Source organism: Dryobates pubescens, chromosome 2 (genome assembly GCF_014839835.1).
Source record: "Dryobates pubescens isolate bDryPub1 chromosome 2, bDryPub1.pri, whole genome shotgun sequence".
NCBI classification, from domain to species: domain Eukaryota; kingdom Metazoa; phylum Chordata; class Aves; order Piciformes; family Picidae; genus Dryobates; species Dryobates pubescens.
The window spans coordinates 26,959,858-27,031,127 of record NC_071613.1 but is presented as its reverse complement, the minus strand read 5'-3'; the positions used below and the strand labels follow the sequence as shown (position 1 = coordinate 27,031,127).

General features: G+C 42.1%; 2 protein-coding genes and 4 non-coding genes across 6 annotated transcripts; 1 reads left to right on the top strand and 5 right to left on the bottom strand.

The window, feature by feature from the left end:
* Positions 1 to 13,350: 13,350 nt before the first annotated feature.
* NOP58 (NOP58 ribonucleoprotein) lies at positions 13,351 to 42,042 on the bottom strand. The gene is made up of 15 exons (XM_054172859.1): positions 41,910 to 42,042; positions 38,439 to 38,515; positions 36,533 to 36,585; positions 34,463 to 34,587; positions 33,320 to 33,456; positions 29,277 to 29,341; positions 27,924 to 28,058; positions 26,786 to 26,931; positions 25,729 to 25,855; positions 24,792 to 24,955; positions 22,575 to 22,709; positions 21,595 to 21,656; positions 19,020 to 19,153; positions 14,359 to 14,480; positions 13,351 to 13,679 (listed from the first exon to the last, which is right to left on the bottom strand). Exons 1-15 carry the CDS (start codon positions 41,952 to 41,954, stop codon positions 13,629 to 13,631), a joined length of 1,578 nt encoding a protein of 525 aa, XP_054028834.1. The 5' UTR covers positions 41,955 to 42,042; the 3' UTR covers positions 13,351 to 13,628.
* On the bottom strand, positions 25,476 to 25,561 carry LOC128899377 (small nucleolar RNA SNORD11). Its single transcript, XR_008463080.1, has one exon. It is a non-coding gene; the product is annotated as a small nucleolar RNA SNORD11 (small nucleolar RNA).
* On the bottom strand, positions 26,599 to 26,684 carry LOC128899380 (small nucleolar RNA SNORD11B). The gene has a single exon (XR_008463082.1). It is a non-coding gene; the product is annotated as a small nucleolar RNA SNORD11B (small nucleolar RNA).
* On the bottom strand, positions 28,608 to 28,695 carry LOC128899373 (small nucleolar RNA SNORD70). The gene has a single exon (XR_008463075.1). It is a non-coding gene; the product is annotated as a small nucleolar RNA SNORD70 (small nucleolar RNA).
* LOC128899372 (small nucleolar RNA SNORD70) lies at positions 36,184 to 36,272 on the bottom strand. The gene has a single exon (XR_008463074.1). It is a non-coding gene; the product is annotated as a small nucleolar RNA SNORD70 (small nucleolar RNA).
* A 4,040-nt stretch (positions 42,043 to 46,082) lies between the features above and the next one.
* On the top strand, positions 46,083 to 56,348 carry SUMO1 (small ubiquitin like modifier 1). The gene is made up of 5 exons (XM_054172849.1): positions 46,083 to 46,216; positions 51,063 to 51,137; positions 52,419 to 52,496; positions 54,374 to 54,445; positions 55,357 to 56,348. The coding sequence occupies exons 1-5, from the start codon at positions 46,205 to 46,207 to the stop codon at positions 55,423 to 55,425; spliced, it is 306 nt and encodes a 101-aa protein (XP_054028824.1). The 5' UTR covers positions 46,083 to 46,204; the 3' UTR covers positions 55,426 to 56,348.
* The last annotated feature ends 14,922 nt before the right edge of the window (positions 56,349 to 71,270 follow it).

Sequence of the window (71,270 nt, the reverse complement as noted above, 5' to 3'; positions counted from 1 at the left end):
CTGCAACTTCCTTCCACTGAGACATACCAAAGCTACCCCTGAAAAACTGAATGTACAGTAGCTTGGGTATCACCATAAGGACACGTAATAATCATTACTGCTCACTCCAGTGCTCCAGGAGTAGCATTGCTACCTAAAACGCTTTTATTTTGCCTTTTTTCTACTTTTTGGGGGGAGCAGAGTTGAAATGTTATTTTAGTATGCTTGATCTGAACAGCATAAAAATTGTTATTTGAAAGTAACTGCTCTGAATTAAATACAACCAGTGTCTCACAGGCAGGCACACACAAAAAAAAACAAATGAAAGGATCCTCTCTCTGGCACTGGAAGCTTCATCTCATTCCTTAGATCTTACTCTAGGCTTCACACCTGGAGGCCTCTCTGCAGTTTCAGAGTATCCACAAATCCCAGGTCCCCAGCAAACCACAGAAAGATGCAGCCACACCAAGATGCCACTCACTTCCTGGCACGTCTGCCCGTTCTGATTTGAGGTCTATCATGCATAAGTCCTTGCTCGTGCTTTGGACTCAGCTTGCCATAAGTAACACACTTCCAACCTGCAATTTCTAAAGAGGTATCAAAAATACCATGAGAAAATGATGAATACTTTGAACAGAAGACATACCCTTTCTATGAAAGATATGTACTGCAACAGCCCTTCCAAAAGCAAAGGAACATATTCAAATACCTGTCATAAAATCTGAAGCCAGAACACTGCCCAGCCAAAAATGCTGAAAATAACTCTTTCAAGTCATGCAAACACTGTGGAGTTTCTGAAAGAAGAAATAGCTGGAAATAGCTTCAGATAAAAGAACCTTTCATGCCAACTGGCAAAAGGCAGACAGATGGATCAGATAGATGGATAGACGGGGCTTAAAGCCACTTTTGTCTCAACAGTGGGCTGGGCTTGTATATGCAATGTCTGAAGGCAGCATATCACATCATCTGACCCTTAAATGTTAGCTTTATGAAATCATATCAGATGAAACCAGCATCCAAAAGCATCTCTCAGCCTGGAAGCACTTCTGCCCTCCTCCCCATCTGCCCGGCAGCACCTTCAACAGTCCCGAGGCTGTCTGGCTGCTCACACACCTGCCCCCCTCCTCAGGTCAGCAGTCCAGTCTGTGTGAAAACTCAGGATGGTTTGTTATAACACAGGGAGTTTCACAAATATTTAGGCAAAGCACTTTTTTCCCCTCCATAGCACAACAGCAACAGGGTGACTGTAGACAGTAAGAAATAACAGCTGCTGTTGAAGGCTGAAAGGAAATCCCCCTAACACCATCTACGACATGCTTTAACAGAAACTTAAGGACAGCGGGATGTGACACAAACAAAACAGACCAGAGTAAGTGCTCTGTGTTTTTGTTAGCCTGCACAGCATGAAAAAGGTGATGTTTTGTTTCAGTTGCAACTTTGGTGGTCAAATCAAGATGCCAAATGAAGCCACCACAGGACAAGAATTACACCTTGGTCGAGGGGAATGGGTCTTGTTTGCATGTACCCTTGCAGTCTGCTCACAGCCAGACACCCACCCTTCACCACTTGGCTGTGTTTCATATAACTATAGTGGGGGGCTGAGTTGTTTCCAGCTCTGACAGCTCATTTCACATGTTGTATGCCATGACTTGCAAGGGCCATGGTCCCCACAGGCTGCCTCCAGCAGCTTGTCTCCTAAGACTTCAGTGGATTGCTGGCAGCATGAGATCTCAGTGCTGCTGGATCACCAGCCAAAGCAAACCCATGGTTTCTGCAGCATCCAAACTAATGCAAAGAGATTATGGAAATCTGGAAAGATTAAAATATGTACATGGTACATTGAACAGGACCAGGAGTAGTTTATCTTTTTATCTTCTTCTATTATGACTGTTTCCCCAGAGAGTTCATGTCAAAGTAGAATTGCATAATGATTATTAAATATTTATGAAGAATTTCACAGTTGAAAGTGGTCTGCAATGAAAATCACCTCTGCACCACTTCTTTTCTTGTTTCTTTATGACACATTAATTCATCCTAAAGGACTTTCATACTCACCTTTACAGATGTTCCTGCTTTTCACATTAGACATTAAACTCTTTCCCATCTTGTCTGAGAAGACTCAGAGTTACCAAAGACAGGGCAGGATTACACCATCGAAATTACAACATCCAAGCCTTGATGTGACTAATCCCCACATAAATGGGAAAGACCAAGATGTTCAAGTCTGTGCAGTGGTTAGGTGCAAAGACAGATGGTCTCCTCCAGCCTCTGGATGAATGGGAAGCATATCCCCTCCATCCTTCTCTGGAGACTTTCAAAACCCACCTGGATGTGTTCCTGTGCAACTTGATCTAGACATACCTGCAATAGCAGGAAGGTTGGACTAGATGATCTTGAGAGGTCTATTCCAACCCTACCATTATGTAATTCTGTGATACAGAAACAGCCTGGGACAGCCAAGGGTCTCTGGCACCCTCTTTGTCAGGTCCCTTTATAAGGACAGTGGCAGAAGTGACCCCGCAGACACACTGATGCTCATCTTGTGGTACCCTTCTCACACCAGGGCAGTGTGGCCTAAGGGAGTTACTCCCAGGGGAAATACCAGGTTCTTTATTTGCTTTCATAAGAATGTTCATAGAAAAAAGAAAAAAAAATCTCCTTTGCATAAGGCATAGAATCACTTTTAACCTGTGGCTTCACAAGAGAAGCAAAATTGTTTTCTCTCTGTAAATCGCACAGCCAGACTTTTTTATCTGTCTTTGAGAAACAGTCACCAAGTACACTTCTCTTTCCTGTAGGCATCATCTGGCAATGATTCACACAGCTCAGCTGAAGGGCATTTCTAAAGCATATCTATGTGATGCAATGACAGAGTGGTGTCAAATCCAACACCTGAGTGCTAGCTTTCAGAGTGAGGATGCTCACTTGTGCATTGTGGAACTATTCTAGCCAAAACCATGTATAAAGTTGGCTCTAACACTTCCTGAGCACAGAGCACAGGTGGCTAATGCAGGTTCCCATGGGACATAGTATGGGTCCCTGCCTGCTCTGCAGAAAGCTCTGGGACCACTGGTGGGTGGTTGGAAAGGGGAAGAGACATATGCAGGTCCATGCTTGCTCCCTCCTTTTCTCCCCCTTCTCCTAAGCCACCCTTTCAGCATGCCAAAACTTCAGCCTTAAATGCCATTCACAGTGGGGAAACCACACTGTTTTTGGTGGCTCATTTGGTGGCGTTTAAAAGCAGGCTGACAGGAGCTGATCCACTCTCTGCAAAGAATCAGAGGCACCACTTTTCACCCAGCTTCGTTCAATTCTGTTCTGAGGGACACTGAGTAGGCAAAAGAGCTTGTTGCAGCAATTTCTAAAGGTCAGGGTTTCATGAGGTGTCAGCAGCTGCCAGGCAAAGGAAACCCAGATGTTCGTGTTGCATATTGGACAAAATTGATTGAGAAATCTGAGAATCATAACAAGCACAGATTGTGGTGTTCTACATTCAGATTTCTTTAAAGTTAAAAATGCATTCAGCGCTATTGTTTTGTAGTTTTGGCCTCAGCAAATGGTAGTTGTTCAACTGTCAGTATCAGAATTGCAAGCTCCCATAATCTATTGCAAACTTCATGCTAGGTAATATCTCTAACAACCTGTAGATTCATTTGATTAAACCAGTGTTTCAGCTTTTATCTAAGCTTTATGCTAAAATAAAGGAATAATTAACCCTAGAAATGTGTATGCCAGGAGCCAACCAAATCCCAAGAAGCTGCTACCTGTAGTTGATCATACAGCGTGGGACATAATGCTCATTTTTTTCTTCCTTAACACCTGGAGTTACTTTTAGATTGCAAGTCCAGGTTGCACTGAACTGTGCTATTGTTACATGTTTTGGTGCTGTGGTGCCTGCACATGTGACTCACTGCAATACCACCAGGTGTTGGAGGATCCACTGCTACCATCATCTACTGAAGCCCTGCGTAAACCTCTTGCCTGGAAAAGCTGCACATCTCACTCACTGCCAGTGTTGGAAACTGGATGGAGACTCCAGGAAATGCAAGTTAGAAAGGACTGGAGTCAGCAACAAAGCAAAATAAATCCAAACCTAGCACAGGAGAAGATATTTATTATAAAGGAGTATTTATGGTCCTGCTCTGTGCTTTAGGCACAGCGTTTGACGAACTGGTCTTTCTAGCCCCTTTCATCAGTAAAACAACGTGTATCGGTTGGAATTCAGAAACAAAAACCTGATAAAACAGATGACTGATTACTGAACAAGGCTCTACCTCTCACTAAAGAGCAAGTCATCTTAAGCATTTGCTTATCAACAGTCATGGTCAGGCCATATATGAATGCCTTTAAAAGCAGAGAAGTCACCAGTGATTGTAATGAGAGTTGGATCCATCTGAAATGCTGCTCCCAGTAACTCAGCTTCCTACAGACTTTTCAAGAGCCACAATGCTTCTACAAACTCTTTGAGTTTTAAGACTTCCACTTGCAGCCCCACTGAATTCACAATCTTGCTCCAGCAACACAAACAAAGCGAATGTGATGAGACTTCCAGACTGCCCTGGTCAGGGCAGTTACATTTACCTGCCTTCCCTGCTAAGACATTGCTTTGCCCCTGCCCCTGCCAAAGGGCAAACCCACTGGCAGGCAAGGGTGCCTGTGGAGCGGCTGCACTGCCCGAGAGGAGCCTTGCTCCAGCCAAGTGTTTGAGCGGACGAGATACTGTAGTGAAAGGAACAAGACTGGTTGTGCTGCAAGATAAGATTGTCTGCCAGGGCTTTGTTGGAGGCAGCCTTGCAGATGCAGGAAGGAAAACAAGCCGTAAAGATAGTAAAATGAGAAGGAAAATAATGCCCCAAGGGAAACAGCACTGGTACAGGAGACCAAGAGCTCCTCATCAGTGAAGGGCACAGAAACAAACGTGAACAGCACAAGCCCAAAAGCATCACATCCTGGTTTAGGAAGCCCCCTCTTCCCACTCACTTGCACCATTCTCCACCAACCCAGCCAGCCAGTGCTGGGATGGGGTGCCAGAGACCTTGGCACAAGGTGGGAGACCAAACCCATGCTAAAGCTGCTCTAGCCCACATTGTCTGCAGACTGTTCTAAACAAGCAGCTGGGACACTGGTTGTGAGGCTGCCTGCACTGGGGACTCCCTTTTAACTTGTGGTGACAAAACCTACCTAGAAAGGGTCTTGTTGGGGCTGGTGCTTCCCAGGCAGGTACAAGCTACTGACCTGGTGGGTGTTTCATGGTGGTAGCAGCAGGAAAAGCACCCATTGGCAGTCTGGAGGAGGGTGCTCCTGCAAGAGAGACAGCAGGTGAAGGATGGCATGGCCAGCCCGACAGCCATGTAGGGCCTGCTGCCCACAAACTGAGTGGAGCATGGACACAGCTGCACTCACATCCCAATAGCTTGCTTTGGTTGCTTGGTTGTTTTTCCAAATTTAGCCTCCTATTACATCTGGTCAGGCCTTGCATTCTCTGTCTGCCATGAATGCAGAGAGAGAACAAGGACCTTCACAGAGGGTCCATAGAGGTCCACTGCTTCCTTCTTGACTGACGTTTTGCTGCTGGGACACTTTGCTTCAAACAAGGCAAGAATTCAAGGGGAAACCTGGATATAGTTTATCTTAAGCTAGTCCCACACAGCCCAGCATTCTGCATTCCCCTGTCCTGAGGGTATTCTATAGAGGGTAGTTCCCTGGTTTGACTACTTCCACCTGCTTGTGGTCCTTTCCCCACTGGCCCAAGCCACCATGAAAAGTGGATTGAGTTCCCAGTTGGACACAGAGGACAGTGGGAGGCAGGGACCGCAAGCGCAGTTGGATTTTCCATGTGGAGGTGGGAAAGAGCAATGCACAAAGTGTCATTCTAGTTCTCTGCAGTCTGGAGGCTAAAACCAGCATCTGCAGCCCCATGGGGGGCCCCACTGAGAACACAGGGAGGAGCTCTAGGGTTGGGATTGGCACAGTCCTGTTTGTATTTAATCATCTGGTAATAATGTCAAATGAGCCAGACAATACCTGAGAGACACTTTCCTGATGCACTTTCTTTGCTGGATGTATCTCCCAAGTAAAATCAGTGCCTTGTCCTCAGACGGGTAGGCCATCATCCCTGGCATACAACCAACCTTGTGTGGGAGCAGCAGGGCCTAGCCAGAGGGTCTCCTGTGCCACAGCTATGCACCAGTGCACAGCTCCAGAGACACAAGGAAGACAGGGTACTTACAGAAAAAGCTGTGGCTGCTCCTTTGCTCCCTAAAGCTTGAGATCTTTCCTTTTTCCAGGACAAGGAAGATAAACTTATGCTAAATACCTCTGTTTGTTTAATCCACCATAGAGAAACAAAATCCAGAGAGGTACAAAGCTCCAGTGTTTACTCTATCAGGCTTATTCCTAGGCTTAATAAACCACCAAAATCTAAGCATGCTAGTTGAGGCAATTTGGCAAAGACAAAGTATGAATCCATAGTTACTCTAAGATGAGTCATCTGAAGAAATCAGAGCAGTAGCCAACAAAAAACTCCTGAGTAACTTGGTGAGAATGAATATAGCTAGAAGTGTACATATCAGCAGTAAGACAGTATCAGCCCTGGTGAAAGCAGAAAGCAGCATTACCTCAGCCCTGCTGAGGATGTCTCAGATCCCCATGGTCACCTCTGACTAAGGGACCTATGCTCATCTCACCAGAAGCCCATCCCTGGATACCAGGGCAGTCCAACAGCCATATTCTCTCCATGACTCATAAGGTTGGAACTAGCCAGACTTTTACAGACAACAAAAAAGATAAAAATCTTACTGCCTGGGGGAGTGCCAGGCTATTATTTCACCCAATTACAATTAGAGTCTTGAGCTGCTGAAAGTTAAAAGGATTTCCTCTGGAAAGAGAACATTCCCCAGCCAGAAAGTCTCCAGAAAGGTACAGGAGCAATAACTCCTGGCATTGGCATTAGGAAACAGGCGTCTAGACAAAGCCTTTCTTTTCTTTTCTTGCCTTTTTTTTTTTTTTTTCCTTTTTTTTTTTTTTCCCCTTTTTTTTTTTTTTTTTTAAGTTTGGTTTGTTGTTGAAGACATTTTTAAAAGATGCTAGAGTACAGATTCTGGAACTTGGATTTCTAGTTTTACACTTTGTGTGTTGGATTCACATGTTCAGGGCATGTTCAGGATGGTTTATACATCTTCAGTTTTTTTAACTACTAATGCATCCTAAAGGTACTATACCCCCTAGGATTAAAATGGCTGGATGGACATGTGTATTTGTCATGCAGCAACAGGAAGAGAACTGCCTGCACCAGTCCCCACCGCTGAAACTACCTCCTGATCTGGTCTAGGCCCCATGCCATTCCTGCTTCAGAATTCCCAGCTGGATTTGAGGAACACAAGAGGCTCCTGTATGGGGGTTGCACAATAAAGTGCCTGCCACTCTGGTGCAAAGCTTCAAAGCAGCCTCCTTGTGCTGAACCTGGCACAACTGGGTCCAGGCACAGGAGCCCTGTTGATGTTCCTCACCCTGCTTGGCAGCACCTTTTCTACACCTGCCTGCTGTTGACTGAGCAAATACATGGAGAATAGTCCTAAAGGGCAAGTATGGTTTTTACTCTGTCCTGCTCTTCCCAGGTAGGTGTGGGTGGGCTGGCCACAGGGAGGAAGTATGCTCCCTTGCCACAGCTCTGCCCATTATTGCTTCAGTGTGTCGCAATAAACCGATTGAGTAATCAGCAATTACATTGCATTTATCTTTATGTTCAGTGTTACGGTGCTATGCTTACAACTGTGCCAATAACAGCCCCTCTCCCATCCATGGTAGCTTCCATCCTGCATGGCCTTGATGTTCCTGAAGCAGAGAAGAGCAGTGAAGTGTGAGCTCAGATTGTTGTTGCTGTCCCCAAACTGCTCAGGGCCACACCAGTTTGAAAAAGATAATTTTAAAATGTGCTTTTACATAACTACAAAAACAATTTATTGATTTATTTTTTAGCCACCATGCAAAAGGAAGCATTTTGTGGTTTTGTGCAGCTGGCTTTAATTCCTTCCTTGAGAAAAATTTAGCATGGCTGCCCTGAGACTGGCTGCAGCTTTATCAAGAACGATTTCATCGTGGACTTAAACAACCTCACTTGCAGTCATTGTACTGTCAAACAGGTTTCCTTCCTCTTCTTCACAACACTTCTACATCACATCCTATTTAGAGCTCTTACAGTACTTCACAAATAATGTGATAATGAGAGTCCTCCCTGGGATTTAAGAGGCATAATCTCTGTTTTAAGAGGTGGAAAACAAAGATCAGATATTAAAAGTGGCAAACCCAAGGGGCTGTGATCCAAGTAACAGGAGTTTTTCTATCTTGTTTTTCTTGGATCTGAAGCCCTTCTCAGCTTCCCCACTGTTGGCCCAGCTCTCCCACTTCATCCCTTTTACTCCAGGGTAGCTTCCAAATTCTGCACCAGCACATCACTATTGTTTCTTCATTTTATGTGTCTTCAGGTCTGTAGAGACAGAACTGCTGTTTCCATTAGCCAGTAACTAGGATGAGAAATTGAGTATCTGATAATTTTTTGTCATAGATAATACTACTGAAAACAGAGTCAGTGAACATAGAGATGCTCACTGCTGTAAGAGGAATAATCTTTTGCTTATGAAATAAGGTAGAGTGCAAAAGATGTGAAAAGCTCACTGCAGAAGCTCCTGGATTTCTAACTTGCCAAGCATAAGCAAGAGCATTTGGCAGTACTCTGCTAGCCCAAGGAGACAGCTTCCAGCTCAGGCCATTATCAGCTTCGTGGGGGCAAGACTAACTAGTGCCAAGGGCTGCATATCACACCCTTTGGCTTGAGGGGCACAGGGTCTGAGCCTGGCAATTAAGAAAGCAAGATTTCTATTCAAAATGTTAAGCTACTCCAAAAGACAGCATGCTGCTGTGTTTCTTGGGAAAGCAGGAAGCTACTACTGAGCTGCCTATCACTTATAAGAAAATTATTATTTCCAGAGAAAGTGAAGCCCTGCTGCAGGGGCACACAGGCACCAGGATGTGGTACAGACAGCAGGAAGCCAACTTGGAAGTATTTTCCACATGCAGAAACAGCTTAAGAGGAATGGGTGAGCTGGAGGTTTTACCCAAAAAGCAGCAACGGTTCCAGCCCTCCCTAGCAAACAGGCTTTGTAACCCCTAACAGTTACCTTCCATGTCTCCACCTCAGTCTCAGCAGAGTTCCTTGTCTCTGGAGCAGAAGGGCTAGTGGCCAGAATGGTGGAAGGTACCTGCCCATCCCATTCCCTTTGGTGGGGAAAAACAGAATCCCTCCACTTGGCTTCTGATGCCCAAAAAGAGCTGCTGCACATAGGCACAGATACAGTAAAGATAAGCACAGGGTGTGTGACTGAGTGGGAAGAACAATTTGTGGATGGCTGGAGTAAGCAGGATGCCTGTGGGCAGTGAGAGGCACGTGGAAGGAAGCACAGACATTGCCAGAAGGCACTGGGGTGAGGAACTGCTGTGGGCCAGGGCAGGGCTGTGTCCACCTCCCTGCCACAGTTCCATGCAAACAGATCCTCATGCACAGAGGACCCTACCAGACAATCCCCAAGCAGCAAAGAAAAAAACCCCAAACATCCATTTTTCAAAAGTCTTATCCTGAAGAAAACACTAATTTTTCAAGAGAACAGCTTTTACAATGTAAAGTAGCTACTATAAGAGCTAGAAGACATCTCTCAGGTGAGAAGGTACCCCAGCAGAAGTAGCAGTGAGCAGTTCCTGTGCTTGCAGAACCCCTCCCTGGAAAACAGGGAAGGCAGAATGATGCACAAGAGAAACAGGTAGGAGACCCCCAGACCTGGGCCCAGAACCCACACACATAGAATACACAGAATAAACCAGGTTGGAAGAGACCTTCAAGATCATCGCATCCAACCCCTCAACCAATCCAACACCACCTAAACAACTAACCCATGGCACCAAGCACCCCATCAAGTCTCCTCCTGAACACCTTCAAGGACGGTGACTCCACCACCTCCCCGGGCAGCCCATTCCAATGGGCAATCACTCTCTCTGGATAGAACTTCTTCCTAACATCCAACCTAAACCTCCCTGGCGCAGCCTGAGACCGTGTCCTCTTGTTCTGGTGCCAGCTGCCTGGGAGAAGACACCAACATCCTTCTGTCTACAACCTCCCTTCAGGTAGTTGTAGAGAGCAATAAGGTCACCCCTGAGTCTCCTCCAGGCTAAGCAACCCCAGCTCCCTCAGCCTCTCCTCGTAGGGCTTGTGTTCCAAACCCCTCACCAACTTTGTTGCCCTTCTCTGGACTCGTTCCAGCAAGTCAACATCCTTCCTAAACTGAGGGGCCCAGAACTGGACACAGTACTCGAGGTGCAGCCTAACCAGAGCAGTGTACAGGGGCAGAATGATCACAAAACTGATCCCACCAGAGAGAACGCAAAGGATTGTCAGCCTGGACAGAAGAATCACACCTTCTCCAGAGGAGCATCTGGCAGCTCCCAGAAGTCTGGACTGCTGGTTGTGTCCCCTGCACTAGGAAGCTCTGTTTAATCCCTCCCCCAGGAGGGACAGCACTCACCTGGTAGAGTCTGTAACTGCAGTCAAGGAGAATGTTGGCTACTGATTAAGAATTTAACTTGGGATCTACTTGAGAGTAGATTTTCAAAAGCAAAGTGAGCACAGCCCACATTGTATCCCAGGAAGGCAGGACCTGGGAATAGGGTGCCAAGCACCCAAGGAACCTATGTGAGATGTTTTCAGACTGTCAGCCATCTTTTTGAAAACCTTTCATTTACTGTGTTCTAGGTTTAGCACTAGTTCTTCAGATATTTTTCACTGTTAGCTGTAAGAGCATCCCATACTGGTAAAATGCTCTAAGGATATTGAAAAACTGTAGACTTTCCTCTTGCACAAATCTCAGTTTTGCTTGAAGTGCCATGGTCAGCCTGGGTAGCTCTTCCTTTTTCATTCAAGCAAAGACAGACTCATTATCTAGCATTTCGAGCATTTTGCTTTTTTATCATCTCTTTATCAATAGACAAAAGATTCAGTTTTGGATGGATCAATTCCCTCACAAAGATTAGTGACCAATTGTACAGTTCTACATGAATACTTTGTTACATTCATCAATTATTTCTTACAAGAGGCTGTACAAACCTCAGGATTAAAACTTCTAATGTAAAAAGATCCAAAGGCTCAAGGCCCAACTAAAGGACTGTCCTAGTTCTTGGGTAAAAACCACCTCTCTGTGCAGAGGTTATAACATTTCCCAACTACACCTGTAGATTTTATTACTATGTTAAGGGGCAAGATGGTACATAAATGCCCACACCTTTATGGAAAACCATGCATGAACAAACCAGTCTTTGAACTGAGAAGCAGCTTGAAATGTGGTGACTCTAGCTTACAATGATTCATTCAAGTTGAACACACTTAGCTGCTGCAGAAGCAGCCCTTTAGGCTATGGTGCTTACTGTTTTCAAGATGAGGAGTTTAACAGTTCAAACCAGAACTCAGAGTATTTATGTCCGGATCTGCTTAAAAAAGGTGGTGGCAGAGAAGTGCCTAGTATATCCAGGACTGAAAACCTTAAAAACTGTTTTTCTCCACCATTTCTGGGTCACACACATTGGGTTCCCAGTGTTTTCTTTTTCTTTTTGTTCTTCAAAGGAGTTTCATTCAGCAAAAGCAAAAAAACTACAGCATTTCAGAAATGCTAAAAGAGAATAAAATAGAAGCTCTAGTTATTTTTGACACTGAAGTCAACAGTCCCAACAAAGACATGCTGCTTCATGACTAAGCTCCAAGAGGCTACTCTGAGATGAAAGATAGCCGGCACTGGACATCAGCTTGTACTCATAAACCACCAAAATGTGCTATGTAAGAGATGTGAATCTCATTCCCTTGTTATCAAAGGAATAAGCGCAAGGGAGGAAAAAGTGGCTGAGCAAAAATAACTTCTCTCCATTTTGATCCCATTGATGAGACTTACTAAGCAACTGCTGTTCAGATAAATTTTCTGATTAGGGTAAATTATATAGGACACTTTCTGAGCAGCACATACATAATTCATCTGATACTTTTGAGGAAGTGACTACATTAACAGTTCAGAGGAAGCTGAACTCTCATGTCTGTAAGTATTTCTGTTTGAAAGTGCACTTACAATAAAAAAACAAAGGCACAGCCAAGTCTTCCATCTCGAGTAATTTTTAATACCTTTGCTGCCTGCTCAAACATTTTCGCTTAAATTCATCTTACTTGTCAAAAAAGTAGATGAACCAGAAAGGTTTCAGTATTCCCAGGCAATCCAGAATTCTGCATAGTAGAACATCAGTGACTGCAGAGATGGTGCAAAAGAAGGATCTATTCATAACACCTAGGGTAAGAGATGGTTCAGTACAATAGCAGAGTCCCAGTAGCTGTTTTGGGATACTCCTTGACCAGCCTCTCACTTAGAGCAGTTAAACTCACTGCAACATTCCGAGGGCGGGGGGGAGGGGGGAAATCAGTTCATGTTCTTAATACTGGTAAAAGTGCACTAATACATGTTACCCATTTTTTTAGGCATCCACTTACAATAACAGGGAAGTAAGCCATGGCAGCTAAACATCAAGAGTTCACCAATACACTGGATTCCACAGAAAAGTGGCAGAAACACTGGCTGCAACATTGTCCAGCTAAAGACACTGCTGTTTTGTTTACATAACAGTCTATAACTACACCTAGAAAAAAAATACTCTCTCGTACTGATTGATGAACTGAGTGACAAACAGTCAAATAAAAGTTGCTTCCTTTTCTACTATAAAGCTTCAAGGGCTTTAGTGTCTTGATCACATGATGCTACTCCAGTGCAGCGAGAATGGCTGATTTCCGGTACTAAAAAAACCTGTTGTCTTTTCAGCTTCACTAATCAAAGAGCTGAAAAAGCAATCTTGCCCTGAGGCTTTTTTTTTTTTTTTAATTAAGAACATTGGTACAATTGCCACAGAAGGAATCTGGAAATAGACTGATCTGAGTTCAAAACATGGGTCTGAATCTTGTCAGTCAGTGCAGCAAAACAAAAAATGTTTGAAAGATTATTTTTAAAATAAAAATAAATACCTTTCTCAGGAAAACTACAGTGCAGACTCAGTGAGACACCTTGGGTGTTCAATGCACCTTTGGTATTATGCAGAAATGTTCATGTCAATTTTATGGACTTTATGAACCTAAGAATATTAAGACCATTGAATTCTTCAGAGAATAAAATGTAACAGAATATTTACACACTAATCAGAAATATTTCTATCTGTTCATTTAAAACAATACCTCTCAGAAACAGTCCTGCTGATGGTTAAAGAATGAACAAACAAGTTAGAAGGCAGAGGCATAAAATCTCCATTAAAGTGTTTTTATTCCTTATCAGTGGAAACTGCATATGAGAAGAGGATCTAATGGGAGCTTTTCAACATAAGAAACTGAAAATAATCCAGTAACTCTCCTTAGTAGCAGAGGCACTGGGTATCCTGTTCCAGAGCAGAAGGTAACTAACAAATCCACCTCCTTGCCCTCCTGCAACACAGGGAAGTTAGTTTTCAGCAAGACGCTAAAGAAATTCTGTCAAGAAATGCTACTCTGAAGCAGCTGTCCGAGGGCAAATGCTTCCCCCTGCTATTCATCAGTCTTCATCTTTTATTTTCTTCTTTTTCTTCTTCTTTTTCTCTGTATTCTGCAAACAAACAAATTCTGCTATGAACAAAGCATCATGGAGAAGCAAAGAACACATATAGTTAGGCAACAGACCTCACACTTACAGCAGCTGCCATACTCAGCAAAGCACAACCCAAGAGATGTCCTCTTCCTCTACTGTTAAATGCACTTGATGTTTACAGAAGTTGTGCTGTCTGCCACACTGCTGACTGCTCACTACTGTGGCCAAGCTATGTAGCTGCCTAAACAACAGGCAGAAAATGAAACTCCATGTAAACAGGATTTAGAAGCTAAGCAACTAGATTGGTTTGGTCCCATTCACTCTACTGTTGCTAGAAGACATCAAATAATGCTTTAGCAATTCATCAGGTAAAGTCTCTGCTCCCTCCAAGTCCTGAACACTAGACAGATGCCTGTGGACTAGCACCAAGGCATACTCTCTCCACCAGAAAAGATGAATAAAGAGAAGACTAATGCTGTGAGTAGGCAGAGGAAAGGAGGAGAAACGTTCCTGGTCCCTGGAGGCATTACAATCATGCATTTCCCAGATCCTATTTTCTAATGCAAGTCACCTTGGACAATATGGTGAAGGATACAATGAAATGAAGTTATTAGAGTAGAACTCTTTGCACACCATGAGTAAGAATAACTTGCCCTCCACACACTATGTTTTGAAGTGCCGTGCAATTCTGCCTCACCTCAACTGTAGGGCTGGTGGGAGGTTCCTCACTCAGTACCTCCTCTTCTTCAGCTTGCTTTTCCTTATCCTTTTTCTTCTTCTTCTTTTTGACAGGTTCGTCATCTTCCACAGTTGTCTCTTCTGTACAACAGAAGGAAGAAAAATTAAAGGCAGGCTGTCGGCTACTAAGAGTGTAACAGATAAAACGAAAAGCCTTCTATGACGTGTGAGAAGATGCAGTGATAGTACAAATGCAAAACACTGGACACCACACTGCCTCTTCTTCACATCTCTCTATACCTGTTTTCCCTACACTTTGCCCTTATCTGCATGATTACTCCCTGCTATAATCAAAACATACAACTACCCAAGACACAAGTGACAATGCTCAGACAGTGCTATTCACATGTCCTGGCATAAACACCACTCCTATATGCTGCTCCCAAAGTTGAAAGCAAGCATGAATGTTTTCACTTGTATGCCAAACTATTTTCCAGTACTCTTTCTGCAAGCAGACTGTTCACAACATAAAAGCAGTGGAAGGACTTTAAAAGCCACACTATAAATGTGTTCAGCCAGCAACAGCTTATTCACAACTCATTTCCTTATCTTGGTGTTAGAAATTTGCTAAGAAGCAGACTGGTTTTCTTTACAGTTTGAACTGCCAAACACAAAGATCTCTTAATGCTGAGGTAATATACAGCATTTAATGTAAAAGCAGAAACTCTTTCCTGTCCTGGAAGCCAAGAACTGAATTATTTATGTAAGCTGAGAGCAATGTTAGCCCAAGGGAAAACTTAGTAATGCTACCCCTTACATTTGTTTTTCAGAACTATTTGTCAACAGCTGGCCTTTCTAATACCACTCATTTTCTAGAATACATACCACAGGTCTTGGGAAACTCTATGTAAAGAAACAAGCAGAAATCATCATCAGCCAGTCTGTTACTGCAGCAGACCGAAGTTACATTTGTATGTCTGATCAGTGCTAGACACCAAGTTTCTCAGTACATAGTACTCATGAGTAAGTCATGATACAGCAACCACCGTCCCTCAGTAGCTACAAAATCAAGATGCTGAAACTGGTGGCGTTTGTGGTGTGTACAGTTGCTACTCTAGGTGTGACTCAGAAAGTAATTTTCCCCCTGTACTCCCTTCAGAAAAAATGAATCCATGTCATTTTGAAGCACACTCACTACTTACTGAAAAAAACAAAAAGAAAGCCAATGCAATCACAAACTCCAAACACACAACTTCCTAACGTCTTGACCATACTTTGTCACAAGTTTAGCTCCTCAAGGCAGCAGAAGGATTATATGAGTCAAACCCACACTTCACTCTGCCTCTAACATAAGTTTCAGACAAAAGGAAAAAAAAATACTTTGGGGTAAAAACCATTTCTAGACATGTCAACAAGGAAATAGAGCCAGCTAACACATGCAGTTTTCTGACATTAAAAAAATGCCAGAAGCAAAGCATCAAAGGATTGCAGACCAGCAAAAGATTGCAGACAAAGGAACTGGTAAATATAACTGTAAGTGGATTCTGCTGAATACATCACTTGCAGTGAAAGTGTGCAAGTATAAAACATTCAAAACGCATTAAAAGTAAGCACCCACACCTCCCTATGCATAACACAGGGGAATCAAAAATAGCTGAAAAGTAAGCAAATACTACATTAAAGCCATAGAGCACAGAAGGAGCATACACATCTTATTTTGCTATGTTCACTCAGCTGCATTGGTAAGCCATTAATTTTCATGCAAGATTTTTGGTGGTAACCCTGGAAAAATAACTTCTTGGTATTGTCCCACATGTCATCAAGTCTGACACACAAGGCAGTGTAACCTGTCACAAGTTACAACTGCAGATGATGCGCTGCACACTGATAGGCACTGTCGCTGTTCACAGCTAGCAGCAGATACCCTTCCTGAAGGTTTCAGTTGCTGCTTTTTAGCAAAGCTCATTACAAGACTTCATGTATTTGTACCTAGGTAGCATGAGGATAAGACTCCAAGAGAGCTGGTCGTTTACCCTCTGGGTACAACACTTCTAAGCCACTCAAGCCCAGTGGGGTTTCTTTGTGATACACAGCAGATGACAAGAAAGTCAACAGCTCTTCCTATCAGGCACTGAGGCACAGAAAGCAGCACTGGAAGAACAGTTTGATTGACAGTCCTGGAGATACCACCAGCAGTTCCACTCACCCATTTTCCACCATTTTTTTTCTAAGCTTTTATACACTAGCCTGACACACCTCCCTTCCTCCACATGATGCTCTGCATGTACAGAATCAATGACTGATTTGTACATGCCTCACCTCCAAACTACCCATCAGTTCCTATCCAAAGTACTGCTATACCTGCACCCCAAAAAGGCACAGAGAAAACACCAAACATCTGCATCTTGCAGTAAAATTTACATTTCAGGCTAGCACAATTCAAAATGTTGTCCTCATTTACAGCAAATATTAAAGCAACAGTTTGACACCCCTTACTTTCTTTTTATAATGGAAACAGGATTAAAAGTAATCTGGCAAAGGAATTCCTTTTTAACCTGAACTGCTTTTTTGCCATCCTCATTTATCATGCAGCTGCACAAACAGCATGAAGGAGGATGGAGCAGAAACTTCTTTCACAACACTAACTCTGGACGTGTAATCTCTGACCAAGGACAAGCTTAATAGAGCACTGAACCAAAAACAGAAATCAAGACAAGCAGAAACTTAAGGCTCATGCAAATTCAAGTGGACATGCAACATAAATCTTAATGCTGAGACCTCCTCTGCCCTACTCTGTGTATTACAGAGCTTACTGAACTACTCAAACTTCTTGGACCACCACCAGTGCTCCTCTAGCACACGGTGCAGCTATAACAATTACACTGGAAAAGAGCAAGGTCATGGTCTGTCTAGCTTCTGTCATGGAAATCCATGCACTTTGCTAGGTGGTCAAATCGAAGAATTTACAAGCATAGGGGCAGAACTATTTTAAAGGGTGTAAGAGGAGAGGCTGAAGGGATTAGTTCTGCATACAGGTGATATCTTTAAATAAGCTCTCTGAAAACACTTCTTTCATACTCTGAAGCAATTGGCACACTTAATTCTAATGTCCAAGTATTCAAATAAAGTGACCCAGCCAGTATGTAAATCTGGGGAGAAGCAGGAATCACATCTGAAGGATGTCCTATCTTTTCAGGAAGCAATGCAACATCTTTTTTGTTTCCAAACCCCCCTAAAGAACAAACAAAAACCCACACAAGCAAACAGTACATATTTCATCAGTTCATAAGTATTCTGAACACAGCTTAAATAGTTCTTGGTAGCTCAAAGACACCTGTTAAGCTCCACATAATCCCTAAATTGTGAAGGATCAATGCTCAATAAAACAAGTAAGAAAACACAATCAGGTTTGTGCAGAAAAGCATGAATCCTTGAATAAAACCTCTATGAACAGAAATAGCCTTACACTCTTTCAGAGATTAGGCTGGAAATTAATGCAATTTTCCACCTGTGAGATGTCAATAATCACATTTATAATGCAAGAGAGACCCAAGGGAACAATTCTGAGACTATAGTAAGTGAAGTTCATACAAAAATGATTATCAAAAGCAGTAGCTGTGAGAACACCCACATTCTCCAAAACCCAAATAGGCAAAGTTCAAGCCTCCAAAGCATTCACGTGTCCCTGCCTTCTCATGATAAGAGAACAAGCTGGGGCACAGAGAATTCTCCCTCAAGTGTAACTGTAGTTCTAAGTTTACATTCCTACAAGTTGCTCCATCCATGACTTACAACTAACATCTGTAAAGATCAAACCTCAACATGAGCCAAGCATGAAGGGGTTACAGAACCAGCATAACTAAACTCTCATACTCCAGAACACAGAAATACAGTAAAGGGTAGAAAACTAAGTCCTCACCTGCTGGAATCATCCGTAGTTGACAAAACTTGGAAGTTTTGTTCTATCACTCCTGTATCTGGCTGAGGGTCTCAGGAATGACAAAGTAATTTTCCTTTTCCTTTCCACCCCCCCAAATGACACACTATGTTCTCCACTATAACAACAAGTATTACACAAGATATTTTAGAGGTGCTGACTTGCATAATGGAGAGGAATAGAGAGAAAACGTTTCTCAAAATGAACCATAATATAGAACCAGATTATTTTGAAGTTGCAGCCCAAATTCTTCCTTCAAACAGAGAAGCAAAGAAGAACTGTGGTCACAGCTCAATTTTAGCTTCAAGAGCATAATACTTGTTGATGTATTATGTAAATTCAAGGACAGTCATTTCACCACAAATTCTGACATTCAGTGTTCATATGCTCAAATATGCCAGGAAACATTTTATACAGAAAGCAGTGTTCTTTAAAGACAACTCAACAACTGTGGGTTTACACAGAGCTTTTTTTCTTCAAAATACAGGGGCCCACTAAATGTGAACTTGCTGAACAAGAAAATTCTGTAAGAACACAAATTTTTGTTTTCAAGGTTCATGTATGCTTACAACCAATATTTCAAGTAAACTGATTGCAGTCTGCTGCCAGTCTGTAAAGAATTATTACTTTTCATTAAATACACTGTCATATCTGAGAACCACCATATACTGCAGCTGGCTGTGCTAAGCATCACTGCACAATGCACACAGCAACATGCTAGCAGTACAGATGCAGCAACTAACCTTTTATTTCTGCTTTGAACTTCTTTGCTTTCACAGCAACCTCTGTGTTTTGTTCATCCACCTCCTGAATTTTGCGTTTCTTTGAAAGAGTAGGAAGAGTCGAGTCACCAGATGGGTCAAATATTTTTATTTCACTGTAATGAAGAAAACAAGTCATTTTAAGTAACAAGAAAGTAAAGCTAGCCCCTCAGGTAAGATCCTGCAGTTGAACACAAACTTTCCAACACAACCTCCCGAAAATACCTGCAAATGAATCTCGCTCAGCTCACAAAGCATCTACATGTGATGAGGTAATGAGGGTACTGATGGCTCATCAGTAATCATGACTACAGGAGATATGCCATGAAGTATAACTGTCTGACCTGATAGAAGATAACAGTTAGAAACCAAAACCAAACTCTTACCTAACTGTTGACAGCTCTACAGACCACTTAAATTATCCATTAAATTGGTCTGTGTGCTCCTGAAAGCTTTTCTAGCAGTTTTCTTGTCACAAGCACATACTGCCCCGTAATTTGGTAATTTCATATAAGCACACCCTAAGGGGGTATACAAGATTAGAAGTAGCTTTTTCTTCTGCTTTTTCTGCACTGCTTATTCACCTCACAAGGCAGGGTAATGCTGTGGTTCTTCTCTGCATCACTTGTATCTTTGACTTTACCAAACATTCAAATACCTAATCTGCATCTGAAACTGCCTCTTCTCAAATATTTGCATCCTCCTTTGTTCAGTCCCAAATTCCTCTACAGGCTGCAGAGAAACAGCCACCCTGAAACCCAGTGCTCCTCAGTTGGACTTTTTCAGGGGCAACTGAATTGTCTAATAAGCAATGAAGCAATTTTTTTCTTACCCATGCAGAACAAAATTCCTACTGAAGGAGAATGGAGCTTTAAAACAGTCACTCTAAACTATTCCACTCCAGCCATGTACTGTGCATCTAAAGGAGGAATTTGAAGTAGCTACCTTGGCACAGGTTAAAGACAGCACCATCACTTCACTCTCTAAGCAACAGACATTTTTCTTCTGCGTATTAATGTTGTATATTGCTTTACAGAAATTGATTATGCAGCCTTTTGCAAACAATGGACTCTGAAAAAAACTCAGAAAACAGCTCACTGGCTTCCTTGTCATTGTCAAATACTGTCAATACTGCTGCTAATTAAAAATAAATAAATACATTAGCAAATAAATATGCAGAGACAGGTAATGCATTCTCATCTCTTTTCAGTTGAAGCTCATCTCTAAAAACTGTATTGCAATTAACTTCTGAAACATTACTTTGATATACCTAATTCACACAGGATCCATAGTTTCATACAAGACTAAGATCCTTGCCAATCTCCTTAAAACATTAGCTTAGCCCTTCAAACCATCTCCATAAAGCAGCAGTGCTGCTGGTTTTGTACGAGGAGAACAATCCCACAGGGACTGAGTTGGTTTCCCTCAAACAGCCAGGAACCATCATCAGTCTCTCCCCAATGCTTAGACATGTTTGCAAAGCATGTCTAGCAGTAGAAACATGTCCCGGCAGGAATTCATGACTCCTCATTTCAAGAGGTCAAACCCCAGCATGTATGTTTTCCCCTCAATACCCTCCTCCTTAAGCTACTGCCTCCTTACACACCCTAATACTTCATTTACTGACCGTGTCTGTTCAAAAGCTGCCCCAAAAATCACAACCATCACTTACACTTGGAAATGCCTAGTATATGAAAATGAAAGTAACAGCTAGGATTGAGAAAGATGTTTGGGGACTGCAGATGGGTGCAACAGCGCTACTTTATTCTCACAGAACTAGCAGCAAGCCTTGGTTTTCCTAAAAACTTGACACCTCTACATCAAAGGTTCAGCCAAACAAACAGCCAAGCTAAGCTAGAAGCCTGCAACTAAATTAAGTGAAAAACCTAGGTGTCACAGTTTAGACTAATGACAACAACCTGCTCAAATCCTTAGATGTTCAGCTGTCCCAGCTGCAATTTACAGTGTGTCACTTTGGGCAACAGGAACTGCTCTTAATAGTGTTCGAAGGACAGACCCTATCTATTGCTTGAGATACATATTACTTGATACATATCATAACACCTAAACAAGGAGAGGAAGCTTTGCTAAAAACAAAGAAAAACCACACAAAAAACCAACACCACACCCACCACTTGTTTTGAAGAGTAAGATGACTGAGTAGGCCTCTAGGACAGCTTCCATATCAATTTAATTCTACCACTGATTTTTTTCAAATTTATTTTATTCAGAATTCCATTTCAAAAAGCTGCTACCTACTAACTCCCCAAACTACTCCACTTTTTGGGATGTTGCTGATAGCATCTAAATATGCTTGTTATCTGCTGATGTTGACAATTTGCTAATAGGAAAATCAGGACTGTTTCTCCACAACTGTAAAATGTGGGAAAATGGAAATTCTCACTAGTGATGAGAACTATCATCCCAGTTTAAGAGCATTAAAAAATGGTTTCTGGATCTTCAATCAGTTCAGCTGGCAATGAAATAATAATAAAAAAACCCCAAACACATGGAGGTCTATTTATACTCAGCTAAGCTGAAAGGAAAATCTACTCACCTCTTGTTCTGATACTTGTCTGTCCTGGCCAAGGCTTTACCAGTGCCACTTATTCTTCGTATCTGTATGTAAAATTTTGAAGTGAAAAAAAAAATGGTAAGGAAACCAATTCACAACAAGTTCTACAGCTCTTGAAAGGAATTTAAAATGGAAAAGCAGACACAGATTACTGATCTTGTGTACCTCTGAGTCTTACACCTGCAAGCAGAATAGTGAGTAGGAGGTAGCTAGGGTGAGAAATGTATGTTCTTTCCTAATCCTGCTTTTAAAGACCCAAATTCAATTAAAGGGTACATAGTACTGGATCAAATATACCATTTCTACCTTGGAAGGTTGAACCTAGTCATCATTTACAAGAACACATGCAGCAGGCGTGCCACCTAAAAGAGGAAAGTGAACCCCACATTCTCCTAGCGTGCCATGCCGATGGCAAGAGATGGATCAGCAGGTATAGAGAGGTAGAATATGCATTAGGTGATGAGAGAACACCACAGCAATTTACAGACCATCTTTCTTTAGCTACAGAGAAAGTTCCTTAAGACCAAGCAACACCAGACCTGTATTTGGATTTTGGGGAACCACAGTAGAAAACAGGGTGAAAGGGGAGAGGGAGAATCTCCAAATGCATTTTCCTCTGAGGTGAAGAAGCTATGAAGCAATGAGTGTGTCTTCGCAATTAATACAGAGGTGGTAGAACGTAAAGATGTGATTTCTTTCATGTTGTTCAGAATCAAGATTTTTCAGTATAATGTAAATGAAGACAGGTATGTAAACAAGAAAAACTGACATACAGACAGAAGGATGGAGTCAGCTTCCAAACCCCAGTGCTCCCGGCACGGTTGGGAGACACTACACAATAGAAGTGACACTAGATCACACAACTGAGTGAAGGGAAAAGACTCAGAAAGCAGTGCATCAGAAATTGTACCATAAAGGTGGTGGTGGGAAGTCAGCTTCATTCAGCACTCTGCCAGACTCACCCCTCTCTCTTCCAAAAGCCTCATCCTCGTCTCTACTTTTAGTCTGTTCTCAGCACCCATTTCAGCACTGGTATCCTCTCCAAGGGCATCATAGCGAATAGTCAAGGCAGTCTTTGCTGCCAGCATTCGAGAAATCTGGAAACGTCCGAAAGAATATTAAATGCTAAGACTTAACACAAGGCAATGATTCATTCTGATCTGGAAACCACAAACAAAAGAACAAAGTAACCAGCAGTGTTTAGTTCAATACACAATTAGTACATGGTTCTATCAACACTGAAATACTCTTAATATAACAACTTATTTTCTTGATAGAGGGAAACATCTGAGACAGCAAATTAGTTATACATAGAATACATAGAATAAACCAGGTTGGAAGAGACCTTCAAGATCATCGCGTCCAACCCATCAACCAATCCAACACCACCTAAACAACTAACCCATGGCACCAAGCACCCCATCAAGTCTCCTCCTGAACACCTCCAATGATGGTGACTCCACCACCTCCCCAAGCAGCCCATTCCAATGGGCAATCACTCTCTCTGGATAGAACTTCTTTCTAACATCCAACCTAAACCTCCCCTGGTGCAGCCTGAGACTGTGTCCTCTTGTTCTGGTACCGGCTGCCTGGAAGAAGAGACCAAGATCCGCCTGTCTACAACCTCCCTTCAGGTAGTTGTAGAGAGCAATAAGGTCACCCCTTAGTCTCCTCTTCTCCAGGCTAAGCAATCTCAGCTCCCTCAGCCTCTCCTCATAGGGCTTGTGTTCCAAACCCCTCACCAACTTCATTGCCCTTCTCTGGACTCGTTCCAGCAAGTCAACATCCTTCCTAAACTGAGGGGCCCAGAACTGGACACAGTACTCGAGGTGCGGCCTAACCAGTGCAGTGTACAGGGGCACAATGACCTCTCTGCTCCTGCTGGCCACACTGTTCCTGATGCAGGCCAGGATGCCATTGGCCCTCTTGGCTGCCTGAGCACACTGCAGGCTCATGTTCAGCCTACCATTGACCAGTACCCCCAGGCCCCTCTCCACCTGGCTGCTCTCCAGCCACTCTGACCCCAGCCTGTAGCTCTGCATCGGGTTGCTGTGGCCAATGTGCAGAACCCGGCACTTGGATGTGTTAAATCTCATGCCGTTGGACTCTGCCCATCTGTCCAGCCTGTCGAGGTCCCTCTGCAGAGCCTCTCTACCCTCCAGCAGATCAACTCCTGCCCCCAGCTTGGTGTCATCAGCAAATTTACTGATGATGGACTCAATGCCCTCATCCAGATCATCAATAAAGATATTAAAGAGCATGGGGCCCAGCACTGATCCTTGGGGCACACCACTAGTGACTACCAGCATTATAAAAGCCTAAGCTCTTTAAAAGCATGCCACGGAAGTTACCAGCTCTAGCACAAGAAGAGTCCAGTTTCCATGTAAGACTGAAGCCTGTAACAGCTTCGTTTAGGATCACAAAGAAAGCAGTAACATACACCTTGAGAAAGCCAGCATTGCATCATAACTCAGCAGGAATGCATCTCTTCTTACTCAGATGTATTGAATGGAAATTCCTTTTGCTTTTTCAAACAGGAAACAATGACATTCAAAGATCTGTGGGAGAGTGGCAAGTTCCACGTAACCATGAAGCAGTACAGTGCAGCAGGCCATGGAAAGAGCCTCACTGCAAAGCTCAAACCATCTCATGCTCTGGAAAGAAGTCAAGTGTCGTAGTTTGGGTGCCCTCTGCTACAGGGATGTTTCCTGTGTCCAGAAGTCCAGCCCAGTGGGTGGGTGCAGGAAATTAGGTATTTCTACCATAATCCCTTGCACCATTATAAATTTTGCGGCGGGGTCTGGCACTTGCTCTTTCCTTCCCTCTCCGAGACTTGGTAACTGGGGGAGAGATCTCCCGGCCATGGACCTGATTAGGCCCAAGGCCACAGGGGGATGGGCAGTCTCAGATCTGGCCAGCTAAGACCAGCCTAGCAGTAGGGGGGGAAGGAGCACTGGGGGTTTTGGGTGCACCCTCAGGTGGGGTTTTGGGGTCTTTCTGGGTCTATTTTAGTCTCTTTCTTGTCACTATGTTTCTTTTTTGTACACGCTCATTGTTCTCTATTTAAACTTTCCATCACTTTTGCAATCTGTTTGTTTGAGTCATTATTCCTGTGTGTGGTGGGGAGGGGGTCTGCCCCAACCCATTACACCAAGATAGTAAACAATTCTGCAACTCACCTTTCCTTTGTTTTTGGTATTGGTTTGTCCCACTAGAGAAGCATGATAGATAAGGCCAAATTTAGGTGTGTCCCTTTTAGTCTTCAGTGCTCTGAAGAGTGCCTTCTCAGCACCCAGTAACTGAACTGTTGAAGCTGGATGTTTTGCCAGATTCAAGAGGGAACCTGGAAGGAGGTGACACAGCAATATTAATTTTTCAGAGAAGCAGCTAGAGAAGGAGGATGGATTCCTACACTACTCCACTATTCTGGAGTAGGAAACTCAGGACCACATATTTCTATGAGAGCTCCTTCAAAACCACTTCCTGAAGGACAGGTGTGGTAGTGAGAAATGTTCAATTCCCACCCCCCGCCCAAACCAGTGTTCTGTAGCTGTCTTTTCCTTTAAGGCACAGCCTAAAACTGTCACAACAGGTAAGCCATTTCGGTCTTTCACGCTACAACTAACTGCCTTGGTTTGATTTTGGCAACAGGAAAGGAGACAGACTGACTAAAGCACATTCTACTGGAGTAATGCCTACTCCTGACAAAAGTAAGGAACAGCAAGATGATGCATCACAGAACTGCAGCATAGGTAACTGGAATAAGGCTGCTACCTTGAGCCAGTCAGACTACAAAAGCCTAATGCCAGTTTGTCAGCATTTTATCTCAGCAGTTACTGGACTACCAGCAGGAAGCTCAGCAAGTGTCTCAGAAGAGGTAGTGACTTAAGTTGCCCTCATATTCCAAAAAGAATTCAGGCCAACTAAGAACTCTGTCATCATAGACTACTACCAAGCTCATGCTGGTATTCTAAGGTTCCTCAAGAGCTACCTTCTCTTTCTTTACCATCAGATGTTCACGAGGCCCTTGCATAGTGCTTTTAGCTGACCAGCTTCTCAAAGAAAATCTCTGATGAGGTCATCAAAACTTCATTTACACTTCACAGTGCAACCCACCTGCATGAGCAATCAGCCTCGCTCCAACCAGTTCGCCCACCATGACAGTAAGATTAGGAGCAATGGCCATCATTCTGTTCTTCAGGTAGTCATACAACTGTGTTCGATACTCGGAGATTTCAATCACCTGGCACAGAGTTTGGTTACAGGAATCAGTATTAGCTGACTAACAAATATTAAAAGGGTTAAATATACTGAAATAAGCAAGTATCAAGTATTCCAACAAAGAAGACTAGCAAAATGAAGACAGTAAAAAGCCAGTGTTCTAGAAAGCTTTATATAGGGCATATGTCCAGAGCAGAGCTCCACCTACCAAGTATATTAGATCTGTATTGCTTATTCCCTTACGCAACTTATTTTCTCAGCAAAGATCCTGATAAAGGAGTTGACAGCATGCCAAAGACAGTGAAGCAGAACAAAAATACTTAGTAAGGACATTTTCTTTAGGACAAACACCTGGAACATTCAGTTTTCACATAAATCTTTGCCACCATTCTCTTAAAATAGGGTAAATGCTCTTTGCTTGTTCCATACAAATACACACAATTAGAACGCATATGCAAAATCAACCTGGTCTAGACCATGAACAGAAACTCCTAACCCTGCCGCTCCCTGGTAAAGTCACCACTAAAGTCAGAGAGTTCACATACAATCCTGATTGAAGCAGGACAGGGCTCCTAATTCTTTTGGGGCTACAGTGCTCCACTTTTAACCTAGGGTTTATTACCTAGATTCAACAACACCAGATTAAAAAGAGGCTACACAGTACCATTATCTCAAGGACTTCAGAGCACAATGATGACAAAATTACCCCCCCCACAAAAAGTAAGGCTGCAACTTTTGGAAGACTGTGCAGACTTCAACAGTCTGAGATGGCTCAGATGAGGTAGTGACTGTGCAACCCTCATGTGTGTACATCAGGAAAGCAACCAGTGTCAGAATCATCACTGCCATTACAAGTGTGTTAGCAACACCCTGGGAAAATCCTTCCTTGCCACAAGAGGTTCTGAAATGGCTATAATGGAATTGCCACTACTATTCATCCATGTGTATATACCTGATCACAGAGATGAATTATGTTGTTTATATCTTCTTCTGATACTTCTGTCCCCATGGAAATCTCAGCAGCAGCTTTCACATCCGCTTCAATCTCCTCTGGTAGGATGTCAGAAACATCAGAGGAGGCAAAATTGCTCCTGTCTCCTGTGGGGGAGATATGAAAGCATGCTTGTTCTGGGGGCAAGATGAACTAGTTAAAAAGCACAAAACCAGACAAAAATAAAAGTCCAAAATAAGTGAGTCAAGTCTGACATTATCCTATTCCAAACTCCCCAAACATAAAACAATGTTCTGACTTTACATTTACACTGGAGCAGAGAATGGCTGAAAATACTGTATGTGAAACTAGAAAAAAAGTCCTTACTCTGCAACACTGTACAATGCTTCACCTTTCCACTAGCTCCTTGCTACAAAATTTTTGGTCACAAGGTTACAAGGAAGAATTGTAAATGACCCAGAAGTGTTCACTTACTACTAAGCAAATCCATGTAATTCCCTCTATAATTGGTTAAAAATCAAGAAGGTTCTTAAGGAAGTTTCTTAAGGACTGCAAATTGCACACACCCCCACCCCCATTTTTCAAAAAACGAATAAAATCATAAATACAAAGCACATGCCTAAGAGGTGAGGCAAGTGTCTGAAACATTAGAGAGCAGTCCCTCTTTCTACTCTTATGAAAAAGTGTAGCAGTTGTTGACCCCAAGAACACTCACTAAGCTAACAGGCAGCAATTCTTTCTAAATCACTTTTTGGTAGTTAATTTCCAAAGTAGTTTGCTGACCACCTGTGATCTAAGAAGGTATGCTGACCGTGAAGAACTGACTGCTGACACACTTGGAGTTTCCTGTAAGCTCTGAAATGGTAAATGCTTACGGCAAAGGGGGCTGGACTTAGCTGACCTTTAGAGGTTCCTTCCAACCCAAACCACTCTATGATTCTACAAAATTTCACCAACATACAAACACAAGCATACACTACTTTTCTGCCGGCCTTATTTAAACCACTGCTGAAGGCAGGACTGTTCACAGGACTGTAACTAGGGGGGTGAGCAAGTTGTAGGTCTACAAACCATTGCCATTAATGCATCGCATACTAACATACGAGATTCCCCTGGCTCACACCTCCTTATTACTCACCAACTTTCCGCACACATTTACAATATGTTAGGTTGTCTGTGATGATTTTGCCCAGCTCAGGGAAGTGCCAACCATACCATTCCCTACAGCGCATGACGTAGTTATTCAGTTCTTTGTCCAAGTCATCAAGAAGTGCTACAAGAAAGAAAAATGGACCTTTTTTTCTAAAAATGGAAAACGCCAATCAATAAATTTAAACAGTGTACAGGGATATAAAGTGCAGTATCTTATCCCATGACAACTGGAATGAAATACAAGATGCCATACATTAGAAGTCTTTACTTTTCAGAGAACTGCATCATCCCAGGCTCAGTTTTTATAAAAGTATCAGAATTCTCCAGTGTGGCCTGGAAGTTTCATTGTGAGCAGCAGCCAGTTATTCTTCGTCTGAAGTCAGCTGAAGTGCTACACTTAAGATTAATATTAAACTTACCCACCTGTAAACTTTTAAGGAAAAAGGTTCTAATCTTGAGAAATCTTGCATTCACTTACTTGATTTACAAGATTGCATTAAGTCCTTTAGTTACTTTTATAACATAAACATACCCAATAAAAATCCAACAAGCTCACAATTTGCCAGATATATTCTAATGTAAATCTGGTTATTGGCCATAACACCCACAGCATATACTGCTACAGAGCCCTGAGGCTAAAATACTTCCCAGTAATACAATACCAACATTCCCATCTGTTGTCTCAGTGGTAGTGACGAAGGAACTGAATTACATCATTAACTTCATCTCAACTATGTTTCATCATTGACAACAGTCTGGGAATTAATATTCCAAACAGAATTCCTCACTGCTGCTTCACAGCAAGCATGCCAGTTATGATGTAGATTTCTTCAAGGAAAAATAAGGAATGGATTTTGCTGGCTGCATTTACAATTTGTCTGTATTCCATTAAGAAAGCAAGGAGATGGAATACACCATTATGTACTGCCGTGGGTTTTGCACACCTAATGGAAGAGTCTATTCCATGTTGCCCTCTACGCAAGATACCACCAAAATGAAGGGTCAGAAAATCACATTCTGTGGAGCCCATTCTCCCAACTACTCAGAAAGTAGCATGTTAGGAAATCAAGCCCTCAGGAAACGGAACTGACTGCCTATATTTCAGCTGATCTCTATACAAGGAGAAAGTGGACATTGCTTTATTGTATTACCCTAAAAACGCTTCTGCTTGTGGAAAACACTATTAAAAACCACACCTTATGCCCAGCTGAACACCAATGCCCCATTTACTGAAACATGCTAGGAGGAAGTTGAGAGCAATACATTTCCATAACCCATGTAAGTTAGTCAGCTACCCTAAGACAAATTCATTAATAATTTAAGCTCTAAATATACTTACAAATTGCCTGGATAATCATGGTATCTACTTTGTCTGGGCTGAATTTCAACTTGTATCGAGAAAGGCTGAAGAGACAAAAATGCAGTACATCAACATCCTGACATTCTGATGCAGGAAATGCCCCAATATAGCTGTCCATTACTCATTCACACCAGCTCAGTATTATGGCACTGACCAGTCAGCTGTGGCCAGGAGCCTCACTGACAAGTTTCACAAGAGCTCCAACACACATACATGCACATAATCTGTGACCAGAGTGAAAGGGAAAGTTAAGGCTATCTGTACCATGTGTAGCAGACTGAACAGGAGTTCAATTAGCTGCTGATTTCTTTTTATGTATAGTTCCCAAAAAAAGTGTTTGTCAACAACACCTCCAGTTCTGCATTATCTGGACTTAACACACAAAACTGTACCTACCCAGCAGCAAGTATCAGCAACACTAATGTAAAATAACAAAAGAAACTTCCTGGAACAGATTCTCACTGAAAAAGCCCATTACTATCTAACTTTAATGTATGTTTAAAGTCCCTGACAATAGTAAAAGATAATGGATGTCCATAAGGACTGGCATCTTCAAAGTCCTTTTTCAATATTAATGCCCATTTTCTGAGCAAGCACACATCTGTTTTTAAGGAACTAGCTACAGCAAAGCAACTCTCTAACTTGAAAATAGCTTACAGAAAGGACAAGCTCACATCAGAATATGGATTAGAAGTTACTCCTGAATGAATGCTTGACCCAATGCTGATCCAACAACTTTGTATTTAGCTACTGCTCCACTCAGTCTAAGAGACAGTGATTGCAAGGTGGAAAGACAGCTCTGCCTTTAACATTCACACTGATGTATTATATGGATATTCATTCTGGCATAAATCAGTAAATTATGGTCCTTATCTTGTCTTAGCATCAAAACATAGAATACCCCAGGTTGGAAGAGACCTTCAAGATCATCGCGTCCAACCCATCAACCAATCCAACACCACCTAAACAACTAACCCATGGCACCAAGCACCCCATCAAGTCTCCTCCTGAACACCTTCAACACCACCTCCCCAAGCAGCCCATTCCAATGGGCAATCACTCTCTCTGGATAGAACTTCTTTCTAACATCCAACCTAAACCTCCCCTGGTGCAGCCTGAGACTGTGTCCTCTTGTTCTGGTACCGGCTGCCTGGGAGAAGACACCAACATCCGCCTGTCTACAACCTCCCTTCAGGTAGTTGTAGAGAGCAATAAGGTCACCCCTGAGTCTCCTCCAGGCTAAGCAACCCCAGCACCCTCAATCTCTCCTCATAGGGCTTGTGTTCCAAACCCCTCACCAACTTTGTTGCCCTTCTCTGGACTCGTTCCAGCAAGTCAACATCCTTCCTAAACTGAGGGGCCCAGAACTGGACACAGGACTCGAGGTGCGGCCTAACCAGTGCAGTGTACAGGGGCACAATGACCTCTCTGCTCCTGCTGGCCACACTGTTCCTGATGCAGGCCAGGATGCCATTGGCCCTCTTGGCTGCCTGAGCACACTGCAGGCTCATGTTCAGCCTACCATCGACCAGTACCCCCAGGTCCCTCTCTACCTGGCTGCTCTCCAGCCACTCTGACCCCAGCCTGGAGCTCTGCATGGGGTTGTTGTGGCCAATGTGCAGAACCCGGCACTTGGATGTGTTCAATCTCATGCCGTTGGACTCTGCCCATCTGTCCAGCCTGTCGAGGTCCCTCTGCAGAGCCTCTCTACCCCCCAGCAGATCAACTCCTGCCCCCAGCTTGGTGTCATCAGCAAATTTACTGATGATGGACTCAATGCCCTCATCCAGATCATCAATAAAGATGCTAAAGAGCATGGGGCCCAGCACTGATCCCTGGGGCACAGCACTAGTGACTGGCCGCCAGCTGGATGTGGCACCATTCACCACCACTCTCTGGGCTCGGCCCTCCAGCCAGTCCTAACCCATCGCAGTGTGCTCCCATCCAAGCCATGGGCTGACAGCTTGGCCAGGAGTTTGCTATGGGGAACAGTGTCAAAGGCCTTGCTGAGGTCCAGGTAGATCACATCCACAGGCCTCCCCACATCCGCCAGTCGGGTCACCTGATCATAGAAGGAGATCAGGTTGGTCAGGCAGGACCTGCCCTTCCTAAATCCATGCTGGCTGGGCCTGAGCCCTTGGCCATCCTGTAAGTGCTGTGTGATTGCACTCAAGATGACCTGTTCCATAATCTTGCCTGGCACTGAGGTCAGGCTGACAGGCCTGGAATTCCCTGGCTCATCCAACCGGCCCTTCTTGTGGATGGGCACCACGCTGGCCAGCTTCCAGTCCTCTGGGACATCTCCAGTGAGCCAGGACTGATGAAAAATGATGGAGAGCGGCTTGGCCAGCTCATCTGCCAGCTCTCTCAGCACCCTAGGATGGATCCCATCTGGTCCCATGGACTTGTGGGGATCCAGGCGGCTCTGCCTTTTCCTCATCCTTTGATACAACATTTCCCTCCATGTCAACCAAGGAGTGGAGGTTGTCCCTACCCTTCCTCTTGCTATTAATATATTTATAGAAGGACTTTTTGTTGTCCTTCACAGCAGAGGCCAGTTTAAGCTCCAAATGTGCTTTTGCCTCTCTAATTTTCTTCCTGCATGATTTGGCTACATCCTTAAACAGTCCATGGGTTGCCTCACCTTTCTTCCAAAGATGATACACCCTCTTTTTTTCCCTTAGTTCTATTAAAAGTCCATCACCCATCCAGGCTGGCCGTCTACCCCGGCGGCTCCTCTTCCGGCACATTGGCACAGCCTGTTCCTGCGCCTTCGTCAGTTTTTCCTTGAAGCAGGTCCAGCCCTCCTGGACCCCTTTATTTTTAAGGGCTTTTTCCCAAGGAACCCTCTGAATTATTTCCTTAAGCAACCTGAAGTCTGCCCTCTGGAAGTCCAGAGTGGAGGTCTTCTTGCTGCCCCTCTTAGCTTGACTGAATACCGAAAATTCAATTATCTCGTGGTCGCTGGCCCCTAAACAGCCTCTGACCACCACATCACCCACCAGCCCTTCCCTGTTGGTGAAGAGGAGGTCAAGCATAGCCTTGCCCCTGGTAGGCTCATGCAGCACCTGGGATAAGAAGCTGTCCTCCATGCACTCTAAGAACCTCCTAGACTGTCTCCTCTCTGCTGTGTTGAGATCCCAGCAGATGTCAGGCAGGTTGAAGTCGCCCAGGAGGACAAGGTCAGGAGATCTTGAGACAGCCTTAAGCTGCCTATAGAATGCTTCATCAACATCTTCCTCCTGGTTGGGTGGTCTATAACATACTCCAACCAGGATGTCTGCCCTGCTGGTCTTCCCTCTAGTTCTTGCCCACAAGCATTCAACCCCATCGTCCCTAATCTCCAGCTCAATGGCATCTAGTGCCTCCCTGATGTACAGGGCCACCCCTCCACCCCTTCTTCCTTGCCTGTCTCTCCTGAAGAGCCTGTAGCTGTCAATTGCAGCGCTCCAGTCATGTGAGTTGTCTCTGTGATGGCAACTACATCATAGCTTTCCTGCTGCAGCAAGGCTTCCAGCTCCTCTTGTTTGTTACCCACGCTTCGTGCATTAGTGTACATGCTCTGCAGCTGGGCTGCTGGTTTCACCTCTGACACTAGCTTATCGCCCCCAGACTCTTGCCTGAGGGGACTAGTTTCAGCCCCTTCCCCCTTCGAAACTGGTTTAAAGCCCTGTTGATGAGACCTGCCAATTCCCTTCCCAGAATCTTTTTACCTTTGGGGGACAGACCATTATCATATACTGTGACCTTTCCCCTCCTCTGAGACAGATGTACAATGGACTTTTGAATGACCCATCTGACTATTTACAGGGACATTTCAAACTAAATCCTAAACTACATAACATGTGAAAGAAAGCTATCAACTTCAGGTCTTTCTCTAAAGGGTGAGTGCAAACTGGAAAGCCTTTCACTTACAGAGTATGAGACCATGTCACATACCTGGACTTCAAGCAACACAGCACAGCAAATAACACAAGAGAGAGGAAAACATGGGATGAAACAAAGGTGTTCTAGGAACTCACCTGTGTGCCAGACCCAGACACATCGCTGCCATCTCTCGAGAAGGGAGGCCTGTAATAAGCCCTTCAATCTGTGAGCGAATTCCTCTCATCAGCTCTGTAACCATTGGGCTGTGTATACAACTCAAATTCAGCTTGTCCTGCAGGATAAAAATCAATGGTCTAAAGTCAGGCAAAACAACAACATTCCTCTAAAGCCCTTCTTCCTCCAGCAGCCTGGATTTTTCACTGCAGTTCTGTAATTACACAAGAGTTTCAATCGTCTTTGATGCTCAAACTAGTGACACACCCAGCCCTCCACACAGTAACAGTCTGTTTGAAGAGGAGATTTATAATTAATGCTCTAGCTGGTATTTAGACACTGGAACCCAAGACTTAAGATTCTGCAGCTTACTAGAAACAGTTTGGCTACAAAGAGAAAAATTAGAGGTAGAGGGTTATGGGCTTTGGCTCTTTATCACAGAGCAAAACTGAAAATCCGTAGTTCAGAGTCCTTGGTATTATTCACTTTAACACTAAATTCTCCTCCTTTTGCAGCATACACCAGCAGCTAACACAGCATGAGGAGGTGGTCAGAATAAAGTCACTGGGACAGGGAGCAATCAAATATGAGATCATAACTCGGTATTTGATACCTAGGAGATATTGGAGAAAGCAGTCCACCTCTATCATACTTCTTTCCCTTCTCTGTAGGCAAGGACCAAAGGATGTGCACAACTGCTTCTAGACTGCAGAAGGCAGAACTCCCAACAAGACATCTCATAAGCCCCCTGTTGCTGCATGTCTTACAGCCTGGCTAGTTTTTTGTTGGTTTTTGTTTGGCTCCTCACTGTCTTTTTCTGGATGGGACCATTAGAGAAACTAAGTTTTTCATCTGTTGCATCTCTAACCAATATTTAAGAGGGAAATCAAGCAATCCTGAACATCTCACTGCACTTTTACCATATCATTCACTTCTGTACTCAAGTTGCTCTCTTCCCAATATACATGCAGCATCCATTTATCATAAGGATTAGATGTCTTTCACACTGCAAACACAGAATTGGCAGCGTAATCCATTGCTGGTGATTGAAAAATCTCTGGAATTTGACTATAAGATTTCATTAGCAGGAGACAAAATGGAAGAATGGTAAAATTGGTTATCACCTTTATGACGCCTCCAAGTTTGGCATCTGCTACAGCCAGCTGCTCATGGGCATCTTTTGCCACTATCTTCTTGAGAATTTTCTTCAAGTTCTTGCTGAGCTTGCCTTCCACGAGAGCTGTGGATGCTGTATAAAACAAACAAAAACCCCCAAAACACAAAGGTGCTGTTTTTTTCCCCCTCCTAAAAAAAAAAAAAAATCTGCAAAAATAGCACTCCTAAGTTGCTATTTTTTTAACTGCCCACAATAGCTCTAGTCTGAGCCGCAATACTGGTTTGTCATACAGGAGCAAAAAATCAAAATAGAATGAAATTATATACTTGATCCTTTGGAAGCCTAAATCAAAAACCCTTCTCCAGTTGCCTCTCCTTTCTCCATATGCTTTCAGTTCTATTTCTGTCAATTTTGTTTAAGGATCTTTATAAACAGTATGCCATATGCTTTAGATACATGTTTAACATTTCCAAAGGCAAGGTTATACGGGAATATTTTTTGTAACATTTAATTAATCAATCATTTCCCAGGTCCTTTAGTCAGCAACCATATCCTAAAATTGATTACTTAGTTGTATCCTCTGACAACAATAATTTACTATGTAAAGCCCAACAGAGAACCATGCCAGACACACTGACTGGGCAGTCAGACATGGCTCTTTTTAATATAGCATATAGACTTAGGAATTTTAAAAGGCTATTTTTCATTCTCAATTATGCATTGATCTGTAAAAGCCTTATAATCCCACACAATATAATTTTAAGCAGGCGCTTATACAAGTCTCTTTGTGGGTCAGCTCTGTGCTCCACTGAACTTCTGTGATTGATGCATCATCTTCACAGTTAACAGAGAAGCTGTAAGTAATTTTGGTTTTACAGAACCTTAATGAAATGTTAGGGTAAAACCTAAGTGCTGCGCCAAGTTTCCTTTTAACCTTTCTACAATGAAGATAAGTCTCCATATTTCAAGCTACTTAACAGCTCCTAAATTCACTTAAAATAGCCATGAAAACAGTCTTCTCTTCAAGATAAATGTGATGTAGGTAGCCTGAATAATCTCTCCCATTTTGCAGGTAAGTAAATCTGAAGCAAAGCAGTAGAAGTTTTGGGATTGGTTTAGATTTTTCAGTCGCTGGGGTTGGCTTCGGTATTTTGGGGTTTTGGGGGAGCAGAGGGTGTTTGGTTTTGGTTTGGGTTTTTTTGGTGTAGGTTTTGTTATTTTGTTCTGTGAGGTTTGTTTGGTTTTAGTGTTTTGGTTTTTTTTAAAAGGCTTAACTAGGCATGATCTAAATTCAAACATCTGCAAATAGAGAGGAATGTATGGCAGCTTCAGTCTCAGCTGTTTCCCTTGCATCTCATGTATGATGGTAACGTCTCCATTCTTGTTTCCTTAGATTCCTATCCCTACCACATCAGAATACAAAGATCCACTCTTTAGTCATAAACATGACCTGGAACATTCACTGACTGCACATTCAGCGACAACAGTCATGCCATTTCTGAATGATAAGCTAGAACTTTTATCATTTCTGCTCAAACCACTCCACAGTATCAAGCATTTAAATGTGGAATTAATAAAAACTACTGCACATAGGCTTTCAATTTTGTTTAAACTCCTGAATTTATTTTACACATAATACAGTTGTTTTGTTTTTTAGGCTGAAAACCCATAGGCATAATATGCATCTATAAAATAGGAACCATTGTAGTAATACATATAGTCCACTGTCTGCCTGTTGTCTCAGTGGTAGTGACGAAATGTTGACTCAAATCATATATATTCAGTTTCAACAAGAATCCATCACTGACAACAGGCAACACATATCGAAAACTTCTACATGGTGCTCATTAGTCAGCTGCTTGGGAAAGAAGTATGGCAGGAAAAGACTAGACTTCGTTACAACACTACTGCACTATAGACTGGATAGATAATCTCATAGAACAGTAATTCCAGCCGACTTTGAATTTGGAATTAAAAAACTAAGCAAAGAAACAAAGCAGGGACAGAGGTAACAAGTGAACTAGTTCATGGCAGGGCTTTTTTTTTTTTCCTGTAAGAATGGCATTAACTCACTTACCAGCAAGTGCTTCTGTTGTGTCCTGAAATTTTTCGAAGTGTTTTAGCTTCACTCTACAGAAAAAAATACAAGTGTGTAAACAGATGAACATAAACCAGATGCTAGAACCATTTTACTTTTGTTCTGCCTCTACTATTATAGTCCCCCTCTTCTCCCTAAGATTGCAAGAGAGCAGAGGTCAATACCCAGATCCTCAGAAGAATGAAGTTAATTAAACCTGCCAATTAAGTTTGAGTGTGAAGAGATTTTTCAGCTGGATCCTGTGAACCCTTTTTTAAAACAGAAAAAATAAAATAAAAGCAATATTTTGATTTAGTAATTCTAGGACCAACATGATTGGAAAACCTAAATGAGTTCACATTCAAATATGGGCATCATCCACTTAAATTTCAACACTGCACTCTGATTAATAAGGTGTCACTGGTGACTGACTGATAATAGCATCTTCCCATTCAGGTTCAAAAGGGAACTTTCTGCCTCCGTGGAATGCACAGCCTGCACAGCTCAGATTTAACACGCAATGCAACCAAATGCATCTTCAAAGACGTTAAATTTGAACTGATTCACTGTCCATGAATCCTTAAGTCCCTCCTTGCAATTAGATGTTAAAATGCAAGTTCTGAGCTGAGCTTAAATTAAGCAACATAACATGCTTAAGACCAGGCTGGATGAGGCTCTGGCCAGCCTGATCTAGTGTGGGGTGTCCCTGCCCATGGCAGGGGGGGTGGAACTAGATTATCCTTGTGATCCCTTCCAACCCTGACTGATACTATGATACTAACTGCCATCCAGAGCCCAAAATCATGACATGGGTAGTGTTTGACTACACTGTGTCAGGTCTTAGACTGAGCTTCTCTCTCCCTCTCACACAGCCTCTGGTGTTGATATCTAGCATTAGTGCTAAGAAGCTATCTCAATCCAGTAAATTCCTTGTCAAGGACAGGCATTTGGCTAATCTAGTTCTGATTAACCACTGCTCTTTGCGAGTCAAGTATCTGCAAAGGAAGCAAGGTCACAGATAAAGCTGAACATTTGAGTTAAGCACTCGCAGAGCCCAACAGAAGCCCCAGGATTATACTGATGCCTTTTCGGAAAGGCAGAAGAGACAGGAATTACTTTGATTGAAGTAGAGATCCACTAAGAGCCACATCCTGTCTAGCAAATGGCCAAGATGATGTTTCCAAGACAAGATTATTAACACTACAAACAGGCAGATGTAAGACATTGTAGTTCTTCCTCTAAATACTGTTACAGAGCAGGATAAATCCAAATCACAAAGCGTAACTTGTTCAGAAGCATCCATTATAACCAAAGCTGGTTAGAAACCTTCCAACAAAAACACCCTAGACAGACTTGGAAAGAATGCACTGCTGTCTCCAGCTCTATGTCAATCTGCTAGAAAGGACAGCTTGCTTAGTGAAGACTGCAATCTTTGTGCAGATACGCAGCCAAGCCAACACTCACTCACAGCACAGGCAACAACACTCTCAGTTCACAATGATCCATACGCTACTAGTTTCAGATGGATTAAACTTGTTTTCTTGGTTAAGCATCTCCTGTGAACACAAAAACCTGTCATTTCAGCCAGCTCCAGCATTACAAGTTACATATTACTGTCAAAGCATCCAAATCTCCTTAAAACATTCAATTTTTTGCTTCAGTGACATGTAGTAATGACTTCAGCAGCTTAAATATGCTGCAGGAAAAGAAGTTGTTTTCTTTCACTTTGATATTCCATTTTGCTTCTCTGAGTATCTAACTTTTCATTATTATTGTTGACAGCTTCTAGGTTTTACAATACTGAAAAATAAAACCCAGTACTTCTTTCTGAACCTCAGATATGCCTAACTACAGGCAGTCAGGTCCTTCCAAAACCAGACTGCTATCTTCACATGAGGCTACTTACATTTTGTTTGCCTTTTCAGGAGTTTCAAATTCTTTCCATAAGCTGTCAACTTCTTGGAGCTTTTTCTCATTCAGAACCTGTAGGAGGAAACAAAAGAAAATAACAAAAACTGCACACAACTGTATTTAAAGTACTTGTGAACAACCCTCAACCCTGCATTCAGCAGGGAAGACCTGAAGCAGATTTTCACTGTATCCAGTCACTGGAAGTTAATATTCATTGAGTCTACAAACTTAATTTTGGTGATCTCCAGTTTCATTGTTCTCTCAGCAGCTTTATCCTACCACTAGACAGACAATTTTAATTGGTTTACTTTCATCTAAATTACAGAAGTTGCCCACTAACAGCTGGGCCCTTCTGAACCTACACATTAAAGGAAGTTTATCAAAACCAGGCTTGCTCCATCTCTTCTACAGGAGTCATTCACAATCTCAGTGATCCAAAACCAAACCTGCCACTACTTTAAGAAAGTACAAGCATGCCTAACCAGAAGACATGATCCCACAAGTTGTTTTCCTTAATCTGAGCTAGCCATAGGAAGAAAGAGAACAATGATACATAAAAAAAAGAAGAAAAAGAAACCAACTTTTTTCCACAGCTCAGTAATCAGCTGAGCCAAGGATTAGATCTATCCCTGTACAAGGGATCCCGCTCCAGTTTTAAACAGCACAAAATTAACAATTACACCCCGAGAGCCTACCCACATTTCACAAAACAGAGTACTGCAAATTCCTAGAAAAGTACTCAGGGGAGCAGTACAACAATGTTCTTTACACTCCACTCAAAAATCTTGTGGTTTTGTCCCTACAACAGAAATGTAACAAACTGTTGTCTTGGTACAAGTGCAGGAACCATTCTTGAGTTTGAGAACACACTCCCTTGCAAATTTTTAAACCCCGGTCAAAAGCAGTTGCCTTTTTAAAGCTTAATTAGTAGCTGAGCAAGTGAACATAGCAACTCATTTCCCACAGGACTCTGAGGCACAGAAAAACCTTGGGGTAACTGCCTTTCCTCGGCCTGCTGGTTCTTTCCTCCAATTTATCTTTTACACCTCAAGGCCTACAGAATTTTTACCTTCTATAAACAGACATGGGTGCATCGACAAAGAACACAGAAGCTGATAAATCAAGGTTGTTAGCATATAGAAATTACATGTCTATTGATATTTTGTGTGCAGCAAGTTAGTAAGTTCCCTCAGAAAAAGTCTTCCAAGATCTAGAACACAGCTATGTTCCATTTGCCCTTACTATTTAGACTGTTTTTTCCTCTGATGGGCACAATACCTATAAGGAAACACCTGAGAACTACACAGCTTGCAGAGGACAGCAACTCTTAATCATCAAGGCATAAAGGCAGAGCAGTTATGGTAGCAATGGGCACTGCTGAAAATGGAAGTGGGTGACCATGACTGTCTCCCAAAATTCAGAAGCACGAATTCTGTCCAACCCTCAAGTAACTAAAAATCAAACCCAACAAACTCACACCAAAGAACCTCCCTCCAATCCCCTCCCTACTGCAAGCACCCCAGCAGTAACAATCTTTAGAAATGGTTTTAAAAAGAAGAAAAGGTAAATTCTGTGGAGAACGCTGGTAGAAAACGAACATACAGGTATAACAATGGCACAAGCTTGCAGATGAACAGCTAAGGTGTCTAGGAAAGGAAAGCTAATTGACCGAGAGCCTCGCCCTGCAGATAAGTATGCACGGGTACTCGTCATACGTGTTCTCGGCAGCTGCAAATAGAATCAGGATGTAAAACAAACTTGCTTTAAAATATGTGTTTTAATAAAATACTACTTCTGATCGATTTCAGCAAACAGCTTTCACCTTTCCCAATCCAGCCAGGGCACGTTGCAGCGCGCTATTCTGCCCGCGGCGGTACTCAGCAGCCTCTGAACGCTATTCCCTGGTGCCTGGCGCCCTCTGGCCGCTCCGCACACACATCACAGTCAGGCCCCACACCCTTGCCGGAGCCCTTCCGTAAGGGCTTCATCGCTTTATGCTCCTCCCACCTTTACTTTATGTCTACCTTGTTTCAGGAATTAAAATACGGCCCTCCTAGCTCCTGTGAAAGGTCAAAAGGTCTTGGTTCCTTGCACAAGAGGTTTAAACCTATTCAAAAGGCAACTTTTAGCTTTTTACTAACTCGGTGTGGCACAGAACAGTAATGTGAACATCCAATGAGCAAAACCTTCAGGTAGACTGCTCTGTTAGTTCCGCAGGTCTAAGTGCTGGGGGCAGGAGTGAGGGCACAGAGCAGAAGTCATCTGCTTGCAAACATATTTCTCTCCAAGGCTTACATCTTGAAAGTTTCCCTGCCTGAATTGCACAGCTGCACCCCAATAAGGAGGAAAGGTTTCACGGCAGATGAAATAAATACAGCACTCTTTAAGGCAGCAAGGGTGTAGTTTTGCAGCAGACTGGAACAAAAGAAACCAGCACTTTGCTCCCTTTGCACCTGCACCAGTGTTTACACGAGCTAAACCAAGGGGTAAAAACACAAAGAAGCAAAAAAAACCAACACATACCATACCAAACTAAGGGGGGGGGAAACCCACTAGTGTTAGAAAAAAAAAAACTGTATGAGCCCGTGAAACTGTACAGGCATCAACATTCAATCGAGAGAACAGGCCAGAAGCTTGTTCAAACCATCATGAAAAGGCAGCCTTCGAGACACCTCACTAGAAGGCTGGCAGAGCCCTGTGAAGCGGTCTGTTCCTCTCAGCCCACATTTTCAGCATGGGAAGTCAGACCACACACTACACGTGCAGGCATGCTCACCCTGCCCATGTGCTTGCCTAGCAGACCAGCACGACTTTCAGAAAAGCACTCAGACCAAGGCACTCCGTACAACCGTTTAGGCACAGGCTGCCTGTCTCCCACACGCCCCTTCCTGCAGATTTTCCCAGCACAAGAGTTATGAGGACGCAAATAGGAAAAGAAAGAGGTCAACGTGCCCGCACCCGGCTGCCTCCAGTAACGCTAGAGGAGTACGGCCACAGGCGCACAACCTTCTGCCAAATTCACTCCTACGGGTAGGAGAAAAGGAGCGCCACGAGTAATGTTGCACAGGACCACCGAGGAACCCCATCACTCGCACTCCCACCCAGTATCTGCTAACTCCCACTGCAGGCCCTTCATTTCACACACCTCTGGCTCAAGGCCTCATTCACAACGTGGCCTCCCTGTTCCTCCTCTTCTCTCCCCCCCCCCCCCCCAGACTCCTGTCCGGCCCGAGGCACCCCACAGGGCCGTCGCCCGGCTCATCACCCTGAGCCGCCGCCCAGCATAGAGGCACTCGTCCTCCGTCTACATCCCACCCCCCCCCCCCGAAAGTCCAGCATAAGCCCGGAGTGCTCCCCCACCCCGCGCCTCACTTCCGCTTCACCGCAGAACAGCCACCCCCCGCACTGCGGCCCACTTGGGCAGAGATGGGCCCCAACCAAACAAAAGGCTCCCCAATCCCCTTACCTTGAAGATAGCGTAGCCAGCGGCGGTCTCGAACAGCACCAGCATAGCGGCGGGCCCAGGAGAGGCGCAGCCACGTGCGCCAGCGGACAAGACCCCCACTCAGGCAAGCACGCGCCGGAAAAGGAAGCAGCAGCAGCGGCGGAAGTGAACGCAGCGAAGGGGGAAGCGAGGTGGGAGAGCCCCTTCGCGCGCTCTCGCGAGCCACGTGGCGGGGCCGCGCGCGGCGGACGAGTCGGTGCCTGTGCTGCGGCTGCTAATTTCCGTTACCGGCGGCTTCTGCTCCTCCGCTGCAGTTCCTCGAGCTTTGTCCTGTTGCAAGTGGCGGGTTCGAGCCTTTTGGCGTAAAAAGTCTCCCTGTAAGCGTTCAGATGGTAGCCCACTTGTGTTATGTGCTATGCTGGTCGATGAGTACTGTGCCTATGGCAGCCGTTCGTTTGCTTCTGTCTCCTCGAGAGCAGCGGACCGTTGCTCGGCGTCTCTCGCACCCAGCGTGTACCTTGACTGTTGGTGGGGACAGCTATTGTGACTAGAAATGGGTGCATGCTCGAGGACTTGGGTACCGATATTGGTAGCCTTTGTTTCCCGAGTGAATCTTAAAAGCAGATTTGAGTTAGTGGCCCTTTGGTGACCCCAGGCTATGTTGGGGTACAGCATTCAGCCCGTCTACCATGCTGGGGTTAAGCCAGTGCTACTGGCCCTCTTGACACACCAGGGTGGTTTCTCCTTGCTTGTTCTGGTCTCACTTCTTGGACTTGTTCCCAGGGTCTTGCCTGCAAATATTTCCATGGATACCATTCTTTCTTGTAAGGAATTTGTTGCGACTAAGTTCAGTTACGTGCATTTAAAAGGTCTAGTTTTCCGACAGAGAAATGCTAATTTACGTGCATTTAAAACATTTTAAAGGCTGCTTATTTCCCCATGCTGCTGCAGCATCGCCAAGATCCAGGCTGCTTCTGTCCGAGGGAAGGCAGAGGCCGTAGGCGTTGAAAGACGTCCCTTTGTGCCACCTACTGGTTTCTGTCTTGGCAAAAAGCGTCTTTGTGCTGCTGTTCTGACCTACTTCTGCATCTGGACCCGGGCCCTGCTGGAATATCTGAAAAGCTGCATGTTAGCTAGTGGAATACAGGCAAAAAGTACCAGTCCATGGCCTGATAAATTTCCACTATTTTAGAAGCAGAGTGTTTTGTGCCCGCAGGAAGAAAGGCTCTGAGTATCACCTGGGCTTGATTAATACCAGGAATTCATTGCTGCATTTTCTGCAACCATCCATATGCGTCAGCATACCTTTGTTTCCTGTTCTGCTTCTCGCATTAGGAATATGTTGGAAAGCCAGTAGATAAATTTGGGGATTCACGTAATTTTTAAGAAAATACTTTGGTGTCTTTTTAAGTTCCACAAATGGTAATATCGCCAGAGAAATTACGTTCATCTTGGAATAGAATTTCTATGTTCCTCTTAGTTTTAAAGTACTGGTTCTGGTGCTGCAGGCTCGGGGGACATAGTACTATTGCAAAGAGCAAATACAACAGTAAATGTTACTTTATTTTCTCACCCAGGACACTGTATTCACAGAATGGTAGGTGCTGGAAGAGACCTCTGGAGATCAACTAGTCCAACCCCCCTTGCTAAAGCAGGTTTGCCTAGATCAGGTTACACAGGAACGTGCCCAGGTGGGGTTTTTAAGTCTCCAGAGAAGATTCATGACTTCTGTGGTCATTTTGTGCCCATGCTTTGCCACCCTCAAAGAAGTCTTTCCATAAGTTCAGGTGACACCTTCTGTTTCACTTGTACCCATTGTCCCATGTCCTAGCACTGGGCACCACTGAAAAGAGCCCAGCCTCATCCTCATGACCTCTACCCTTTAGATACTTTTAAGCATTTATAAGGTCCCCTCTCCTCTTTTCCAGGTTAGAGAACCCCAGGTCTCTCAGCCTCTTCTTGTAAGAGAGATGGTCCAGTATCCATTTTTGCTGTCCTCTGCTGTATTCTCTCTAGTAGTTCCCTGTTTCTCTTGAACTGGCGAGCCCAGAACTGGACATAATAATCCAGATGTGGCCGTACCAGAGCAAAGTATAGGGAAAGCAGAAATTTCCTTGACCTGCTGGACACACTCTTCTTAATGTTCCTAATTCACCCAGTTTGCCCTCAATCAATTATGTTGGCATTACAAAATTGCAGATTGTTTTTAAGTCAGAATCCAGTTCTATAAGAAATTCATTTTTGAGGCATTGAGGAGGCTTTGCATGGACTGTGAGACATTAGTTTCAAGAAAACAAGTAATAGCTCACGACTCCTAAGCCATGTACACAGATTTGGAGAAGTTAGAAATTTGAAGGAACCAAGGTGAAATTAATTGATATCAGGTGACTGAGATTGGTTGCAAACAGGAAGTTACAAAACACTTGCAAATTCAATGAGGTTATTAGGGTAAGTAGCCTTAACAGTAGCTGCAGAACAAGGATGACTGGGCTTTGTGGGAAGAGGCTTGTGTAGATGTATTTAGTCTTTTAAAATTAGTTTTCTGTTGTATTTTAAGTATGCTCTGTGTTGTGTTTGGACTGTCAAAGAAAAGTTTTTCTGATGTATTTCTATAGTTGTCATGGGCTGAACAGAGACTAGCTTTGCAGGTGCAGTGTAAATGCAGCATGTATCTTGAAGAGGTAACAATGTCCATAACCAACTGAGTAAGAAGGTGATAAAGAGTACCTACCTGCTGTTACTTAGTGTGTATGCAAATTTGCGTGTTTTAACACTGCCTTTATTGCTGTATATGGGGATAAGAAACTACATTCTGACTCACGTGAGTGATAGCTTTTATTACAGCACTGCATAGAAAAAATGGTAAAATGAAACATTGCACTCAGATTTCATGCCAGAGTAGGACACTTTAGCCTTCTTGCTATAAGCCTACTCTACCTGCTCTTAAAGCTGTTTTCATTTGTGAACAGCAATGATGCTTAGGACAAAGTATTTGTCACTTTCTGTTCTATTAGTCTTGTGCTTATTTTGGTGTTTTGCGTAGTGTTATTAAGCTCATACTGAGCTCTTACTGTAAACCTGGCATAGTATGAACATATTTGGCTTTCCTGCTTACTAGGCCTTGCCTAAGAAAGGTCATCTTAATCCTGCAGGTCTCTATAGCACCTGTTTTGGTTCTTTCTACATATTTCTCCCTTGTTAATTGTGAATTGTTTATAAGATTATGATTTGTGATTAAGACTAATACCTGTGAGTCTAGATACTGCATTGTTTCACTGCTTAGTGAAAGTGCATCCCTTGGTACAGCTGTTTGTAATGCCCAGGGCAAGGGCATCCTGAGAACCATGAGTTATTTAGCAGCACTGGATGCACTGGCAGGCTTGTTCTTTCTCCTCTTAGAAGCTTGTGAATTGTGGCATTATGCAGACTGGAGAGTTACTAGAAAATCTCCAAACAACAATGTTTTCTGATGATCAGTAGTAGAAAAATATAGAGGAAAAAGGTACAAGGTATGCAGAGCATTGGAGACTGTGTTGACAAACGTGCTCTGTCAGGAGAGACTTCCTACCCTTCCGCAAAGGTGATGAGAAAAGTTAAAAATCCAGATAATAATCTGCTTCAATGCTACGGACTTGCGTTGAGGCATGTATTTTATGTAATGCTATTTTATAGTTCTCACATGTGGTTCTCTCTCCTTACTCGTGCACTTGTTCTAGCAGTGATGCCATACAGGAGTCTTTTAGTTAAAACTTTTAAGAAGTCCTGACAGTTAGGTGTAATGAAAGTGATTTTTGTTGCAAAATCTGCTTTTGTTGGAAGGGTTCTCTAGGGCGGGACATAATAGCAGTCCAGACTCCTACGCAGACATTAGGCAGCTTACAACTAGCGGAGTTTATAAAAACACCTGTTTTTTGGTCTTTTTTTTTTTTTTTTTCCCCTTCAGGAAGGCCATTAGGTGCCTTTCTGCATCTGGGCCTTTGGAGGCCGCCTGCGCTCGCAGACGCAGGGCCAGGCCGTGGACCTGAGGAGAGCTGCGATCACTTCTGCCACGGCACTCGCTTTTCCCGCGTCTGCCCAGGGCGAGGCCAGGGAAGCGACCCCCTGGGTTTACGGTGCTGAGGGGCCCGGGGAGTCCGACAGAACTGGCTACAGTGGGGTCCCTCAGCGGGCTGGGAGGAGCCGGCGGGCAGGAAGTGAGCTCAGGCGCACAGGAAATCACGCCCGCGCCGCGGCCTGTGTTTGCGCTGCGGGCAGAGAAAGGAGCGGAGCGCCTGCAGCGGCCCAGCCGAGCCTGCCGCACGCAACGGGGCCGAGCCATGTCTGACCAGGTACGAGCGCCGCTGGCGCCGACCGGCCGCCGATCCCGGGCCGAGCTGCCACCGGGCGCGGGGAGATGGCACGGCGGGCGGCGTCGGCAGGCCCCGCAGCCGCGGGGGCGCGGGAGGAGCTGTCTGCGGGCCCCGACCTGCTGCCGCGGGGCAGCCCCAGTCCGATCCCGTGCTCTGTGCGCGGAACCGCGACCGCCCGTGAGGCACTCTAGAGATCTTGCTCTAAGGGGGTGCGTGTGTATGCGCGGCAATCTCTGACCTCGGCAAACAGCTCCCCCTCCCCCTTCGTACTCTAATCCCCCTTTCCCTTCGCTAAAGGTATTTCGTGCGGGGCGCTGGGGCGTGCTCCAGGCAGGGGTTATTCGGAGACCCCTGGCCAAAGCAAAGGTAGCTTCATGGGGCTCCGGGCCAGGATAGATGCCCGGGCAGCCCCGGCCCTGGAAACCTGGGAGTACAGTGAGCGGTAAGCCGTGTTGCACAGCTATTGGCTCCTTTAATTTTCCGTGTCCCAGGCGTGTGGAGGGATGCTCTTGCCCCGGAGCAGGCTTTGTGCGGGTTACGCTAGTCCTGCCAGGTCCTCTGTTTGTCCTAGGAATGCAAAAGGAGGGGGAAAGCCCGCAGACTCGTAGCTGAGCGTTGCTTACCTGTATTAAACGCCTGTCCTTCACAAAGACTTTTTCCTGCCTTCAGTCTTTGTACATCATTACGTTCTTGTCAATTCTGACTTCTCAACTAGGGACTTCAGTTACTTATACCGCAAGTTCCTGACTTACTTGCCGTGGCATGTATACAGTCATTTGCTTACAACTTGCTTCAGGCTGTGTGACCTGCTGGTGGAAAGTTAAAACAGCATTCCGATTTTGTGTTTCGCTTTGTTTTTTTCATATTGCCTTCATATGGCAGTGTTTTCTAACTTTGTCAGGACGATTCGACTTCGAAAATATCAATGTCAAGTATCTACAAATGTTTCTTGCAGTGCCGTGGAGTCAAGAATAGTACTAGTGCCAGCCAGGAAATGAAAAGGCTAAGATTAGTAGAGTCTCCTAAATAGAAAACGTTGCTGTATGGATTGGTGATCATCTCTGCCGACTTTCCAGCACAACACAACTGAAAATAGTGCTGGTGCCTATCTCTGCCTATGAGAGTGCAGCTGGGAGTACAGCTATTGCTGACACCCATTAGGACATGTTTCCCCTGTAGTAAAATACATGAAAGTGGCTGCATTTTTTAAAAAAGGCAAATTCTAAACTAGATTTTGTAGACTGATCTTTATGTGACCACCTCTGTAGCTTGCTGTAATTGGGAACTAAGACATGTTTTAATACATAGCGGCTCTCCTTAGGTAAAAATGGCCATTAATGTCATTTTTAGTATAAATAAAGAAGCATATTTATTTAGGTTACTTTATTACCAATAGCAAATTAATTTTTATGATAAGTAAAAATACTTCCAAAAAGGGCAGAATTCAAACAAACATGGCTGCTTGGTGGCATCTTAGTACAAACAAAAAAGAATTGATTTTTCCTTCCCCTCAACAGTATGAGGCTGGTTTTGCTTTAGTTGAATCTATATGCTGGCCCTTTTGTCTGTTCATGTACTGCTAATGAAGAATGCTGTAGTTTGTATGGATTCTTCCTCTCTGATAACAAATGTGAGAGTTTATTTGCTCTATTAAGATGTGTTGTAGTCCTATTACTCTAGTAATTGGGGCTGGGTGGGTGATTTTGTTTTAATGATTATGTTAAGTATGTTGCATGTAAGGGTGGGGTTTTAGTTCTGTTTTTTTTCAGTTTTGGACTCTGAGCACTTCAGAAAACTGAAGAAGGAAACTTGCAGTATATTGCCAATGTTTATTTTGTCAATTCATTAGTTGCAATAACAATACCACTGTATTTCATCCAAGAAACTTTGAGCGTTTTCTACTGTCATGAATTTAGTGTTGATAAATAAAAGTGAAACAGTATTAGGAGCCTTATGTTGTGCTTAGAAAAACTGTGGAGAAACTATGGAAAAAAGGCCCTAAAGCTTTAAGCATCTAATGAAGAGTTAGAACTTGGAGTGTTGTGGTATTCCTGATTTGTTTGTATGGTAGGCTTTTGGGTTTCTTGATAATGCTTCATGAGATACACTAGACCACCACTGCTTTTCACATTACAAGTACGTCTGGAGGCTTGCTTGCAGATCCAGGATTTTGTTAAAGAAAGCTTCTAGTTCAGTAACTTCGCAATACCCTTGCTTTCTTTGTTGTCAGCTGGTTTTGTGTTGGCATTACCACTTGCCATTGAATAGCAGTATAGTTCACTGACAAAATGCAGGGAGCTGTTTCAGACTTGTTGGATCTTGTGTTCTGATTTAAAATAATTTGCTCTTTTTTAAGCTTCAGTTATTGGCATTGTCAACATCGATTTGATATTATTTCTCTTTTACTGAAATTACAGCTCTCTTTATAGGGCTTTAAACAAGTAGATTTCTGTTTCAGGACTGCTAATTCCATTTACTTTTTCTGCTGTTTGCTACTTCCTCTATTCATTTTTAGTGCAAGAGCCCTGTTTCCCCACGGGTAGGAATCGAGCATCTTATGAATCATTACTTTCCACTTATATTGGCCAGAGGCACTGTCATAATAGCAATGATGATTTGTCATACCTTGTACAGGATGATTCGTTTTGCAAAGCCAAGTAGGTAGATTACAATGCACAGAACTGTATAAGCTACTACAAATGGCTCTGCTTCTGCCTTACTATGCTGCTGTGCAATTTGGTTCTTGTGCAAAGTAGACCAAGACAGCGACTGACCTGAAACATTGTGTAGAGGGACAGGATGTTCTTATAAATGGTTCCAGTGGTAGCAAAACAAGAGATAGTTTTGAAGTTACAGACTTAAAATCCATATAGATCTGAATCTCTCTTTGATTCCTAGAGGTTAGTATGGACAACAAAAATTACGTTTCTGCAAGTTATTAGAACAAGTTGCATATTCTTGTTTTTCTTTTTGGTCAGGGGTGGAAAACAGCATATTTTTATTCCAGAATATAGTTGCATGAGGTTAGAGTTCAGATATGTTGAAGGGGAAAGATGTGGTGGGCAGCACAATTGCTATGCCTATATTATCATCTAGGACTTCTTTAACGCTTAAAAAGTGACTTGCTTGGAGACCTAAGGGTGAATTTTTAGTTTCTTGAAAGCTTGGGGTCAGTTTTAAGCTTGAGCTTGAAAGGTCATGAATCAGTCCCAGTAACCCAGGTGGGTAACTTTTATTTTTTTTAAATAGTCAAACCAAGTAGCCTCTGGTTCATAGAGGGTTTTTCTGTCTGCACAGGAACTGAATGGGTCTGTCTCGAGGTAATGAGTCAAACTGATACAAAGACACTGGAACAAGTTGCCCAGGAAGGTAGTTCAGGAGATATTCAAGGTGCTCAAAAGGGCTCTGGGCAACCTGATCTACAAGAGGATGCCCCTGCTTACTGCAGAGGAGGTTGGACTAGATGACCTTTGGAGCTTGCTTCCAACCCAGACCATTCTATGATTCTCTTTCTTTCATCCAAACTGGGACTGGTACAGGTATAGTAGATGTTTGCAGACTTTTCCCCTGCCTTTCTCTGAACTTACAACATTCCATTAAGTTGTGCATAATTAACCTCTTTAAGGAGGGGAGGAAAAAAAAAAAGTCTTGAAAAGGCTTGTCTGCCATTTTAATCTGGAGATAGAAACCTATTTGGATGGACTTAACACAAAAAGCTAGTATGTTTTTGGTGCTTGATCCTAAAGTTCCAGTCCAACCGTACAAGGGATATTTCTATAGACTTAGTAAAAAGTCCCTTTAGAGCTGGGGAAATGTTTGTAGTAGGCACTTGCACATATTTTTTTTATTTTGCCTACTGTATAAAAGCAATAAAGTATGAAAGGAAAACTTAAATGTGATCAGCAGGGTATTCTTGTTTCTTACTACTTGAGAAGATTTCTTCACTAAGCACTATCTGGATGAAGTAGTTCCCTGTGTAAAATCCCTTTGTGCTGCAGTGGAACGTAAAAGGCTTGGCCCAGAATATGTAGTGACAGACAAGGGGTGAGGTTATTAATACCTGATCTCTCTTGTCCTATCTATCAGCAGCTAACACGAAAACTTAGATGTCCTTAATATGTGTCTTACAAAGCATAATACGTGAATCATTCTGGAAGTTCTATTGCTTAAGTTGTTGAATCAAACTTGGGTTTATGATTAATTCTTATTCTGGAAAGATACACAGTGCTACAGATCTCAGAACTGCAACTTGTAAGAACTTTTAAGAGCTAGGGCTTTAAAACAAACATTCTAGAACGAAGCAGTTGCTTATGTTTCCCTGTAGAAAAGAAGGTGACTGACCATCTTTTTGAAAGTAGTGACTATTGGGGATGCAGTGTACAGAAAAAAAATGCTTGTGTGGTTCAGTCTTTACACTGGTAGTGTCACAAGTGCTTTCTGTTTACTCTCCTTGATGTTCTTTCTTCTGTCAAGTATCTGAGCCTTTTAGTACAGTTCCTGCGTTTCTTTTTTTTGCAGTCTGTTGGATAGGAATTAGTGGCATGAAAATAATAGTACTTATTTTTGCTTTCATTGTCTACATCCAAATGATCCTTCGCTCATCTTTTGTGTTCTTCATGGTGTTTCTTTTCTGTGATTAAACTTTTTATAGGTAGATAGACAACCTTTCATAATACTCTGTTGCTACTGTTTTCACACACAGGAAGAAATAAGATGCTTTGAATAGTCTGCTTTAATGCAGTAGGGGGATACCAGGTGTCATACTGCCCAATGAAAATAATGAAACATTGAACTGATCAGATTTTTTTAAATGTGTTTCTTTCAGGAAGCAAAACCTTCAGCTGAGGACTTAGGAGACAAGAAAGAAGGAGAATACATTAAACTTAAAGTCATTGGGCAGGTGAGTTTTTAAACAATTAGTCATGAAATTTGGTAGAGGTGTGATTTTTTAAAAAAAATTTATTTTATTTTTTATTGTAGATCTGAACAAATGAAAGCTGATACTTCAATTTTTTTTTTTTATATCAATCCTTCCCTGCTGTAAACTACTTGCTAATTGCTGGTAGGGTGTACTAGTATGTTCTCTGGTGTGGTTCTTTTTAAAAGCTTGAGTGTTTTATCCTTGTGACTCAACATTGGGTCCATGTGATCCCCGTCTTGCAAGCAGGAGAGATGCAGAGAGAGATTAATTTACTCAAGGATATGGACAAAATTATGGCAAAATTGATAAATCCAGGTCTTCAGAGTTCATGCAGTACACTAAGTATCGGATAACTTTCATGGACAGGGGTATGAAGGAGATTCTGTTCTCTGGCGTGTTGTTAGATGTGAATGTTGGATTATAAATCTGAATTCAAGTTGTGCTGGAATGTGAATGTCAAAATTCTTCTCAAACAGAAGTCCTTCTGTGCAGAGAACCTCTAGCTCATATGATTTAACTCAGTGTTGTTTGTTGGAGTATAGATAGCTTGATTGCTGTGCTATTGACTGGAGACCGATGACTTGAAGTAGGACTAACACAAACTAGCTGACCTCTTCCTGGGTTAACTGGTAGTCATGAGACCACAGTCAAAAACTAAGTGTGACCCACATGCTTTTTGCACAGATCATCTGTTTTATCTGCAGCCATTTTGACAGTTGTAGTTAACTTATACCTTACAGCTGGTAGGAAGAACTACAATAAAGAGACCTAAGGTTTCTCCTGAGGTTAGTGTTGTGTTGCCAGGTCTGTTTGTATCCTAACTTCTAGATAATTAACTGAACAAGAATTCATATATATATACTGAAGTGCAAGTTTTAACTTGTCTCTTTTGGAATCTTGGAGCAGAAGTGCCCTGTGTGTGTATGTATGTTTGTATTTCTTAAGTACATCAGCTGGGTAAAGATTGAAGCACAGACTGAATCGTATATGGGTTTAGTACTTTTAAATCCAAACCATCCTGAGCCTAAGGCTATACCATGCCATCTGTTTTAAAACAGAGTTTCCTGTGGAAGTGCATGATGAATTTAGTGACTGATAAATCATCCTGGAAGTTCATGTTGTGATGCTCCAAGGTACACATGGTGACAGTTCAGCTATTTTCTGTGTTAGTTTGACATAAGTTTTTCTTAATTGAAGTCTTAAAATTAGCATGAAGTAAGCAGTTACAAAGAGAGTAACTTTTTTCTTTTCTATTCTTAGGACAGCAGTGAAATTCACTTCAAGGTGAAAATGACAACACACCTCAAGAAACTCAAAGAATCATACTGTCAAAGACAGGTTTGTGAAGTAGTGGCACGCTGAAAGAAATGTAAAAGCCAAACATTTCAGCTTTACTTTTCTCACATTTCAAATAAAGATATTTGTTGAGACAGTCAAACTTCGGACTAACTTGGGCTTTTCAGTACAAGAAGGACATTTTGCATGTCCATAGAAGGTCAATGAAGTCAGTGATGGGTCTGGAGAAAAAGTCTTAGGAGGCAGGGCTGAGGAAAGTAGGAGTCTTTGTTATGGAGAATAGGATGTTGAGGGGAGACCTTATTGCACTCTGCAACTATCTGAAAGGACGTTGTAGTGAGGTGGGTGCTAGTCTCTTCTCCCAAGTGACTAGCAATAGGATGAGAGGAAATGGCCTCAAGTTGCACCAGGGCAGCTTTAGATTGGATATTAGGAAAAAATTACTTACTGAAAGAATGGTCAAGTATTGGAACAGGCTGCCTAGGGATGTGGTCGAGTCACCATCGCTGGAGGTATTCAGAAAACATGTAGGCATGGCTCTTGGGGGCATGGTCTAGTGGTCATGGTACTTTTGAGTTGATAGTTGGACTTGATCATCTTAAAGGTCTTTTCCAACCAAAATGGTTTTGTGATTCTAGTTACCAGTGGGACAGGAGGTATCTGACAGTACAAAAATAATGAATCCCCTCATTCCTTTTGAAAAGTAAAGGTATTTTTAGTTTAAAAAGTTGTGAATTTTGTAATAAGTTAAAATTACTGTTTGAAAATACATAGTGGCTACTCAGAAGGCATAGATGTTCACATTTTTAATGCTAAGGGATGCATCATTATTGTAAAATCTCCGTCCTGTCTCTTAAGTGCAATTCCCCTGAAGCTGTAGTGGATAAGAGCAGCCCGGGGCACTCTTACAGTCATTAATGTGGTAATAGATTTACACTGCCTGTTACGCTCTATGTTAAATCTGCAACATTCATTGTGGATGCAGGTAAATATTAACTGCTGTTGTAGAACAAAAAATATATCTTCATTTCTAGATTCTGTGGCAGCTATTGTGGATTCAGTGCTGCTATTTCTAGAAGCCCTGGCCTAGTTCACCCCCAGCTTTGGGGACGGATGCCTTGTGTGGTCTTTTCTTGAGTAATTGTGTTGGAGTTCACTTCAGGAGATAAATAATGCTTTTTCTTAATACCTTGAGACAAGTTGAACTTGTCAATTGAGTATTCTTTTGTACAGTGTTGGGTTGGTTGGTTTGTTTTGTCTTGTTTGTGGATTTTTCTTTGTTGTTATCCTTCTGGAGCAGGAGGAAAGAAAAGCTCAAACACCAGATACGTTTGTAGCCAAATCCAAGTGATTTAAATTGCAATTAATGTGAAAAACTTGATATTTTAAAATAATATCTTGGAAATAATTCATGCAGCAGTCCTACTGACTGATTAAAATGCATGAGTTTGAAGGTTTGGGGTTTTGTTTTGTTTTTTAAAATAAATAAATTATTGTTTTAATGAACATGGCTTTATCTCCTGGGCTGAATTCAGGAGTGTCTGTAATTTCCTCTATCAGCAGTCAGTGGAGTTCTTGATGTCAAGTAGGCTTTTCTCCAAAAAAGGGACTATGAATGTTTCTTCCAAGCTGGCCAGAGCGATTGTTGGAACAGTGTGAAGAGCTGTTCTTTCCTGTGAATTTCTCTGCATAGTTATTTGCACCATGGTGCTCCATGCATTACTTTGTAGTCTGCGTGATTGCAACAGAACAGCTGGTCTCCCTGTGTAACAGGAACTAACACTTTCTTTTTTGACTTTCATGTGTTGTTTTTATTAAAAAGGTTGTTTTCTTGTAAATCTATAGTTTTCAGTAAGTTCTGTTTGTTTGGTTTTTTTCTTGAACAGCTCCTTTTTTGTTTTCTTTTGTTTTGCCTTTAGGGTGTTCCAATGAATTCACTCAGGTTCCTCTTCGAGGGTCAGAGAATTACTGATAATCATACCCCCAAGGAGGTGAGTTTCTTTCTAGAAAGAGTGGTACATATTTCACTGGAGAAAGTAAACACCAGATAGGTTAGTTTTTCTGTTCTGCTAGACTGTTAACCAGAATGAAGGTGTTTCTTAAATATAGCAAACATTTCAGTCAAACCTGACATTGTAGTCAAATGTAGTCCATATAACTAGAGTCTTTAATAAGGCTGACATACAGTTCAGAAAGAAATTGATTTGACCTCCATGTGTAACACTGGCTTAGAAGAGATGGTGCAGTCACTGCTTGCCAGAGAAAAAAGAAACGAGGGAAACTTCCCACATGTTGAGTTAGAACTTCAGTGTGACTTTGGAATAAATATGTATTTATTTCACATTTATTAGGGTGTAAATAAACTGAAAACAGATTACTTTTCCTGTCCAGTGACTTCCACCAATTGTTATGGCAAAGCAGGAAGAAACACTGTTATACAATAATGACCTTCTGAAAAATCAAACATGTGTTGTGAAATTGAGTAGCTTGCCCTCTCTGAGAGAACCATTGTAAACAGGCTTTGAATTGCAAGCAGTAGGTCTTACCTGTATTGTGAGCCAGTTGTGTGCCGCACATAATTCACGTAGCTGTACAGCTGGTGCATTCACTGGTGTGTTGGTTACATTCCCCTGCATCTGTTGCTGAAGAAGGAATTTAGAGAAAGGTGTAACTAGCAACTTCCAGGCTGGTGTGTGCTGTTCCACAAGTGGATTTAGACTTCACTGAGTCTTTTGTTTTGACTGAGGTCCTAGTATCATAGAATAGTGACTTAATTTCTTTAATCCCTTTGAATTAGAACGGAACAGAGGAGTAAATCATTTTATGACTTATCTAGGACCTGCTCTGCATTCAGTACACTAGATTTATAACAATTATATGCTGTTTTTCTCTGTTCTCACAGCTGGGGATGGAGGAGGAAGATGTGATTGAAGTTTATCAGGAACAGACGGGGGGTCACTCAACAGTTTAGATCCTTCTGTTTGTTTTCTCCCCCTTAATCCTTTTTTATTTTTAAATAATAGTTCTTTTGTAATGTGGTGTTCAACACTGAATTGAAACTGGCACCCCATCTCTGGGAGTTTTATTTTCAAACGTCTGGTATTTTGAATTCTTGTGCTCATTATACATTGTTTCTGTTTTAATTGTGCTGAACTTTTGTGATCCAGCTGCAGCCTTGCTTCCCTCTTCCCTTCTGCCCCTCCCTCTAGAAATATATGTACACACATGCATTTGTATGTTCACTAGGTTCGTGCATTTCAGGCACGAAGGCTATAAGATCTGCCAGGTGGGCGAGTGTTCTTAATGACTTCCATATCTGCCCTGAAGTTTTGATGTGTGACTGTTTCACTCCTGGACTATAACTTTCAGTGCGAGATGAAGTTTTCAGAGAACTAAACTGTGGAGAAATGTGTATCCATAACTCAGAGCTATTTTGCTTAAATTGTGCTGATGACCCTACAAAGAACATTACCAAGTTGGAAATGGAAAAGCTAGAACTGTTGTCATCTGTATCTTGCTCCAGAGATGGCTTTGCTGAAGACATGAAATTGAAAACCCCAATGATTCTAAAGTCTTGCCAGAAGAGCATTTTAACTTCATATAGTAATTAGAACACACAGGTATTCGTGCAAGAATGTGCACAGCAGATAACTGGTTTACTTTGACACTCTTGTTTGTATCTTTTGGCCTGGGACGTGGGTTTTGAATGGACATTGTCTGTACCAGCTTCATTTAAAATAAACAAGAAAAACAATTTTATAAACAACTTGCATTTTCTTTTCAAATATTTGGAAATGAGCAAAACCATTAAGAGTGACAGGCCGTGCTTTTCCAGTAAATATGCATTGAAGCCAGAAAATAAGTGTGTTGTGTAAATATACCTCATTTAAAAAAAAAAAAACAACAAAAAAAACAACAAACCAAAACAAACAAAAACCCCCAGAAGAACCGGAAAACCTAATACCCACCGAATCTGCAGGTTTTTTGTATTTGACCTAGTCAAATTCTTCATCTGTTTGGTTTGCAGGTGACTGTTTGAGACTACTAGCTGTTGCTTTTCTTGTTCAAGAATATTCACATACAGTTACATACATCTTCATGCATAGAAGGTAAACTGAAAAGTGCAGCTTGGAAGGAAATACAAAGTTGGTTTTTAATGTCTGCATTTCATATGATCATGGTACCATTACATAATCTGTCCATAACGGATGACATGCAAGTGTCATGATAATTTTTCATGCATCATTATGAGGGTCCACGTCATGTTCTAGCTAGTTGCAAGTTCTAAATATTTGGGTTAAGAACATGTTACTGGATGTGAAAGCCCATATGGGAGGTTATGAGCAAGGTTATGTGGAAAGAAAGTTTTTGCACTCTTCCTGCTTCAGTCTTTCAGCAGATATAAATGGGCCTTGTTCCTGATTTGGTATGATAAATCAAGTTCATTATTAATGCTGTCTCGTTTAAAGACACATTTTAGTGCTGGCATACTTTCACAAATTGCAGATCTTGAATTATTAGTTTTTATGACACTTGCGGTGAAGTTAAAAATACATTTTCTTTAATGCTTGTGGTTAGTGACCTGTTTCTTAAAACTTTTGTACACATAATTGCACTAAGCAGTTTTTATTAATATTAAAACTTATGTTTACAAAATGTCAGAATATGGGATTTTCTTGAAGCATTCTATGTAATTCAGGGGGGGAAGAGGGACTACTGCTGTGATGTAGAACAACATGGCTTCTTTGCACTTCTCTGCAATTGCTTTTATAAAATACTAAATATATCTGATTCAGAACACCAGAAATAAAACAGCCTTGTGATTATTGTCAGATCATCTTCTAACTGAAATTTGTGTAATCTCTTGTTAGTAGACAAATTGTCACCATCCCTCTTCTGGAAATTAGGAACTGAGGCACAGGGGATGGGATTTTACTTGGGTCACTGTGGAACCTGAAAGTGGAGCTGAGAAGAGAGTCTGGATCCCCTGGGTTCGATGCTAGTACTCTAGTTGCTGCGCCAGCTTTCTTTGCTTTTTTTTCTATTCACTCCTAAGCCTTTTATATGGTCATTTATATCAGGTTTCTAGCTGAAGCACTGCATTCAGTTCTCTTGAGACTATGGAGGAGGGTTTCCTGCATAATGCAATTTTAGTAGAATGAAGCTCAAAGCAGAGTTTTCTTCCTATTGTGTAACCTTGTCCTAAAAACTATCTCAATAGAGTGGGGATAGTACCAGTGACAAACTGATTTGACCTCTTTCTCAGACTTGTGAAGCCTCAGTGGAGCTGCTGGTCTAAAGCAATGTCTGTGCTGATATAAATGAGTGGAACTGTAATAACAGGAAAACTGTACTCTGTCTCAAAGATTAAAATTGAGACCTTCATGTGGAATGAGAAGACACACATGCTACATAGATGCACAAATACCAGTTTAAAGGAAATTCATTCTTGGGAGTTGTACATTGAAATAAAAACTAAATTTTGAAGTCAAGGAGTAGACATTCAGATTTTCTTTGTTCCTCTGGAAGACCTAAACTTCTCAATTTTTTTTTTTTTTTTTGAAAAGGTGGTTTGGAGAAGAATTTCTGAACCACTCATAGCTTTGTAGCACATGACTGGAAGTCAGCTTGGCCTTCACATATTGGAGAAAACCAGAGAAAGAGTTTTTCCTTTTGTGATTTGTTTTCCATCACATGCTTACCTGCATATTGAAAGAACTGAGTTCAGCTGTTGATGGCTGATTTTATTATATGTTTAAAAAAAACCCAGTTGTCATGAAACAATGAAACCCTCTTCACTGAGTTAGTTTAACGCAGTGGAGCTTAATCCTTGCTTTATTTCTAGTTGTGAAATTATTTAATGTTCACTATGGTGGCATATAAAGGCTGTATTGCTAAGTTTGTTACAAAATTACTGATGTCCACAGATTTTTTAAAGCCAGTGTGTTTAAAAGATCTGCATATAAAGTATAAATATATCTACATGATAATTAGTTTCACAATGTTTTTTTACATTAAATGTGTAAATATTAGCAAGATTTAGACTTAAGATGACAAATAATGCTAAGACTTGGTCTGTCACAAATTCTGACTAACCATCTATTGTTTTAGAAGCACTACAGTTGTGAATTAGTTATCAGCTCTTTCTACTCTAAAAGGAAATTGTTCGTAAGAATATAATACTAAAATATCTTTGTCAGCCAGGACATCTTCTCTATGCACTTTTGAATTGCTGTTCAGGTTTGTTTATTTGTTGTTGTTGTTGTTTGTTTCTTTGTTTTATTTTAAGTGAAGGTCAGCTTCTGAAACACCGTGCAGACAACTTTAGTGTCTTCCTTTTTTTCATCTCCTCAGCCTCCTATCCCAGCTTTCATACTCCGGGCATTCTGCCATCTCTACCACTTGATGGCCTTTCAGATCACTAACAACTATTAGTTGCTCACATATTCCTATTTAGGAAATGTTTTTTTAATCAATTACAAAATAGAAAATATTTTTGTAGTACTGACATTACAAATATTTCATATTGTCTCAAACACGAGTTTGTCTTGAACTGGAATTTAAAAAAAAAAAAAATCTTTTTGGAATTTAGGTTTTGAGACACTTGAACGTGTCCAGAGAAGGGCAACGAGGCTGGAGAGAGGCCTCAAGCACAAGCCCTATGAGGAGAGGCTGAGGGAGCTGGGATTGTTTAGCCTGGAGAAGAGGAGGTTCAGGGGAGACCTTGTTGCTGTCTACAACTCCCTGAAGGCTGGTTGTGTCCAGGAGGGAGTTGGTATCTTCTCTCAAGCAACCAGCACCAGAACAAGGGGACACAGTCTCAAGCTGCGCCAGGGGAAGTTTAGGCTCGAGGTGAGGAGAAAGTTCTTCACAGAGAGAGTTGTTTGCCATTAGAATGGGCTGCCCAGGAAGGTGGTGGAGTCCCCTTCCCTGGAGGTATTCAAGAGGGGTTTGGATGTGGCACTCAGTGCCATGGTTTAGTCATGAGGTCTGTGGTGACAGGTTGGACTTATCTTTGAGGTCTCTTCCAACCTTGGTGATTCTGTGATTCTGAGTGTCTTTTAATTTTTTTAAAACTCTCTAGCTCCTGGGAGTCAGGCTTTCCTGGTAGGATATATAACGAAAACACCAAGAAATTAACAGATGTAGCATGAATGTTACTAGTGTCTTCCACAGTTGCATTATATGTTGAATTTCTGTTCTTCAGGCTGCAGAGACTGGGAAAAAGGCCTATTGTTACCATATGTATTTAATCGAGGAGGAACAGCTGAGGTACTGCACACTTGGGACTTGGTGTCACCAGAGTTCCATGGCAGATGCACCAGCTTAAGTCTCTACCAGAAATCATCCATTTGGGTGAATGCAGAGATGTAAACATGAGCCTTTTTATTGACCACCTGTTCCTGTACCTGTCTCTTCTAGAATTGCAGAAGATTTCTATGATCATCTTCCTGCTGCTGTCTTTAATGGTAACTTCCTTACCACCTCTTCCTCCTGGTGCCTCAACTCTTCTGGCTTCCGTTTCTGTAAACTAAAATGTAAATTATTAATTGCTGTAGCAACCTTGGGTTTGCTGAACGTTCTTGCTAGAAGAAGACTGGGCTCTAGCCCAAAGAGCTAAGCAGATTGCCAAAGCAGAGAGAAATTAGAATATGGTACTGGTTAGTGATACTTGGTATACGTCTAGTTGCTTCTGCAATTTAGTACTACCACAAAAAACCCAAAATAAAACACAAAACAACCCCCAAAGCAACAAAACAACAACAAAAAACAAAACACCACAACTGTCTACTTATTCATACTATCTGTGAGGGGGCAAAAAGCTACATTATAATTTTACATGTGTGCTTTTGAGGACAAGAAGGCTATAGTCTATAGGTACATGGTTTATATAAATATGTGGAGACAAGGGATGAGGGAGAGCACAGGGACAGCTGGGGAAGTTCAGAAAACAAGATCTTAGAGGGAAAAACTGGAATGCATCTATGTGAAACAAGAACACAAACCAAGAAAAAGAAGCTGGGCTATGCAACAAGCAAGGAGGCAATGGAAAGCTTTTGCTAAGATATGGATGTAAATGGAGTGGTGATCAAAATTAGCTATTTTGCAAAATTTATACTTTAAGGAGCATGAAAGAAAATTAAAGGTGCTCATGAAGTCAAGAAATATTCTTATTTTGGGAGCAGGAAGTTAAGGACAATCCAGCCTGCTTTACTGAGATCTCAGGGTTCTCAGTCCATCAGTTTGATTTGAACAGCTTCTTCCTTTTCATGAAATAAAGTTCAGCAAGACATGGCCCTAATATAAAAAAATGCTTTATAAGATTTGTCCTTTATTTTCAGCCATCTGATTAAAAGGTATTACCTTCTAATAACCTGGTTCTTACAAATGCCCGTGACCATGTGATAATCTCCAAAGCGTTCAGTCATTTCTAGGTAAGCTGCAGCTCTTCCAAATCACCCAAGGAGGTAGCTCTTTTCCCCAGTAAATACCATTCTTAACAAGCATAGAAGCAAAGCAATAAGGTGGTATCAGAATGTGTTGTTTTCTGTAGGCAGAGCATTTCAAAAGGTGAGTACAAATATGATAATTATACCAGAACTTGTTTGTGATATTGATGGGTTTCCCAGAGCTTTGCTTTATGTATCTGTTGGCTTCGTGTTTGGTTTTGGTGTTGGGGTTTTTTTCATGTTTGGTGGTGGTTTAATTTGTTTATTTGCTTGTGTGGTTTTTGTTTGGTTTGGTTGCTTTTTTTTCCTAAAGCTATGTCAGCAGAAGCAAAGAATAAAAATGCTCTTACTGCAATTCTTTTATTTTTTTTGGTAGTGTAAAATTATTCTGTCATTAAGGAATAACCTACATTGCTACAAAATGTCTATAACCGTGAAACTGCAACCATTATGAGCCTTTTGTCAGGGAAAATGCCCAGTAGTAGGTTTGGTGCTGTATGGAAATTGTGAAGTCACTTGAAGCTATATAAAATCAGTTGGAAAGCTACATTTGTTTAAATGACTGATTCAGTGTCTACTGATTTTTCTTTAATGAGTTGGAAAATAATGATTTTTAGAACAGATTCAGAATTCAGAGTAATGATAAATGAATGAAAGTTTGTTTTTTTTTTTTATTAAATTATTAGGCATACAATACTAAGAAAAAATCTAATATGCTGCTAAAAGATGGAACATTATGAAAGCATGTTTCGGATTAAAAGATCTGCAGTTTTTAGAATCTCAATTGGAATTTGCCTGGGGGTATTGGATCAATTTGCTGGCTCCTTTAGAGTCTTATGTGTTACTGGTTTTCTATTATATTAGAAAGTGCTTTGTTGTATTTATGTGTCTTCAGGCTGGAACATTAGTAGGTTTGGATGCATATGCCTGACTGACAAAAATCAAAGTCTACGGTAGTTCTGTTACATCATTCCATTCAAATGTTCCCTCCTCAAAGGAGAACATTATCCTCCACTAACCATGTATCTGTGCTCCTTTTCCAGATCTGCCTTCACTTTTCCCATTTGTTGTGGTTGCTCTTTATTTTTCAGTTTCTGTACTTGTTCATTCCTCTTCTTTGCCACTTGCAGCTGCGACCTTTCTGCCTTTTCTGCCTTTTTTTTTTGCCTTTGCAGATTTCTTACCATTTTCCAGGAATATAATTAATAATACACTTAAAGTTGACATTCTGTGAATAGTGATTTATCTTCTGTTGAGATTTAAAATTCTTGAAAGACACCAGCTTTATGTACTTATTAAAGTAGTTTTAATTTATGTGGTAAGTGTTCTACTGCTTTTCTCATTCCAGTAGGTACTAATCTTTGTGATATCTAATGACTCTTAGATTAATTTCCTATTATTAAGCTATCTTCTCTGAACCACTACCAAGTTCCTAATTTTTCCTGTATTTTATCTAAATATTTTGAAGTTGTAATACATGAGTGAGAAGGCACAGATCTTTCATCTAGTCCTAGAAAACAGGACACTGAAGAAACAGGTAAAGTCAGGGGGTGGGGGGTGCGGAAATGGGGAAAAAAACCAACAAAGAACAACAACCACACACACAAAATAACAACAACAAAAACAAAAAAAAAGGTAGCAGACTTAGCAGCTAGAGGATTGCCATGGTGAAATGAAAAGGTTACAAACATAACATATTTCTGCAATTATAAACTAGAACTGAGGAAATCTTTTCCAGGAGCTGCAGGGATTTAAGATGCAGCTCTAAAGCATACTGCGTAGCTTCTTTACCTTGATTTGTGCTGTCCCTTTAAAATAAGGCATCGGGAAGTGCTTCTGTGCTCCTTGGCAAAGTAACCTGACAGAAAGCCTCCAAGAGAGATGGCCTTATTCCATACCTGAATCTATGAATGATGCTTAGGCATATACAAATCAAAGAAAAGCCTTTTGCTAATAAGGATAAGTAAGTGTGGGGTGGTGTATGCTCAGCAACACCTGTGCTTGGGGTGAAAAATAAGCTGGGGCTGCTGGGGCGGGGCTGGGCCTTGTGTGGAGAGGTGCAGCCTTATGAGGCTGTGGGACCAGCAGAGTGAGAGCTGGGGACAGGAGCCCGTGCCTAGCGGGGAGCCCCTCTTGTTGCCTCCCTGAAAGAAAGCCTCTGCTAGAGTGGTGATAGGGTGCAGTGAGAGGAATTTGGAGCTGGGAAAGTGGCTGTAAGAGGAACGTCGCATCTCCCTCAGTGCTGAGGCACAGACTCCCTGAGGAGGCAGCCATGTTGAGGAGGCAGCCATGTTGTGGCGGCAGAGGCAGGCAGCAGAGCTTGTCCTGCAGTAGCAGGTAAGGACACACTGGGTAACTCTACTCTCTTCATACTTCTCTTGTGTGTGGGTTGCTTCAGCATGTGTGTCTACTGGCACCTCCATAGCCCCACTGCTCCTGCCTGCTGCCATGTAAGTGCTGCTGGCTGTGAGGAGAGGAACATCACATCTCCCTCAGTGCTGGGGCACAGACTCCCTGAGGAGGCAGCCATGTTGTGGCGGCAGAGGCAGGCAGCAGAGCTTGTCCTGCAGTAGCAGGTAAGGACACATTGGGTAACTCCACTCTCTTCATACTTCTGTTGTGTGTGGGTTGCTTCAGCATGTGTGTCTACTGGCACTTCCATAGCCCCACTGCTCCTGCCTGCTGCCAGGTAAGTGCTGCTGGCTGGGATGACCTTTGAAGGCAAGAGGCCCAAGCTGGGGGAAGGCTACAGCTTTCTGCAAGGGGAGGGTTGTAAGGAAGAGCTTTATCCTCCCTGGAAGAAGAGCAGATGGTCCAGCCACTGCCACCTGCCTTGCCAGCTGCCTTCTCCCTGTTGGCCTCCAGTTGCCTTGCTCTGCCTTGCCTCTCCTGCACACAGGTCCTTTTCTTCCCTGCACTTCCCTTCACTGTCAAATATGTTGTTGATCTGGGTGATGTGGATACTGTTCTGATTGTCCATCCAGAGTACAAACATTTCAGCCTAGAGGTAAATCTATTCTTTCTGTTGCTGTGTTTATTTATGTAATTTTTGTGGCTGGGAAGAGTGTCAGAACAAATCATAAATAAGATGAAATCATAGCGTTTTCTTCTAAAGCTCATGCTGCATAAGAGAATTTATTCTATGATATAACTTTGTGACTCTTAAAATATTTTTTTTTTGTTCCTCATCTTTCTTCCTCTATACTGTTTACTGCTCCACTTGAGATGATCAAATACACCAGAACTCTTACTTCAAATCTTTATGGTCAAAAAGGTGCAATAAATGCATCATCACAACTGTAGTGAACTTCAGACAGACAAACTAGAGGAAAATGTTAAGACTAATGCAGGCAGCTATTAACCTGTAATAAATTATCTTGTCCTAATTAATGGTACTGCTCTCCTAAAGGCTGAGGCTTTCAGCTCTGTGTAGATTAAATTCTCACACTTAGCGTTTTATATGGGGAAAATGGTAGAAGGTCATGCTATCCATCAGAGGGAAGCTGCTGTATATGAGACAGGTGAGTTGTGAGCTTTGTACTACCTCTGGCCTGCTACCTTCACATAAGTTTTATCTCTCTGAAATTCTGCTCCCTGCAGTGTGAGGCCCAACAAAATCCACCTTTCTGTTTCAAGATATGACCCTAATACAAATAGGCATTCCTGAATAATTGTAAAATTGTTTATTGTAAGTGCATGTTCTAGCAGACATATTTGGGGATTTTCCACTACACAGGAGTGACCTAGAGAGAAAAATAATCTCGCTACAGTGTCTGCTTTTACATATGATTTATAATCCCTGACTTTTTATGCAAAATACAAAGGGAAAAACCCTACACTTTCTTTAAGCATAGTTTAAGTATTTCTGACTGTTGGTGATGCTTGATATATCTTGTTTCAGTCTTATTAATAATTAAATTTCTTTTAATAACAGTTGCTTACCGCTACACTCTCAAACTAGAAAATAATCCCTTTGGTCTTTGATCTTTCAAGTAACTAGTGAGCAAAAGCACAAAATGAAGTTGGCTAGACTGTATCTTTCCTTCTGTTTTGAAGAAACTGACTATAACATGCTAATCATTGATATACCTTTGCTGTATCTCCCACTAGAAATAACCAAAAAAGATGCATACAATGATGTTTAGCAAGATGCTAAAAATCTGCTTTATGTTAGCCTTTCCTATAACAAATTATGCATTGTGCTGTTTCCAGTCTTTATTACTGTTCTTCTGCTGCATTTTGGATGCTGGATTCACCTTTGTGAAATTCAGCCTGATGCTTTCATTACTTTAGTCTCCATAGCTCCCACAACCTAGTGAAAAAGTGTAGAAGTGTATGTGCTTATGATATATGGTGATAAGGGATATCAATCTTCTGGCAAACAGCAAATGTTGAAATTGTTGTACCAATTTGTTAGTTACTTCACAAAAGTTGCCGATAAGAGAATATTTGTATGTCTTCAGGTTTGTGCACTAGGACTTTGCAACAGCTGCTGTAGTCTGCTATTGTATGAGCACTCCAAATCTAACGTATTCCTTTGCTACCAAAATTTTGCATGAAAACCTGAGACACAAAGACAACTTCAAGTTACTCTGTGTTATTCTGTGAAGAACTTCTTTCTAAGATCAAGCCTAAACTTTCCCCTACACAGCTTAAGACTGTGTCTTCTTGTTCTGTCACTGGTTGCCTAGAAGAAGAGACCAATCCCCACTTGGCTACAACCACCCTTAAGGTAGTTGTAGATGGCAATAAAGTCTCCCCTGAGCCTCCTCCAGGCTAAACAGCCCCAGCCCCCTCAGCTGCTCCCCTTAGGGCTTATGTTCCATTTCCCTCACCAGCTTTGTTGCCCTTCGCTGGACATGTTCCGGCATCTCAACATCTTTCTCAGATTGAGGGGCCCAGAACTGGACACAGTACTCAAGGTGTGGCCTAACTAGTGCTGAGTGCAGGAGCAGAATGACTTCTCTGCTCTTGCTGGCCACACTATTCCTGATACAGGCCAGGATGTCATTGGCTGCCTTGGCCACCTGGGCACACTGCTGGCTCATGTTCAGCCTGCTGTCAACCAGTACTCCCAGCTCCCTTTCTGCCTAATCATCCAAAGGTCTTGAAGTATTTTAGAAACTCATAGTCTGATTTTTATTTTAGGAATATCTGTGACTGTATAAACAGGAGGCAATGATTGTCCTTTCTTGCTATGAGTATGGCCCTTAGAGGCATTTGTTGTGGTACCATTGCTGAGAAATTCCATTCTGATGCCTCACAGTGTTAGATAATGTGATAGATGATACTGTAATTAAGATGCTTGACTAAAATAGAAGCAAAGGAAGTGGAAACTTAGTCTTATTTTCAGAACTGAAAGAGAAAATTTAAATATCGGTTGTTTCTGTGTAAACACTTTCTTAGTAAATTTTGTTGTGTACTCAAAGCAGGTTTCCATTTATGTAATACCAGACTTGGGTTTTCTGTCAGTTTGCTCAACTGGATCTGTAAAAGTGAAGACCAGCCCTTGGTCAGGTTAGGCGCATCTCAGAGTTGCACACAATATTTTTTCTTGTTGAACATCTGTGGTGCAGCTGTGGTTCAGTGCCACTGGTCTCAGTAAATAAGTAGCCAAATAATAGCATAATAGCATGGGAGAATAGCTTTAATTAAAATTTTACACTGAGGGGGAGTGGTGGTGGTGGAGAGTGATTGTGCTTAATTCCCTCACCTCAGGAGAAATTTGAGACTTGCTGTTGTAGTCTTTTCTGGCTTGAGTTGCAGATTTCTGATAGTCCTACCAAATGTATTCTTTCTTAGTGTGCAGAGTGATAAAAAACCCATGTTTAATATATCTTAATAAAGATTAAATAAGAATTAGTGGTTACATACTCAAAAGAAAAACTTCCCAAAAAATATTGAAAACCAACCAACCAACTAGAAACCAACCAAACCAAAAAACCCACCACAAAATAACTCTTCAAATTTAGATTTCAAGTTAAAGGCTTTCTAGGATCCAAAGGGACAAAAATTGAGGGGGAAGGGCGTTTCCCCACATTTTTGAGTGCTTTTAGATACTATTATAATTGAAAGGTTTAGGCTCAGACATATTGAGCCTTCAAATTATAAGAAGGTAAAAGGTCTCCTGAAACCTTATGTAAGGCTGCAGTCATAAAGAGACTGTTTGGTGACTTATGAGCTGGACTGAAGCTGCTCAGTCAGTGCTGCAGTGATGTCAATTATCAGACCTCAACTGTTGGGTAAATTCATAACTAAAAAAGGCAATGGGATCTCTCTCTTCCTGACAAAGCCCCAGGAGACAGCACTAGCTGAAAGTGGAAGAGATTAAACTGTAGAAGTTAGCAATTCTTTAGCAGAAGAAGATTGTCTTTCCAATGTATATTTGAGGACACTACTTGGAAAATGCCTACTAAAAGAATGAACCTGGAGAGGAAGGAGCAGGATTTTCCCTGAAAAGAAGCAAACCATTCTGCTGTAGATATTCAGTGCTTTTCTCTGCAGAACTGTCTGTAATATAACATGTTAAGACACCAGTAGAGAGAGCCATTGTTTCAAGGATGTGTGAAAAGCCATATATATGGTAAAATTTGCTGTCAAGGCAAAACACTGAAGTGTGTTACTGTAATAAGAGTTCACATAGGGTTTTTTAAACAGATAAAAGAGCTCTTGCAGAGAAAAATCTTCCCCTCCAAAAGCCTCCACTCTCACCAAATACCTAGATAAAGTTACCTAATGCTTCAATCCATGATTCTGCTTTTTTATGTTTCCTGCAATGTCTAGCCTTTAATGACTTACCTGTGTAGAGCTTCTCTCAAAAGAGCTCATAAAATGGAGGCAGTTTCTTGTGCAATGAAAAACTGGTCAGGAAAAGGCCGAGGGAGATGTGAATTCCAACTAAATATGTAGCTATGAGTCTCAGAACTTATGTCAAATGCAGTAGGGATCGAGTTGAATGTAGCACACGCACCATTCTTCCTGAAGTTTTCAGCTGCTGTTGAGATTTACAAGTCATCAGCATCATTCAAAGTGGTGCATCCTTAGTGTGGGGAAGTTGCTATCATCCTGTTAGGCGCTTCCTTCTGAGAGAGTGCATCAGCTTTAATTTGCATAACTGATACTCAAGCCCAAGGAGGAACACAGCATTCCCAGCTGTTTGTAAAACCCACAACCATTGGCAAAGCTGAAATGGGTTTATTTGCTTTTGTTGGGGAACAATATAGTTGCCCGGCAGCTTCTTGGCCTGTGAGCTGCTCTAGGACTTCAGAGCTTGAACAAATATCAGTGGAAGACTTGATTGAAGCTGCAACTTGCTGCATACTGAAAACTTCCTGAATTCTTGATGTTACGTGTCCTTAATTGGTGGAGGAACCCTTACCTTGCCAAGCCTTTCTAGTGTAGGGGTAATGAAATCTGAAACCAGGCAAGTTTTGCATGGCTCTGAATTTCATCACAAATCATATCTTGCACTTCTCATTTCTTGCCTGGGGGAGAAAAAACACCAGAATCTTTCTGTCTCCAAAAACCAGGCAATGCCTGCATAGTTTCCCTAGGCTGGCTGATTATATTGACTTGATGATAATTGAGGAAGGAGTCAAATATCAGCTTGGATGCGATAGTAGCATGTAGAGCCCTGTACAAGCTAAGGCCAGCCCTGATGAGACTTCAAGAAGCAAGCAGCGATGGCAACATGAAAAACAGTTTTGCTGACATCTTGAGATTGTCACTAAAAGTTGAAGTGCAGATGGAACAGCTGGGAAATGACCTTTTGCCAAATAATGCTGCTCCTTTAGGAAATACTGACTTTGAGAGATCCACTTCAGGTATCCAGAGTCAGCAGAATATGCTGAGAAAAGGCAAACCTATATGATGCAGGCTATGTAATAAATTATCAATATTGAGAGGAGCCTTTAAATAGTAATATTTTTTTCCCATTGACAACACAAAAAGGGAAACTCCCCAAGACTGTCTTCTTTCTTGCATTTGTTTGAATCATCAGAGCTCTTAAGCCTTGTATGAATTCTCACTACTACGTATGCAGGCTTATTTCATATTGTAGTAAGCGGAAACGGTTTAATATCACAGAGATGACAAGTTGCAGAAAGAATCAGATAATTAAAGCATCCATGGTTACTGCTCTGTTTAGCTCTTGCTGCTCTCAGTGGCTGTTACTTCTGCTGCCTTTCTGCCCTCTTCTCCCTCACCAGAAAAATGCAGTTAAAAAAAGAGTGGTTTGTTTTTGCTTGTTTGTTTGTTTGACAAAGCACTTACTGGCATGTATTGTCAGTTTCACCAGCCCGCTCTACTGCTTCTGTAGTTTTATATCCACTGTGGCTTCACATGATGCAGCTTAGATTGCAGTAATGCTAGGAATTATTCCAGCACCAGCCCTAAATTTACTTTATGATAGTGAGTGTTACATACTATAGACTTACCTAAAGTCTTTCTTTTTCATCTCTCTGCTGGCTGCACTATAATATCAAGAGTGCTAGTGCTGAAAGTTACCACTGCCCAGCTGGCAAAAGTGTAGTTGGGAGGGAAAAATTCTGTAGTTGTCTTGCACTGGTTCTGCAACAGTGAATGGTAATAGGAAGGCACTGATGGAATTACAGTCATGGGAGACTTCTCTCAACTTAGCTCACTGAGTTTCTGAAGTATCACACAAAACCAGTATGGCATATAATGAAACCCATTTGTTTATATTACTGGAATCCTGAGATATTTTTGGTACTTTGGGATGCATCTTATCTTTCTTGCCTCTTTTTCAGTCTTTTAAATGCATTTCACCTTTGCATGACCTTAATGATTGCCTTCAGCAACTTCAGCTCCTTACAATAGTGTATGCACTGCAGGAAGTAGTACTTTGCCTTGAAAGATCTAGGGACTTTTTGGAAGGTTGTTGTAAGGAGAAGAAAAGGAAAAGAAACTAACATAAAAATGAGTTCTGTGGAAACAGCTCTAGAGGGAGTGTTCAGAGCTGAGATGTACAGTCGTTATGGGCTTACTAACAAGAAATTCTGTATGTGTGGAGTTCAGAAAAGAGAAATCAACTATGAGATGAAACCCATGCTGTGTGAAAAGGTGTGCTTTAGGAACTTCCCTGATGTGAGCAATGGATTGCCAGGAGAGTTAAGAGGTTTAGCTAACAAATGCTGGAGAGTAACTGGTGAGAATGAAACTCCCTCACTAATGCACTGCCGTGTTTTCTTTAGTGTTAAAAACAGCAGGAGAGAACTGGTATTGCTCAGTTTTAGCCTGATACACACGTGGAGGTTTTGTACATGTGAAGTACAAAAGGGAACATGTGGCACCACTTCATCAGTTTCCTTTGTTGTATTACTCTCTTGTGTTCCTTTCGTCTTCCCTTGGACTTTTATGCCTGAAGCTAGGCCTAAGTTACCAAAAGCTGCTTCAGTGCCAGCATAGCTTTCTGTGTGTGATTTGGGTTGATGGTATGTAGAGACTGACCCTGCAGTGACCAAGCATCAGCAACTGGCCAGCAAGGATATTATGGTTTACCCTATATTTTCACTTACATTAATTGTGTGACAAGGCTGATGAAAACCTCAGTTTGACTTGAAGGTCACTGCTGCCTAAATGTAAGCATCTGAGTTGCATTTCCTTGTGATGGTGTAATGCTGAGCTTCTACTAAGTCAGTTACTTGGAACAGCACGCTCAGCAGTAAAAGCTTCTTAAGAGAAAGCATTCTAATCTGGCAACAAAAGCTCTAAAAATCAGGTAACTGCAGAAAAATACCTGGCAAGAACAAAGGCAAGTGAACTCAGTTGAGATACTAGTAAGAAGCTCCAAGATTGTGGGGCATACAAGAGTAGCTAAAGAGTTAATAAAGCTTTTCTTGTAATGTCCTTCTCAGCAAGAAGTGGCTTTCAATGTTAATGCTGCTTGACAGACCCTTAAAACTCACTTAAAGGTGGTTTGTGCCTTCCTCCTATTTAATCAATGAGTGAGACTTAAACCCAACAAAAAAGTTATCATGAAACTAGTTCAGGAAAACACGCAAAGTGTGATCATATAGTGACTAGTTTTACAGACTATTTTGTAAGAGTACAAGGGAAAAAATTTATTTGGGATGACTTGTCTTCTGTTCAAAAAAGTCGAGGTACATCTAGATATTAAAAAAAAAATCTGAATTTCAGCTTTTGAGTTGCATCTGTAACAAAAAAAGTAATGAAAAAGTCACAAAAATAAAAAGGGTAAACTTTCTCTGACTCAAGTCTTGAGGAACTAAATTGAGCATTAAAATAAATTTGTACCATCAGTCTCCTTCGACATGAGCATTGCAAGGCTTAATGAGAAGGTACTGAAGCAGAATGACAATTTCTTATTAACTGAATGAGACTTGTC

What these genes read in the sequence shown, in the direction of transcription:
- NOP58 (XM_054172859.1), bottom strand. Translation starts at nt 41,954, where the DNA reads ATGCTGGTGCTGTTCGAGACCGCCGCTGGCTACGCTATCTTCAAG. An exon ending in TAATTCATCTCTGTGATCAG is followed by an intron (nt 25,856 to 26,785) that starts GTATATACACAT and finishes ACTCTGTGCCAG; the next exon opens with GTGATTGAAATCTCCGAGTA. An exon ending in GAGGCTGATTGCTCATGCAG is followed by an intron (nt 24,956 to 25,728) that starts GTGGGTTGCACT and finishes ACCTCCTTCCAG; the next exon opens with GTTCCCTCTTGAATCTGGCA.
- SUMO1 (XM_054172849.1), top strand. An exon ending in AATCATACTGTCAAAGACAG is followed by an intron (nt 52,497 to 54,373) that starts GTTTGTGAAGTA and finishes TTTTGCCTTTAG; the next exon opens with GGTGTTCCAATGAATTCACT. An exon ending in ATAATCATACCCCCAAGGAG is followed by an intron (nt 54,446 to 55,356) that starts GTGAGTTTCTTT and finishes CTGTTCTCACAG; the next exon opens with CTGGGGATGGAGGAGGAAGA.